This window comes from Larus michahellis, unplaced genomic scaffold, assembly GCF_964199755.1.
Source record: "Larus michahellis unplaced genomic scaffold, bLarMic1.1 SCAFFOLD_53, whole genome shotgun sequence".
Lineage (NCBI taxonomy): Eukaryota > Metazoa > Chordata > Aves > Charadriiformes > Laridae > Larus > Larus michahellis.
Window position 1 is genome coordinate 405,892 of NW_027436360.1, and position 67,178 is coordinate 473,069.

Genomic DNA, 67,178 nt, shown 5'->3' on the forward strand with positions numbered 1-67,178 from the left:
CCGCAAAGCCCGCAGCCCCACGGGCTGTGGGGCCATGCGAGTGGCTGCCAAAGAGCTTTCCAACGAGGCACGTCTTTCCCTCCTGGCTCTTCGGGCGTGGGAGCTGTGGCCAGAGCCGCGGCCCTACCGGAAAATGCTTCGCAGGCTGGATCGGCGGCGCCAGGTGGGCGCCGGTGGCACCGAGGCTGACGGCCGCCGCAAAGCCCGCAGCCCCACGGGCTGTGGGGCCACGCGAGCGGCTGCCAAAGAGCTTTCCAACGAGGCACGGCTTTCCCTCCTGGCTCTTCGGGCGTGGGAGCTGTGGTCAGAGACGCAGCCCTACCGGAAAATGCTTCGCAGGCTGGCTCGGAGGCGCCAGGTGGGCGCCGGTGGCGCCGAGGCTGACGGCCGCCGCAAAGCCCGCAGCCCCACGGGCTGTGGGGCCACGCGAGCGGCTGCCAAAGAGCTTTCCAACGAGGCACGGCTTTCCCTCCTGGCTCTTCGGGCGTGGGAGCTGTGGCCAGAGCCGCGGCCCTACCGGAAAATGCTTCGCAGGCTGGCTGTGCGGCGCCACGTGGGCGCCGGTGGCGCCGAGGCTGATGGCTGCCGCAAAGCCCGCAGCCCCACGGGCTGTGGGGCCACGCGAGCGGCTGCCAAAGAGCTTTCCAACGAGGCACGGCTTTCCCTCCTGGCTCTTCGGGCGTGGGAGCTGTGGCCAGAGCCGCGGCCCTACCGGAAAATGCTTCGCAGGCTGGCGCGGCGGCGCCAGGTGGGCGCCGGTGGCGCCGAGGCTGACGGCCGCCGCAAAGCCCGCAGCCCCACGGGCTGTGGGGCCACGCGAGCGGCTGCCAAAGAGCTTTCCAACGAGGCACGGCTTTCCCTCCTGGCTCTTCGGGCGTGGGAGCTGTGGCCAGAGCCGCGGCCCTACCGGAAAATGCTTCGCAGGCTGGCTCGGCGGCGCCAGGTGGGCGCTGGTATCACCGAGGCTGACGGCCGCCGCAAAGCCCGCAGCCCCACGGGCTGTGGGGCCACGTGAGCGGCTGCCAAAGAGCTTTCCAACGAGGCACGGCTTTCCCTCCTGGCTCTTCGGGCGTGGGAGCTGTGGCCAGAGCCGCGGCCCTACCTGAAAATGCTTCGCAGGCTGGCGCGGCGGAGCCATGTGGGCGCCGGTGGCGCCGAGGCTGACGGCCGCCGCAAAGCCCGCAGCCCCACGGGCTGTGGGGCCATGCGAGTGGCTGCCAAAGAGCTTTCCAACGAGGCACGGCTTTCCCTCCTGGCTCTTCGGGCGTGGGAGCTGTGGCCAGAGCCGCGGCCCTACCGGAAAATGCTTCGCAGGCTGGCTCGGCGGCGCCAGGTGAGTGCCGGTGGCGCCGAGGCTGACGGCCGCCGCAAAGCCCGCAGCCCCACGGGCTGTGAGGCCACGCGAGCGGCTGCCAAAGAGCTTTCCAACGAGGCACGGCTTTCCCTCCTGGCTCTTCGGGCGTGGGAGCTGTGGCCAGAGCCGCGGCCCTACCGGAAAATGCTTCGCAGGCTGGATCGGCGGCGCCAGGTGGGCGCCGGTGGCACCGAGGCTGACGGCCGCCGCAAAGCCCGCAGCCCCACGGGCTGTGGGGCCACGCGAGCGGCTGCCAAAGAGCTTTCCAACGAGGCACGGCTTTCCCTCATGGCTCTTCGGGCGTGGGAGCTGTGGTCAGAGACGCAGCCCTACCGGAAAATGCTTCGCAGGCTGGCTCGGAGGCGCCAGGTGGGCGCCGGTGGCGCCGAGGCTGACGGCCGCCGCAAAGCCCGCAGCCCCACGGGCTGTGGGGCCACGCGAGCGGCTGCCAAAGAGCTTTCCAACGAGGCACGGCTTTCCCTCCTGGCTCTTCGTGCGTGGGAGCTGTGGCCAGAGCCGCGGCCCTACCGGAAAATGCTTCGCAGGCTGGCTGGGCGGCGCCACGTGGGCGCCGGTGGCGCCGAGGCTGATGGCTGCCGCAAAGCCCGCAGCCCCACGGGCTGTGGGGCCACGCGAGCGGCTGCCAAAGAGCTTTCCAACGAGGCACGGCTTTCCCTCCTGGCTCTTCGGGCGTGGGAGCTGTGGCCAGAGCCGCGGCCCTACCGGAAAATGCTTCGCAGGCTGGCGCGGCGGCGCCAGGTGGGCGCCGGTGGCGCCGAGGCTGACGGCCGCCGCAAAGCCCGCAGCCCCACGGGCTGTGGGGCCACGCGAGCGGCTGCCAAAGAGCTTTCCAACGAGGCACGGCTTTCCCTCCTGGCTCTTCGGGCGTGGGAGCTGTGGCCAGAGCCGCGGCCCTACCGGAAAATGCTTCGCAGGCTGGCTCGGCGGCGCCAGGTGGGCGCTGGTATCACCGAGGCTGACGGCCGCCGCAAAGCCCGCAGCCCCACGGGCTGTGGGGCCACGTGAGCGGCTGCCAAAGAGCTTTCCAACGAGGCACGGCTTTCCCTCCTGGCTCTTCGGGCGTGGGAGCTGTGGCCAGAGCCGCGGCCCTACCTGAAAATGCTTCGCAGGCTGGCGCGGCGGAGCCATGTGGGCGCCGGTGGCGCCGAGGCTGACGGCCGCCGCAAAGCCCGCAGCCCCACGGGCTGTGGGGCCATGCGAGTGGCTGCCAAAGAGCTTTCCAACGAGGCACGGCTTTCCCTCCTGGCTCTTCGGGCGTGGGAGCTGTGGCCAGAGCCGCGGCCCTACCGGAAAATGCTTCGCAGGCTGGCTCGGCGGCGCCAGGTGAGTGCCGGTGGCGCCGAGGCTGACGGCCGCCGCAAAGCCCGCAGCCCCACGGGCTGTGGGGCCACGCGAGCGGCTGCCAAAGAGCTTTCCAACGAGGCACGGCTTTCCCTCCTGGCTCTTCGGGCGTGGGAGCTGTGGCCAGAGCCGCGGCCCTACCGGAAAATGCTTCGCAGGCTGGCTCGGTGGCGCTAGGTGGGCGCCGGTGGCGCCGAGGCTGACGGCCGCCGCAAAGCCCGCAGCCCCACGGGCTGTGGGGCCACGCGAGCGGCTGCCATAGAGCTTTCCAACGAGGCACGGCTTTCCCTCCTGGCTCTTCGGGCGTGGGAGCTGTGGCCAGAGCCGCGGCCCTACGGGAAAATGCTTCGCAGGATGGCTCGGCGGCGCCAGGTGGGCGCCGGTGGCACCGAGGCTGACGGCCGCCGCAAAGCCCGCAGCCCCACGGGCTGTGGGGCCACGCGAGCGGCTGCCAAAGAGCTTTCCAACGAGGCACGGCTTTCCCTCCTGGCTCTTCGGGCGTGGGAGCTGTGGCCAGAGACGCAGCCCTACCGGAAAATGCTTCGCAGGCTGGCGCGGCGGCGCCACGTGGGCGCCGGTGGCGCCGAGGCTGACGGCCGCCGCAAAGCCCGCAGCCCCACGGGCTGTGGGGCCATGCGAGCGGCTGCCAAAGAGCTTTCCAACGAGGCACGTCTTTCCCTCCTGGCTCTTCGGGCGTGGGAGCTGTGGCCAGAGCCGCGGCCCTACCGGAAAATGCTTCGCAGGCTGGCTCGGCGGCGCCAGGTGAGTGCCGGTGGCGCCGAGGCTGACGGCCGCCGCAAAGCCCGCAGCCCCACGGGCTGTGGGGCCACGCGAGCGGCTGCCAAAGAGCTTTCCAACGAGGCACGGCTTTCCCTCCTGGCTCTTCGGGCGTGGGAGCTGTGGCCAGAGCCGCGGCCCTACCGGAAAATGCTTCGCAGGCTGGCTCGGTGGCGCTAGGTGGGCGCCGGTGGCGCCGAGGCTGACGGCCGCCGCAAAGCCCGCAGCCCCACGGGCTGTGGGGCCACGCGAGCGGCTGCCATAGAGCTTTCCAACGAGGCACGGCTTTCCCTCCTGGCTCTTCGGGCGTGGGAGCTGTGGCCAGAGCCGCGGCCCTACGGGAAAATGCTTCGCAGGCTGGCTCGGCAGCGCCAGGTGGGCGCCGGTGGCACCGAGGCTGACGGCCGCCGCAAAGCCCGCAGCCCCACGGGCTGTGAGGCCACGCGAGCGGCTGCCAAAGAGCTTTCCAACGAGGCACGGCTTTCCCTCCTGGCTCTTCGGGCATGGGAGCTGTGGCCAGAGCCGCGGCCCTACCGGAAAATGCTTCGCAGGCTGGCTCGGCGGCACCACGTGGGCGCCAGTGGCGCCGAGGCTGACGGCCGCCGGAAAGCCCGCAGCCCCACGGGCTGTGGGGCCACGCAAGCGGCTGCCAAAGAGCTTTCCCACGAGGCACGGCTTTCCCTCCTGGCTCTTCGGGCGTGGGAGCTGTGGCCAGAGTCCCGGCCCTACCGGAAAATGCTTCGCAGGCTGGCTGGGCGGCGCCACGTGGGCGCCGGTGGCGCCGAGGCCGATGGCCGTCGCAAAGCCCGCAGCCCCACGGGCTGTGGGGCTACGCGAGCGGCTGCCAAAGAGCTTTCCAACGAGGCACGGCTTTCCCTCCTGGCTCTTCGGGCGTGGGAGCTGTGGCCAGAGCCGCGGCCCTACCGGAAAATGCTTCGCAGGCTGGGTCGGCGGCGCCAGGTGGGCGCCGGTGGCGCCGAGGCTGACGGCCGCCGCAAAGCCCGCAGCCCCACGGGCTGTGGGGCCATGCGAGCGGCTGCCAAAGAGCTTTCCAACGAGGCACGTCTTTCCCTCCTGGCTCTTCGGGCGTGGGAGCTGTGGCCAGAGCCGCGGCCCTACCGGAAAATGCTTCGCAGGCTGGCTCGGCGGCGCCAGGTGGGCGCCGGTGGTACCGAGGCTGACGGCCGCCGCAAAGCCCACAGCCCCACGGGCTGTGGGGCCACGCGAGCGGCTGCCAAAGAGCTTTCCAACGAGGCACGGCTTTCCCTCCTGGCTCTTCGGGCGTGGGAGCTGTGGCCAGAGCCGCGGCCCTACCGGAAAATGCTTCGCAGGCTGGCGCGGCGGCGCCAGGTGGGCGCCGGTGGCGCCGAGGCTGACGGCCGCCGCAAAGCCCGCAGCCCCACGGGCTGTGGGGCCACGCGAGCGGCTGCCAAAGAGCTTTCCAACGAGGCACGGCTTTCCCTCCTGGCTCTTCGGGCGTGGGAGCTGTGGCCAGAGCCGCGGCCCTACCGGAAAATGCTTCGCAGGCTGGCTGGGCGGCGCCAGGTGGGCGCCGGTGGCGCCGAGGCTGACGGCCGCCGCAAAGCCCGCAGTCCCACGGGCTGTGGGGCCACGCGAGCGGCTGCCAAAGAGCTTTCCAACGAGGCACGGCTTTCCCTCCTGGCTCTTCGGGCGTGGGAGCTGTGGCCAGAGCCGCGGCCCTACCGGAAAATGCTTCGCAGGCTGGCTCAGCGGCGCCAGGTGGGCGCCGGTGGCGCCGAGGCTGACGGCCGCCGCAAAGCCCGCAGCCCCACGGGCTGTGGGGCCACGCGAGCGGCTGCCAAAGAGCTTTCCAACGAGGCACGGCTTTCCCTCCTGGCTCTTCGGGCGTGGGAGCTGTGGCCAGAGCCGCGGCCCTACCGGAAAATGCTTCGCAGGCTGGCGCGGCAGCGCCACGTGGGCGGCGGTGGCTCCGAGGCTGACGGCCGCCGCAAAGCCCGCAGCCCCACGGGCTGTGGGGCCACGCGAGCGGCTGCCAAAGAGCTTTCCAACGAGGCACGGCTTTCCCTCCTGGCTCTTCGGGCGTGGGAGCTGTGGCCAGAGCCGCGGCCCTACCGGAAAATGATTCGCAGGCTGGCTCGGCGGCGCCTGGTGGGCGCCGGTGGCGCCGAGGCTGACGGCCGCCGCAAAGCCCGCAGCCCCACGGGCTGTGGGGCCACGCGAGCGGCTGCCAAAGAGCTTTCCAACGAGGCACGGCTTTCCCTCCTGGCTCTTCGGGCGTGGGAGCTGTGGCCAGAGCCGCGGCCCTACCGGAAAATGCTTCGCAGGCTGGCTCGGCGGCGCCAGGTGGGCGCTGGTATCACCGAGGCTGACGGCCGCCGCAAAGCCCGCAGCCCCACGGGCTGTGGGGCCACGTGAGCGGCTGCCAAAGAGCTTTCCAACGAGGCACGGCTTTCCCTCCTGGCTCTTCGGGCGTGGGAGCTGTTGCCAGAGCCGCGGCCCTACCTGAAAATGCTTCGCAGGCTGGCGCGGCGGAGCCATGTGGGCGCCGGTGGCGCCGAGGCTGACGGCCGCCGCAAAGCCCGCAGCCCCACGGGCTGTGGGGCCATGCGAGTGGCTGCCAAAGAGCTTTCCAACGAGGCACGGCTTTCCCTCCTGGCTCTTCGGGCGTGGGAGCTGTGGCCAGAGCCGCGGCCCTACCGGAAAATGCTTCGCAGGCTGGCTCGGCGGCGCCAGGTGGGCGCCGGTGGCGCCGAGGCTGACGGCCGCCGCAAAGCCCGCAGCCCCACGGGCTGTGGGGCCACGCGAGCGGCTGCCAAAGAGCTTTCCAACGAGGCACGGCTTTCCCTCATGGCTCTTCGGGCGTGGGAGCTGTGGTCAGAGACGCAGCCCTACCGGAAAATGCTTCGCAGGCTGGCTCGGAGGCGCCAGGTGGGCGCCGGTGGCGCCGAGGCTGACGGCCGCCGCAAAGCCCGCAGCCCCACGGGCTGTGGGGCCACGCGAGCGGCTGCCAAAGAGCTTTCCAACGAGGCACGGCTTTCCCTCCTGGCTCTTCGGGCGTGGGAGCTGTGGCCAGAGCCGCGGCCCTACCGGAAAATGCTTCGCAGGCTGGCTGGGCGGCGCCACGTGGGCGCCGGTGGCGCCGAGGCTGATGGCTGCCGCAAAGCCCGCAGCCCCACGGGCTGTGGGGCCACGCGAGCGGCTGCCAAAGAGCTTTCCAACGAGGCACGGCTTTCCCTCCTGGCTCTTCGGGCGTGGGAGCTGTGGCCAGAGCCGCGGCCCTACCGGAAAATGCTTCGCAGGCTGGCTGGGCGGCGCCAGGTGGGCGCCGGTGGCGCCGAGGCTGACGGCCGCCGCAAAGCCCGCAGCCCCACGGGCTGTGGGGCCACGCGAGCGGCTGCCAAAGAGCTTTCCAACGAGGCACGGCTTTCCCTCCTGGCTCTTCGGGCGTGGGAGCTGTGGCCAGAGCCGCGGCCCTACCGGAAAATGCTTCGCAGGCTGGCTCGGCGGCGCCAGGTGGGCGCTGGTATCACCGAGGCTGACGGCCGCCGCAAAGCCCGCAGCCCCACGGGCTGTGGGGCCACGTGAGCGGCTGCCAAAGAGCTTTCCAACGAGGCACGGCTTTCCCTCCTGGCTCTTCGGGCGTGGGAGCTGTGGCCAGAGCCGCGGCCCTACCTGAAAATGCTTCGCAGGCTGGCGCGGCGGAGCCATGTGGGCGCCGGTGGCGCCGAGGCTGACGGCCGCCGCAAAGCCCGCAGCCCCACGGGCTGTGGGGCCATGCGAGTGGCTGCCAAAGAGCTTTCCAACGAGGCACGGCTTTCCCTCCTGGCTCTTCGGGCGTGGGAGCTGTGGCCAGAGCCGCGGCCCTACCGGAAAATGCTTCGCAGGCTGGCTCGGCGGCGCCAGGTGAGTGCCGGTGGCGCCGAGGCTGACGGCCGCCGCAAAGCCCGCAGCCCCACGGGCTGTGGGGCCACGCGAGCGGCTGCCAAAGAGCTTTCCAACGAGGCACGGCTTTCCCTCCTGGCTCTTCGGGCGTGGGAGCTGTGGCCAGAGCCGCGGCCCTACCGGAAAATGCTTCGCAGGCTGGCTCGGTGGCGCTAGGTGGGCGCCGGTGGCGCCGAGGCTGACGGCCGCCGCAAAGCCCGCAGCCCCACGGGCTGTGGGGCCACGCGAGCGGCTGCCATAGAGCTTTCCAACGAGGCACGGCTTTCCCTCCTGGCTCTTCGGGCGTGGGAGCTGTGGCCAGAGCCGCGGCCCTACCGGAAAATGCTTCGCAGGCTGGCTCGGCGGCACCACGTGGGCGCCAGTGGCGCCGAGGCTGACGGCCGCCGGAAAGCCCGCAGCCCCACGGGCTGTGGGGCCACGCAAGCGGCTGCCAAAGAGCTTTCCCACGAGGCACGGCTTTCCCTCCTGGCTCTTCGGGCGTGGGAGCTGTGGCCAGAGTCCCGGCCCTACCGGAAAATGCTTCGCAGGCTGGCTGGGCGGCGCCACGTGGGCGCCGGTGGCGCCGAGGCCGATGGCCGCCGCAAAGCCCGCAGCCCCACGGGCTGTGGGGCTACGCGAGCGGCTGCCAAAGAGCTTTCCAACGAGGCACGGCTTTCCCTCCTGGCTCTTCGGGCGTGGGAGCTGTGGCCAGAGCCGCGGCCCTACCGGAAAATGCTTCGCAGGCTGGCGCGGCAGCGCCACGTGGGCGGCGGTGGCTCCGAGGCTGACGGCCGCCGCAAAGCCCGCAGCCCCACGGGCTGTGGGGCCACGCGAGCGGCTGCCAAAGAGCTTTCCAACGAGGCACGGCTTTCCCTCCTGGCTCTTCGGGCGTGGGAGCTGTGGCCAGAGCCGCGGCCCTACCGGAAAATGATTCGCAGGCTGGCTCGGCGGCGACAGGTGGGCGCCGGTGGCGCCGAGGCTGACGGCCGCCGCAAAGCCCGCAGCCCCACGGGCTGTGGGGCCACGCGAGCGGCTGCCAAAGAGCTTTCCAACGAGGCACGGCTTTCCCTCCTGGCTCTTCGGGCGTGGGAGCTGTGGCCAGAGCCGCGGCCCTACCGGAAAATGCTTCGCAGGCTGGCTCGGCGGCGCCAGGTGGGCGCTGGTATCACCGAGGCTGACGGCCGCCGCAAAGCCCGCAGCCCCACGGGCTGTGGGGCCACGTGAGCGGCTGCCAAAGAGCTTTCCAACGAGGCACGGCTTTCCCTCCTGGCTCTTCGGGCGTGGGAGCTGTGGCCAGAGCCGCGGCCCTACCTGAAAATGCTTCGCAGGCTGGCGCGGCGGAGGCATGTGGGCGCCGGTGGCGCCGAGGCTGACGGCCGCCGCAAAGCCCGCAGCCCCACGGGCTGTGGGGCCATGCGAGTGGCTGCCAAAGAGCTTTCCAACGAGGCACGGCTTTCCCTCCTGGCTCTTCGGGCGTGGGAGCTGTGGCCAGAGCCGCGGCCCTACCGGAAAATGCTTCGCAGGCTGGATCGGCGGCGCCAGGTGGGCGCCGGTGGCACCGAGGCTGACGGCCGCCGCAAAGCCCGCAGCCCCACGGGCTGTGGGGCCACGCGAGCGGCTGCCAAAGAGCTTTCCAACGAGGCACGGCTTTCCCTCCTGGCTCTTCGGGCGTGGGAGCTGTGGCCAGAGACGCAGCCCTACCGGAAAATGCTTCGCAGGCTGGCTCGGAGGCGCCAGGTGGGCGCCAGTGGCGCCGAGGCTGACGGCCGCCGCAAAGCCCGCAGCCCCACAGGCTGTGGGGCCACGCGAGCGGCTGCCAAAGAGCTTTCCAACGAGGCACGGCTTTCCCTCCTGGCTCTTCGGGCGTGGGAGCTGTGGCCAGAGACGCAGCCCTACCGGAAAATGCTTCGCAGGCTGGCTCGGAGGCGCCAGGTGGGCGCCGGTGGCGCCGAGGCTGACGGCCGCCGCAAAGCCCGCAGCCCCACGGGCTGTGGGGCCACGCGAGCGGCTGCCAAAGAGCTTTCCAACGAGGCACGGCTTTCCCTCCTGGCTCTTCGGGCGTGGGAGCTGTGGCCAGAGCCGCGGCCCTACCGGAAAATGCTTCGCAGGCTGGCTCGGCGGCGCCAGGTGGGCGCCGGTGGCGCCGAGGCTGACGGCCGCCGCAAAGCCCGCAGCCCCACGGGCTGTGGGGCTATGCGAGCGGCTGCCAAAGAGCTTTCCAACGAGGCACGTCTTTCCCTCCTGGCTCTTCGGGCGTCAGAGCTGTGGCCAGAGCCGCGGCCCTACCGGAAAATGCTTCGCAGGCTGGCTCGGCGGCGCCAGGTGGGTGCCGGTGGCGCCGAGGCTGACGGCCGCCGCAAAGCCCGCAGCCCCACGGGCTGTGGGGCCACGCGAGCGGCTGCCAAAGAGCTTTCCAACGAGGCACGGCTTTCCCTCCTGGCTCTTCGGGCGTGGGAGCTGTGGCCAGAGACGCAGCCCTACCGGAAAATGCTTCGGGGTCTGGCGCGGCGGCGCCACGTGGGCGCCGGTGGCGCCGAGGCTGACGGCCGCCGCAAAGCCCGCAGCCCCACGGGCTGTGGGGCCATGCGAGCGGCTGCCAAAGAGCTTTCCAACGAGGCACGTCTTTCCCTCCTGGCTCTTCGGGCGTCAGAGCTGTGGCCAGAGCCGCGGCCCTACTGGAAAATGCTTCGCAGGCTGGCTCGGCGGCGCCAGGTGGGTGCCGGAGGCGCCGAGGCTGACGGCCGCCGCAAAGCCCGCAGCCCCACGGGCTGTGGGGCCACGCGAGCGGCTGCCAAAGAGCTTTCCAAGGAGGCACGGCTTTCCCTCCTGGCTCTTCGGGCGTGGGAGCTGTGGCCAGAGCCGCGGCCCTACCGGAAAATGCTTCGCAGGCTGGCTTGGCGGCGCCAGGTGGGCGCCGGTGGCACCGAGGCTGATGGCCGCCGCAAAGCCCGCAGCCCCACGGGCTGTGGGGCCACGCGAGCGGCTGCCAAAGAGCTTTCCAACGAGGCACGGCTTTCCCTCCTGGCTCTTCGGGCGTGGGAGCTGTGGCCAGAGCCGCGGCCCTACCGGAAAATGCTTCGCAGGCTGGCGCGGCGGCGCCAGGTGGGCGCCGGTGGCGCCGAGGCTGACAGCCGCCGCAAAGCCCGCAGCCCCACGGGCTGTGGGGCTATGCGAGCGGCTGCCAAAGAGCTTTCCAACGAGGCACGTCTTTCCCTCCTGGCTCTTCGGGCGTGGGAGCTGTGGCCAGAGCCGCGGCCCTACCGGAAAATGCTTCGCAGGCTGGCTCGGCGGCGCCAGGTGGGTGCCGGTGTCGCCGAGGCTGACGGCCGCCGCAAAGCCCGCAGCCCCACGGGCTGTGGGGCCACGCGAGCGGCTGCCAAAGAGCTTTCCAACGAGGCACGGCTTTCCCTCCTGGCTCTTCGGGCGTGGGAGCTGTGGCCAGAGCCGCGGCCCTACCGGAAAATGCTTCGCAGGCTGGCTCGGCGGCGCCAGGTGGGCGCTGGTATCGCCGAGGCTGACGGCCGCCGCAAAGCCCGCAGCCCCACGGGCTGTGGGGCCACGCGAGCGGCTGCCAAAGAGCTTTCCAACGAGGCACGGCTTTCCCTCCTGGCTCTTCGGGCGTGGGAGCTGTCGCCAGAGCCGCGGCCCTACCGGAAAATGCTTCGCAGGCTGGCGCGGCGGCGCCACGTGGGCGCCGGTGGCGCCGAGGCTGACGGCCGCCGCAAAGCCCGCAGCCCCACGGGCTGTGGGGCCATGCGAGTGGCTGCCAAAGAGCTTTCCAACGAGGCACGGCTTTCCCTCCTGGCTCTTTGGGCGTGGGAGCTGTGGCCAGAGCCGCGGCCCTACCGGAAAATGCTTCGCAGGCTGGCTCGGCGGCGCCAGGTGGGCGCCGGTGGCGCCGAGGCTGACGGCCGCCGCAAAGCCCGCAGCCCCACGGGCTGTGGGGCCACGCGAGCGGCTGCCAAAGAGCTTTCCAACGAGGCACGGCTTTCCCTCCTGGCTCTTCGGGCATGGGAGCTGTGGCCAGAGACGCAGCCCTACCGGAAAATGCTTCGCAGGCTGGCTCGGCGGCGCCAGGTGGGCGCCGGTGGCACCGAGGCTGACGGCCGCCGGAAAGCCCGCAGCCCCACGGGCTGTGGGGCCACGCGAGCGGCTGCCAAAGAGCTTTCCAACGAGGCACGGCTTTCCCTCCTGGCTCTTCGGGCGTGGGAGCTGTGGCCAGAGCCGCGGCCCTACCGGAAAATGCTTCGCAGGCTGGCTCGGCGGCGCCAGGTGGGCGCCGGTGGCGCCGAGGCTGACGGCCGCCGCAAAGCCCGCAGCCCCACGGGCTGTGGGGCCACGCGAGCGGCTGCCAAAGAGCTTTCCAACGAGGCACGGCTTTCCCTCCTGGCTCTTCGGGCGTGGGAGCTGTGGCCAGAGCCGCGGCCCTACCGGAAAATGCTTCGCAGGCTGGCTCGGCGGCGCCAGGTGGGCGCCGGTGGCACCGAGGCTGACGGCCGCCGCAAAGCCCGCAGCCCCACGGGCTGTGGGGCCACACGAGCGGCTGCCAAAGAGCTTTCCAACGAGGCACGGCTTTCCCTCCTGGCTCTTCGGGCGTGGGAGCTGTGGCCAGAGACGCAGTCCTACCGGAAAATGCTTCGCAGGCTGGCTCGGCGGCGCCAGGTGGGCGCCGCTGCGCCGAGGCTGACGGCCGCCGCAAAGCCCGCAGCCCCACGGGCTGTGGGGCCACGCGAGCGGCTGCCAAAGAGCTTTCCAACGAGGCACGGCTTTCCCTCCTGGCTCTTCGGGCGTGGGAGCTGTGGCCAGAGCCGCGACCCTACCGGAAAATGCTTCGCAGGCTGGCTCGGCGGCGCCAGGTGGGCGCCGGTGGCACCGAGGCTGACGGCCGCCGCAAAGCCCGCAGCCCCACGGGCTGTGGGGCCACGCGAGCGGCTGCCAAAGAGCTTTCCAACGAGGCACGGCTTTCCCTCCTGGCTCTTCGGGCGTGGGAGCTGTGGCCAGAGCTGCGGCCCTACCGGAAAATGCTTTGCAGGCTGGCTCGGCGGCACCACGTGGGCGCCGCTGGCGCCGAGGCTGACGGCCGCCGCAAAGCCCGCAGCCCCACGGGCTGTGGGGCCACGCGAGCGGCTGCCAAAGAGCTTTCCAACGAGGCACGGCTTTCCCTCCTGGCTCTTCGGGCGTGGGAGCTGTGGCCAGAGCCGCGGCCCTACCGGAAAATGCTTCGCAGGCTGGCTCGGCGGCGCCAGGTGGGCGCCGGTGGCACCGAGGCTGACGGCCGCCGCAAAGCCCGCAGCCCCACGGGCTGTGGGGCCACGCGAGCGGCTGCCAAAGAGCTTTCCAACGAGGCACGGCTTTCCCTCCTGGCTCTTCGGGCGTGGGAGCTGTGGCCAGAGCCGCGGCCCTACCGGAAAATGCTTCGGGGGCTGGCTCGGCGGCACCAGGTGGGCGCCGGTGGCACCGAGGCTGACGGCCGCCGCAAAGCCCGCAGCCCCACGGGCTGTGGGGCCACGCGAGCGGCTGCCAAAGAGCTTTCCAACGAGGCACGGCTTTCCCTCCTGGCTCTTTGGGCGTGGGAGCTGTGGCCAGAGCCGCGGCCCTACCGGAAAATGCTTCGCAGGCTGACGCAGCGGCGCCACGTGGGCGCCGGTGGCGCCGAGGCTGACGGCCGCCGCAAAGCCCGCAGCCCCACGGGCTGTGGGGCCACGCGAGCGGCTGCCAAAGAGCTTTCCAACGAGGCACGGCTTTCCCTCCTGGCTCTTCGGGCGTGGGAGCTGTGGCCAGAGCCGCAGCCCTACCGGAAAATGCTTCGCAGGCTGGCTCGGAGGCGCCAGGTGGGCGCCGGTGGCGCCGAGGCTGACGGCCGCCGCAAAGCCCGCAGCCCCACGGGCTGTGGGGCCACGCGAGCGGCTGCCAAAGAGCTTTCCAACGATGCACGGCTTTCCCTCCTGGCTCTTCGGGCGTGGGAGCTGTGGCCAGAGCCGCGGCCCTACCGGAAAATGCTTCGCAGGCTGGCTCGGCGGCGCCAGGTGGGCGCTGGTATCGCCGAGGCTGATGGCCGCCGCAAAGCCCGCAGCCCCACGGGCTGTGGGGCCACGCGAGCGGCTGCCAAAGAGCTTTCCAACGAGGCACGGCTTTCCCTCCTGGCTCTTCGGGCGTGGGAGCTGTGGCCAGAGCCGCGGCCCTACCGGAAAATGCTTCGCAGGCTGGCGCGGCGGCGCCAGGTGGGCGCCGGTGGCGCCGAGGCTGACGGCCGCCGCAAAGCCCGCAGCCCCACGGGCTGTGGGGCCATGCGAGTGGCTGCCAAAGAGCTTTCCAACGAGGCACGGCTTTCCCTCCTGGCTCTTCGGGCGTGGGAGCTGTGGCCAGAGCCGCGGCCCTACCGGAAAATGCTTCGCAGGCTGGCTCGGCGGCGCCAGGTGGGCGGCGGTGGCGCCGAGGCTGACGGCCGCCGCAAAGCCCGCAGCCCCACGGGCTGTGGGGCCACGCGAGCGGCTACCAAAGAGCTTTCCAACGAGGCACGGCTTTCCCTCCTGGCTCTTCGGGCATGGGAGCTGTGGCCAGAGACGCAGCCCTACCGGAAAATGCTTCGTAGGCTGGCTCGGAGGCGCCAGGTGGGCGCCGGTGGCGCCGAGGCTGACGGCCGCCGCAAAGCCCGCAGCCCCACGGGCTGTGGGGCCACGTGAGCGGCTGCCAAAGAGCTTTCCAACGAGGCACGGCTTTCCCTCCTGGCTCTTTGGGCGTGGGAGCTGTGGCCAGAGCCGCGGCCCTACCGGAAAATGCTTCGCAGGCTGGCGCGGCGGCGCCAGGTGGGCGCCGGTGGCGCCGAGGCTGACGGCCGCCGCAAAGCCCGCAGCCCCACGGGCTGTGGGGCCACGCGAGCGGCTGCCAAAGAGCTTTCCAACGAGGCACGGCTTTCCCTCCTGGCTCTTCGGGCGTGGGAGCTGTGGCCAGAGCCGCGGCCCTACCGGAAAATGCTTCGCAGGCTGGCTCGGCGCGCCACGTTGGCGCCGGTGGCGCCGAGGCTGATGGCCGCCGCAAAGCCCGCAGCCCCACGGGCTGTGGGGCCACTCGAGCGGCTGCCAAAGAGCTTTCCAACGAGGCACGGCTTTCCCTCCTGGCTCTTCGGGCGTGGGAGCTGTGGCCAGAGCCGCGGCCCTACCGGAAAATGCTTCGCAGGCTGGCTCGGCGGCGCCAGGTGGGCGGCGGTGGCGCCGAGGCTGATGGCCGCCGCAAAGCCCGCAGCCCCACGGGCTGTGGGGCCACGCGAGCGGCTGCCAAAGAGCTTTCCAACGAGGCACGGCTTTCCCTCCTGGCTCTTCGGGCGTGGGAGCTGTGGCCAGAGCCGCGGCCCTACCGGAAAATGCTTCGCAGGCTGGCTCGGCGGCGCCAGGTGGGCGCCGGTGGCGCCGAGGCTGACGGCTGCCGCAAAGCCCGCAGCCCCACGGGCTGTGGGGCCACGCGAGCGGCTGCCAAAGAGCTTTCCAACGAGGCACGGCTTTCCCTCCTGGCTCTTCGGGCGTGGGAGCTGTGGCCAGAGCCGCGGCCCTACCGGAAAATGCTTCGCAGGCTGGCTCGGCGGCGCCAGGTGGGCGCTGGTATCACCGAGGCTGATGGCTGCCGCAAAGCCCGCAGCCCCACGGGCTGTGGGGCCACGCGAGCGGCTGCCAAAGAGGTTTCCAACGAGGCACGGCTTTCCCTCCTGGCTCTTCGGGCGTGGGAGCTGTGGCCAGAGCTGCGGCCCTACCGGAAAATGCTTTGCAGGCTGGCTCGGCGGCACCACGTGGGCGCCGGTGGCGCCGAGGCTGACGGCCGCCGCAAAGCCCGCAGCCCCACGGGCTGTGGGGCCACGCGAGCGGCTGCCAAAGAGCTTTCCAACGAGGCACGGCTTTCCCTCCTGGCTCTTCGGGCGTGGGAGCTGTGGCCAGAGCCGCGGCCCTACCGGAAAATGCTTCGCAGGCTGGCTCGGCGGCGCCAGGTGGGCGCCGGTGGCACCGAGGCTGACGGCCGCCGCAAAGCCCGCAGCCCCACGGGCTGTGGGGCCACGCGAGCGGCTGCCAAAGAGCTTTCCAACGAGGCACGGCTTTCCCTCCTGGCTCTTCGGGCGTGGGAGCTGTGGCCAGAGCCGCGGCCCTACCGGAAAATGCTTCGCAGGCTGGCGCGGCGGCGCCACGTGGGCGCCGGTGGCGCCGAGGCTGACGGCCGCCGCAAAGCCCGCAGCCCCACGGGCTGTGGGGCCACGCGAGCGGCTGCCAAAGAGCTTTCCAACGAGGCACGGCTTTCCCTCCTGGCTCTTCGGGCGTGGGAGCTGTGGCCAGAGACGCAGTCCTACCGGAAAATGCTTCGCGGGCTGGCTCGGAGGCGCCAGGTGGGCGCCGGTGGCGCCGAGGCTGACGGCCGCCGCAAAGCCTGCAGCCCCACGGGCTGTGGGGCCACGCGAGCGGCTGCCAAAGAGCTTTCCAACGAGGCACGGCTTTCCCTCCTGGCTCTTCGGGCGTGGGAGCTGTGGCCAGAGCCGCGGCCCTACCGGAAAATGCTTCGCAGGCTGGCACGGCGGCACCACGTGGGCGCCGGTGGCGCCAAGGCTGACGGCCGCCGCAAAGCCCGCAGCCCCACGGGCTGTGGGGCCACGCGAGCGGCTGCCAAAGAGCTTTCCAACGAGGCACGGCTTTCCCTCCTGGCTCTTCGGGCGTGGGAGCTGTGGCCAGAGCCACGGCCCTACCGGAAAATGCTTCGCAGGCTGGCTCGGCGGCTCCAGGTGGGTGCCGGTGGCACCGAGGCTGACGGCCGCCGCAAAGCCCGCAGCCCCACGGGCTGTGGGGCCACGCGAGCGGCTGCCAAAGAGCTTTCCAACGAGGCACGGCTTTCCCTCCTGGCTCTTCGGGCGTGGGAGCTGTGGCCAGAGCCGCGGCCCTACCGGAAAATGCTTCGCAGGCTGGCTCGGCGGCGCCAGGTGGGCGCCGGTGGCGCCGAGTCTGACGGCCGCCGCAAAGCCCGCAGCCCCACGGGCTGTGGGGCCACGCGAGCAGCTGCCAAAGAGCTTTCCAACGAGGCACGGCTTTCCCTCCTGGCTCTTCGGGAGTGGGAGCTGTGGCCAGAGCCGCGGCCCTACCGGAAAATGCTTCGCAGGCTGGCTGGGCGGCGCCACGTGGGCGCCGGTGGCGCCGAGGCTGACGGCCGCCGCAAAGCCCGCAGCCCCACGGGCTGTGGGGCCATGCGAGCTGCTGCCAAAGAGCTTTCCAACGAGGCACGGCTTTCCCTCCTGGCTCTTCGGGCGTGGGAGCTGTCGCCAGAGCCGCGGCCCTACCGGAAAATGCTTCGCAGGCTGGCACGGCGGCACCACGTGGGCGCCGGTGGCGCCAAGGCTGACGGCCGCCGCAAAGCCCGCAGCCCCACGGGCTGTGGGGCCACGCGAGCGGCTGCCAAAGAGCTTTCCAACGAGGCACGGCTTTCCCTCCTGGCTCTTCGGGCGTGGGAGCTGTGGCCAGAGCCGCGGCCCTACCGGAAAATGCTTTGCAGGCTGGCTCGGCAGCACCACGTGGGCGCCGGTGGCGCCGAGGCTGACGGCCGCCGCAAAGCCCGCAGCCCCACGGGCTGTGGGGCCACGCGAGCGGCTGCCAAAGAGCTTTCCAACGAGGCACGGCTTTCCCTCCTGGCTCTTCGGGCGTGGGAGCTGTGGCCAGAGCCGCGGCCCTACCGGAAAATGCTTCGCAGGCTGGCGCGGCGGCGCCAGGTGGGCGCCGGTGGCGCCGAGGCTGACGGCCGCCGCAAAGCCCGCAGCCCCACGGGCTGTGGGGCCACGCGAGCGGCTGCCAAAGAGCTTTCCAACGAGGCACGGCTTTCCCTCCTGGCTCTTCGGGCGTGGGAGCTGTGGCCAGAGCCGCGGCCCTACCGGAAAATGCTTCGCAGGCTGGGTCGGCGGCGCCAGGTGGGCGCCGGTGGCACCGAGGCTGACGGCCGCCGCAAAGCCCGCAGCCCCACAGGCTGTGGGGCCACGCGAGCGGCTGCCAAAGAGCTTTCCAACGAGGCACGGCTTTCCCTCCTGGCTCTTCGGGCGTGGGAGCTGTGGCCAGAGCCGCGGCCCTACCGGAAAATGCTTCGCAGGCTGGCGCGGCGGCGCCAGGTGGGCGCCGGTGGCGCCGAGGCTGACGGCCGCCGCAAAGCCCGCAGCCCCACGGGCTGTGGGGCCACGCGAGCGGCTGCCAAAGAGCTTTCCAACGAGGCACGGCTTTCCCTCCTGGCTCTTCGGGCGTGGGAGCTGTGGCCAGAGCCGCAGCCCTACCCGAAAATGCTTCGCAGGCTGGCTCGGCGGCGCCAGGTGGGCGCCGGTGGCACCGAGGCTGACGGCCGCCACAAAGCCCGCAGCCCCACGGGCTGTGGGGCCACGCGAGCGGCTGCCAAAGAGCTTTCCAACGAGGCACGGCTTTCCCTCCTGGCTCTTCGGGCGTGGGAGCTGTGGCCAGAGCCGCGGCCCTACCGGAAAATGCTTCGCAGGCTGGCGCGGCGGCGCCAGGTGGGCGCCGGTGGCGCCGAGGCTGACAGCCGCCGCAAAGCCCGCAGCCCCACGGGCTGTGGGGCCACGCGAGCGGCTGCCAAAGAGCTTTCCAACGAGGCACGGCTTTCCCTCCTGGCTCTTCGGGAGTGGGAGCTGTGGCCAGAGCCGCGGCCCTACCGGAAAATGCTTCGCAGGCTGGCTGGGCGGCGCCAGGTGGGCGCCGGTGGCGCCGAGGCTGACGGCCGCCGCAAAGCCCGCAGCCCCACGGGCTGTGGGGCCACGCGAGCGGCTGCCAAAGAGCTTTCCAACGAGGCACGGCTTTCCCTCCTGGCTCTTCGGGCGTGGGAGCTGTGGCCAGAGACGCAGCCCTACCGGAAAATGCTTCGCAGGCTGGCTCGGAGGCGCCAGGTGGGCGCCGGTGGCGCCGAGGCTGACGGCCGCCGCAAACCCCGCAGCCCCACGGGCTGTGGGGCCACGCGAGCGGCTGCCAAAGAGCTTTCCAACGAGGCACGGCTTTCCCTCCTGGCTCTTCGGGCGTGGGAGCTGTCGCCAGAGCCGCGGCCCTACCGGAAAATGCTTCGCAGGTTGGCACGGCGGCACCACGTGGGCGCCGGTGGCGCCGAGGCTGACGGCCGCCGCAAAGCCCGCAGCCCCACGGGCTGTGGGGCCACGCGAGCGGCTGCCAAAGAGCTTTCCAACGAGGCACGGCTTTCCCTCCTGGCTCTTCGGGCGTGGGAGCTGTGGCCAGAGCCGCGGCCCTACCCGAAAATGCTTCGCAGGCTGGCTCGGCGGCGCCAGGTGGGCGCCGGTGGCACCGAGGCTGACGGCCGCCACAAAGCCCGCAGCCCCACGGGCTGTGGGGCCACGCGAGCGGCTGCCAAAGAGCTTTCCAACGAGGCACGGCTTTCCCTCCTGGCTCTTCGGGCGTGGGAGCTGTGGCCAGAGCCGCGGCCCTACCGGAAAATGCTTCGCAGGCTGGCGCGGCGGCGCCAGGTGGGCGCCGGTGGCGCCGAGGCTGACAGCCGCCGCAAAGCCCGCAGCCCCACGGGCTGTGGGGCCACGCGAGCGGCTGCCAAAGAGCTTTCCAACGAGGCACGGCTTTCCCTCCTGGCTCTTCGGGAGTGGGAGCTGTGGCCAGAGCCGCGGCCCTACCGGAAAATGCTTCGCAGGCTGGCTGGGCGGCGCCAGGTGGGCGCCGGTGGCGCCGAGGCTGACGGCCGCCGCAAAGCCCGCAGCCCCACGGGCTGTGGGGCCACGCGAGCGGCTGCCAAAGAGCTTTCCAACGAGGCACGGCTTTCCCTCCTGGCTCTTCGGGTGTGGGAGCTGTGGCCAGAGACGCAGCCCTACCGGAAAATGCTTCGCAGGCTGGCTCGGAGGCGCCAGGTGGGCGCCGGTGGCGCCAAGGCTGACGGCCGCCGCAAACCCCGCAGCCCCACGGGCTGTGGGGCCACGCGAGCGGCTGCCAAAGAGCTTTCCAACGAGGCACGGCTTTCCCTCCTGGCTCTTCGGGCGTGGGAGCTGTGGCCAGAGCCGCGGCCCTACCGGAAAATGCTTCGCAGGTTGGCACGGCGGCACCACGTGGGCGCCGGTGGCGCCGAGGCTGACGGCCGCCGCAAAGCCCGCAGCCCCACGGGCTGTGGGGCCACGCGAGCGGCTGCCAAAGAGCTTTCCAACGAGGCACGGCTTTCCCTCCTGGCTCTTCGGGCGTGGGAGCTGTGGCCAGAGCCGCGGCCCTACCGGAAAATGCTTTGCAGGCTGGCTCGGCGGCACCACGTGGGCGCCGGTGGCGCCGAGGCTGACGGCCGCCGCAAAGCCCGCAGCCCCACGGGCTGTGGGGCCACGCGAGCAGCTGCCAAAGAGCTTTCCAACGAGGCACGGCTTTCCCTCCTGGCTCTTCGGGCGTGGGAGCTGTGGCCAGAGCCGCGGCCCTACCAGAAAATGCTTCGCAGGCTGGCTCGGCGGCGCCAGGTGGGCGCCGGTGGCACCGAGGCTGACGGCCGCCGCAAAGCCCGCAGCCCCACGGGCTGTGGGGCCACGCGAGCGGCTGCCAAAGAGCTTTCCAACGAGGCACGGCTTTCCCTCCTGGCTCTTCGGGCGTGGGAGCTGTGGCCAGAGCCGCGGCCCTACCGGAAAATGCTTTGCAGGCTGGCTCGGCGGCACCACGTGGGCGCCGGTGGCGCCGAGGCTGACGGCCGCCGCAAAGCCCGCAGCCCCACGGGCTGTGGGGCCACGCGAGCGGCTGCCAAAGAGCTTTCCAACGAGGCACGGCTTTCCCTCCTGGCTCTTCGGGCGTGGGAGCTGTGGCCAGAGCCGCGGCCCTACCGGAAAATGCTTCGCAGGCTGGCTCGGCGGCGCCAGGTGGGCGCCGGTGGCGCCGAGGCTGACGGCCGCCGCAAAGCCCGCAGCCCCACGGGCTGTGGGGCCACGTGAGCGGCTGCCAAAGAGCTTTCCAACGAGGCACGGCTTTCCCTCCTGGCTCTTCGGGCGTGGGAGCTGTGGCCAGAGACGCGGCCCTACCGGAAAATTCTTCGCAGGCTGGCGCAGCGGCGCCACGTGGGCGCCGGTGGCGCCGATGCTGACGGCCGCCGGAAAGCCCGCAGCCCCACGGGCTGTGGGGCCACGCGAGCGGCTGCCAAAGAGCTTTCCAACGAGGCACGGCTTTCCCTCCTGGCTCTTCGGGCGTGGGAGCTGTGGCCAGAGCCGCGGCCCTACCGGAAAATGCTTCGCAGGCTGGCTCGGCGGCGCCAGGTGGGCGCCGGTGGCACCGAGGCTGACGGCCGCCGCAAAGCCCGCAGCCCCACAGGCTGTGGGGCCACGCGAGCGGCTGCCAAAGAGCTTTCCAACGAGGCACGGCTTTCCCTCCTGGCTCTTCGGGCGTGGGAGCTGTGGCCAGAGCCGCGGCCCTACCGGAAAATGCTTCGCAGGCTGGCGCGGCGGCGCCAGGTGGGCGCCGGTGGCGCCGAGGCTGACAGCCGCCGCAAAGCCCGCAGCCCCACGGGCTGTGGGGCCACGCGAGCGGCTGCCAAAGAGCTTTCCAACGAGGCACGGCTTTCCCTCCTGGCTCTTCGGGCGTGGGAGCTGTGGCCAGAGCCGCGGCCCTACCCGAAAATGCTTCGCAGGCTGGCTCGGCGGCGCCAGGTGGGCGCCGGTGGCACCGAGGCTGACGGCCGCCACAAAGCCCGCAGCCCCACGGGCTGTGGGGCCACGCGAGCGGCTGCCAAAGAGCTTTCCAACGAGGCACGGCTTTCCCTCCTGGCTCTTCGGGCGTGGGAGCTGTGGCCAGAGCCGCGGCCCTACCGGAAAATGCTTCGCAGGCTGGCTGGGCGGCGCCAGGTGGGCGCCGGTGGCGCCGAGGCTGACGGCCGCCGCAAAGCCCGCAGCCCCACGGGCTGTGGGGCCACGCGAGCGGCTGCCAAAGAGCTTTCCAACGAGGCACGGCTTTCCCTCCTGGCTCTTCGGGCGTGGGAGCTGTGGCCAGAGACGCAGCCCTACCGGAAAATGCTTCGCAGGCTGGCTCGGAGGCGCCAGGTGGGCGCCGGTGGCGCCGAGGCTGACGGCCGCCGCAAACCCCGCAGCCCCACGGGCTGTGGGGCCACGCGAGCGGCTGCCAAAGAGCTTTCCAACGAGGCACGGCTTTCCCTCCTGGCTCTTCGGGCGTGGGAGCTGTCGCCAGAGCCGCGGCCCTACCGGAAAATGCTTCGCAGGTTGGCACGGCGGCACCACGTGGGCGCCGGTGGCGCCGAGGCTGACGGCCGCCGCAAACCCCGCAGCCCCACGGGCTGTGGGGCCACGCGAGCGGCTGCCAAAGAGCTTTCCAACGAGGCACGGCTTTCCCTCCTGGCTCTTCGGGCGTGGGAGCTGTGGCCAGAGCCGCGGCCCTACCCGAAAATGCTTCGCAGGCTGGCTCGGCGGCGCCAGGTGGGCGCCGGTGGCACCGAGGCTGACGGCCGCCACAAAGCCCGCAGCCCCACGGGCTGTGGGGCCACGCGAGCGGCTGCCAAAGAGCTTTCCAACGAGGCACGGCTTTCCCTCCTGGCTCTTCGGGCGTGGGAGCTGTGGCCAGAGCCGCGGCCCTACCGGAAAATGCTTCGCAGGCTGGCGCGGCGGCGCCAGGTGGGCGCCGGTGGCGCCGAGGCTGACAGCCGCCGCAAAGCCCGCAGCCCCACGGGCTGTGGGGCCACGCGAGCGGCTGCCAAAGAGCTTTCCAACGAGGCACGGCTTTCCCTCCTGGCTCTTCGGGAGTGGGAGCTGTGGCCAGAGCCGCGGCCCTACCGGAAAATGCTTCGCAGGCTGGCTGGGCGGCGCCAGGTGGGCGCCGGTGGCGCCGAGGCTGACGGCCGCCGCAAAGCCCGCAGCCCCACGGTCTGTGGGGCCACGCGAGCGGCTGCCAAAGAGCTTTCCAACGAGGCACGGCTTTCCCTCCTGGCTCTTCGGGTGTGGGAGCTGTGGCCAGAGACGCAGCCCTACCGGAAAATGCTTCGCAGGCTGGCTCGGAGGCGCCAGGTGGGCGCCGGTGGCGCCGAGGCTGACGGCCGCCGCAAACCCCGCAGCCCCACGGGCTGTGGGGCCACGCGAGCGGCTGCCAAAGAGCTTTCCAACGAGGCACGGCTTTCCCTCCTGGCTCTTCGGGCGTGGGAGCTGTCGCCAGAGCCGCTGCCCTACCGGAAAATGCTTCGCAGGTTGGCACGGCGGCACCACGTGGGCGCCGGTGGCGCCGAGGCTGACGGCCGCCGCAAAGCCCGCAGCCCCACGGGCTGTGGGGCCACGCGAGCGGCTGCCAAAGAGCTTTCCAACGAGGCACGGCTTTCCCTCCTGGCTCTTCGGGCGTGGGAGCTGTGGCCAGAGACGCGGCCCTACCGGAAAATGCTTCGCAGGCTGGCTCGGCGGCGCCAGGTGGGCGCCGGTGGCACCGAGGCTGACGGCCGCCGCAAAGCCCGCAGCCCCACAGGCTGTGGGGCCACGCGAGCGGCTGCCAAAGAGCTTTCCAACGAGGCACGGCTTTCCCTCCTGGCTCTTCGGGCGTGGGAGCTGTGGCCAGAGCCGCGGCCCTACCGGAAAATGCTTCGCAGGCTGGCGCGGCGGCGCCAGGTGGGCGCCGGTGGCGCCGAGGCTGACGGCCGCCGCAAAGCCCGCAGCCCCACGGGCTGTGGGGCCACGCGAGCGGCTGCCAAAGAGCTTTCCAACGAGGCACGGCTTTCCCTCCTGGCTCTTCGGGCGTGGGAGCTGTGGCCAGAGCCGCGGCCCTACCCGAAAATGCTTCGCAGGCTGGCGCGGCGGCGCCAGGTGGGCGCCGGTGGCGCCGAGGCTGACAGCCGCCGCAAAGCCCGCAGCCCCACGGGCTGTGGGGCCACGCGAGCGGCTGCCAAAGAGCTTTCCAACGAGGCACGGCTTTCCCTCCTGGCTCTTCGGGAGTGGGAGCTGTGGCCAGAGCCGCGGCCCTACCGGAAAATGCTTCGCAGGCTGGCTGGGCGGCGCCAGGTGGGCGCCGGTGGCGCCGAGGCTGACGGCCGCCGCAAAGCCCGCAGCCCCACGGGCTGTGGGGCCACGCGAGCGGCTGCCAAAGAGCTTTCCAACGAGGCACGGCTTTCCCTCCTGGCTCTTCGGGCGTGGGAGCTGTGGCCAGAGACGCAGCCCTACCGGAAAATGCTTCGCAGGCTGGCTCGGAGGCGCCAGGTGGGCGCCGGTGGCGCCGAGGCTGACGGCCGCCGCAAACCCCGCAGCCCCACGGGCTGTGGGGCCACGCGAGCGGCTGCCAAAGAGCTTTCCAACGAGGCACGGCTTTCCCTCCTGGCTCTTCGGGCGTGGGAGCTGTCGCCAGAGCCGCGGCCCTACCGGAAAATGCTTCGCAGGTTGGCACGGCGGCACCACGTGGGCGCCGGTGGCGCCGAGGCTGACGGCCGCCGCAAAGCCCGCAGCCCCACGGGCTGTGGGGCCACGCGAGCGGCTGCCAAAGAGCTTTCCAACGAGGCACGGCTTTCCCTCCTGGCTCTTCGGGCGTGGGAGCTGTGGCCAGAGCCGCGGCCCTACCGGAAAATGCTTCGCAGGCTGGCGCGGCGGCGCCAGGTGGGCGCCGGTGGCGCCGAGGCTGACAGCCGCCGCAAAGCCCGCAGCCCCACGGGCTGTGGGGCCACGCGAGCGGCTGCCAAAGAGCTTTCCAACGAGGCACGGCTTTCCCTCCTGGCTCTTCGGGAGTGGGAGCTGTGGCCAGAGCCGCGGCCCTACCGGAAAATGCTTCGCAGGCTGGCTGGGCGGCGCCAGGTGGGCGCCGGTGGCGCCGAGGCTGACGGCCGCCGCAAAGCCCGCAGCCCCACGGGCTGTGGGGCCACGCGAGCGGCTGCCAAAGAGCTTTCCAACGAGGCACGGCTTTCCCTCCTGGCTCTTCGGGTGTGGGAGCTGTGGCCAGAGACGCAGCCCTACCGGAAAATGCTTCGCAGGCTGGCTCGGAGGCGCCAGGTGGGCGCCGGTGGCGCCGAGGCTGACGGCCGCCGCAAACCCCGCAGCCCCACGGGCTGTGGGGCCACGCGAGCGGCTGCCAAAGAGCTTTCCAACGAGGCACGGCTTTCCCTCCTGGCTCTTCGGGCGTGGGAGCTGTCGCCAGAGCCGCGGCCCTACCGGAAAATGCTTCGCAGGTTGGCACGGCGGCACCACGTGGGCGCCGGTGGCGCCGAGGCTGACGGCCGCCGCAAAGCCCGCAGCCCCACGGGCTGTGGGGCCACGCGAGCGGCTGCCAAAGAGCTTTCCAACGAGGCACGGCTTTCCCTCCTGGCTCTTCGGGCGTGGGAGCTGTGGCCAGAGCCGCGGCCCTACCGGAAAATGCTTTGCAGGCTGGCTCGGCGGCACCACGTGGGCGCCGGTGGCGCCGAGGCTGACGGCCGCCGCAAAGCCCGCAGCCCCACGGGCTGTGGGGCCACGCGAGCAGCTGCCAAAGAGCTTTCCAACGAGGCACGGCTTTCCCTCCTGGCTCTTCGGGCGTGGGAGCTGTGGCCAGAGCCGCGGCCCTACCGGAAAATGCTTCGCAGGCTGGCTCGGCGGCGCCAGGTGGGCGCCGGTGGCACCGAGGCTGACGGCCGCCGCAAAGCCCGCAGCCCCACGGGCTGTGGGGCCACGCGAGCGGCTGCCAAAGAGCTTTCCAACGAGGCACGGCTTTCCCTCCTGGCTCTTCGGGCGTGGGAGCTGTGGCCAGAGCCGCGGCCCTACCGGAAAATGCTTTGCAGGCTGGCTCGGCGGCACCACGTGGGCGCCGGTGGCGCCGAGGCTGACGGCCGCCGCAAAGCCCGCAGCCCCACGGGCTGTGGGGCCACGCGAGCGGCTGCCAAAGAGCTTTCCAACGAGGCACGGCTTTCCCTCCTGGCTCTTCGGGCGTGGGAGCTGTGGCCAGAGCCGCGGCCCTACCGGAAAATGCTTCGCAGGCTGGCTCAGCGGCGCCAGGTGGGCGCCGGTGCCGCCGAGGCTGACGGCCGCCGCAAAGCCCGCAGCCCCACGGGCTGCGGGGCCACGCGAGCGGCTGCCAAAGAGCTTTCCAACGAGGCACGGCTTTCCCTCCTGGCTCTTCGGGCGTGGGAGCTGTGGCCAGAGCCGCGGCCCTACCGGAAAATGCTTTGCAGGCTGGCTCGGCGGCGCCAGGTGGGCGCCGGTGGCGCCGAGGCTGACGGCCGCCGCAAAGCCCGCAGCCCCACGGGCTGTGGGGCCACGTGAGCGGCTGCCAAAGAGCTTTCCAACGAGGCACGGCTTTCCCTCCTGGCTCTTCGGGCGTGGGAGCTGTGGCCAGAGACGCGGCCCTACCGGAAAATTCTTCGCAGGCTGGCGCAGCGGCGCCACGTGGGCGCCGGTGGCGCCGAGGCTGACGGCCGCCGGAAAGCCCGCAGCCCCACGGGCTGTGGGGCCACGCGAGCGGCTGCCAAAGAGCTTTCCAACGAGGCACGGCTTTCCCTCCTGGCTCTTCGGGCGTGGGAGCTGTGGCCAGAGCCGCGGCCCTACCGGAAAATGCTTCGCAGGCTGGCTCGGCGGCGCCAGGTGGGCGCCGGTGGCACCGAGGCTGACGGCCGCCGCAAAGCCCGCAGCCCCACAGGCTGTGGGGCCACGCGAGCGGCTGCCAAAGAGCTTTCCAACGAGGCACGGCTTTCCCTCCTGGCTCTTCGGGCGTGGGAGCTGTGGCCAGAGCCGCGGCCCTACCGGAAAATGCTTCGCAGGCTGGCGCGGCGGCGCCAGGTGGGCGCCGGTGGCGCCGAGGCTGACGGCCGCCGCAAAGCCCGCAGCCCCACGGGCTGTGGGGCCACGCGAGCGGCTGCCAAAGAGCTTTCCAACGAGGCACGGCTTTCCCTCCTGGCTCTTCGGGCGTGGGAGCTGTGGCCAGAGCCGCGGCCCTACCCGAAAATGCTTCGCAGGCTGGCTCGGCGGCGCCAGGTGGGCGCCGGTGGCACCGAGGCTGACGGCCGCCACAAAGCCCGCAGCCCCACGGGCTGTGGGGCCACGCGAGCGGCTGCCAAAGAGCTTTCCAACGAGGCACGGCTTTCCCTCCTGGCTCTTCGGGCGTGGGAGCTGTGGCCAGAGCCGCGGCCCTACCCGAAAATGCTTCGCAGGCTGGCTCGGCGGCGCCAGGTGGGCGCCGGTGGCACCGAGGCTGACGGCCGCCACAAAGCCCGCAGCCCCACGGGCTGTGGGGCCACGCGAGCGGCTGCCAAAGAGGTTTCCAACGAGGCACGGCTTTCCCTCCTGGCTCTTCGGGAGTGGGAGCTGTGGCCAGAGCCGCGGCCCTACCGGAAAATGCTTCGCAGGCTGGCTGGGCGGCGCCAGGTGGGCGCCGGTGGCGCCGAGGCTGACGGCCGCCGCAAAGCCCGCAGCCCCACGGGCTGTGGGGCCACGCGAGCGGCTGCCAAAGAGCTTTCCAACGAGGCACGGCTTTCCCTCCTGGCTCTTCGGGCGTGGGAGCTGTGGCCAGAGACGCAGCCCTACCGGAAAATGCTTCGCAGGCTGGCTCGGAGGCGCCAGGTGGGCGCCGGTGGCGCCGAGGCTGACGGCCGCCGCAAACCCCGCAGCCCCACGGGCTGTGGGGCCACGCGAGCGGCTGCCAAAGAGCTTTCCAACGAGGCACGGCTTTCCCTCCTGGCTCTTCGGGCGTGGGAGCTGTCGCCAGAGCCGCGGCCCTACCGGAAAATGCTTCGCAGGTTGGCACGGCGGCACCACGTGGGCGCCGGTGGCGCCGAGGCTGACGGCCGCCGCAAAGCCCGCAGCCCCACGGGCTGTGGGGCCACGCGAGCGGCTGCCAAAGAGCTTTCCAACGAGGCACAGCTTTCCCTCCTGGCTCTTCGGGCGTGGGAGCTGTGGCCAGAGCCGCGGCCCTACCCGAAAATGCTTCGCAGGCTGGCTCGGCGGCGCCAGGTGGGCGCCGGTGGCACCGAGGCTGACGGCCGCCACAAAGCCCGCAGCCCCACGGGCTGTGGGGCCACGCGAGCGGCTGCCAAAGAGCTTTCCAACGAGGCACGGCTTTCCCTCCTGGCTCTTCGGGCGTGGGAGCTGTGGCCAGAGCCGCGGCCCTACCGGAAAATGCTTCGCAGGCTGGCGCGGCGGCGCCAGGTGGGCGCCGGTGGCGCCGAGGCTGACAGCCGCCGCAAAGCCCGCAGCCCCACGGGCTGTGGGGCCACGCGAGCGGCTGCCAAAGAGCTTTCCAACGAGGCACGGCTTTCCCTCCTGGCTCTTCGGGAGTGGGAGCTGTGGCCAGAGCCGCGGCCCTACCGGAAAATGCTTCGCAGGCTGGCTCGGCGGCGCCAGGTGGGCGCCGGTGGCGCCGAGGCTGACGGCCGCCGCAAAGCCCGCAGCCCCACGGGCTGTGGGGCCACGCGAGCGGCTGCCAAAGAGCTTTCCAACGAGGCACGGCTTTCCCTCCTGGCTCTTCGGGAGTGGGAGCTGTGGCCAGAGCCGCGGCCCTACCGGAAAATGCTTCGCAGGCTGGCTCGGCGGCGCCAGGTGGGCGCCGGTGGCGCCGAGGCTGACGGCCGCCGCAAAGCCCGCAGCCCCACGGGCTGTGGGGCCACGCGAGCGGCTGCCAAAGAGCTTTCCAACGAGGCACGGCTTTCCCTCCTGGCTCTTCGGGCGTGGGAGCTGTCGCCAGAGCCGCGGCCCTACCGGAAAATGCTTCGCAGGTTGGCACGGCGGCACCACGTGGGCGCCGGTGGCGCCGAGGCTGACGGCCGCCGCAAACCCCGCAGCCCCACGGGCTGTGGGGCCACGCGAGCGGCTGCCAAAGAGCTTTCCAACGAGGCACGGCTTTCCCTCCTGGCTCTTCGGGCGTGGGAGCTGTGGCCAGAGCCGCGGCCCTACCCGAAAATGCTTCGCAGGCTGGCTCGGCGGCGCCAGGTGGGCGCCGGTGGCACCGAGGCTGACGGCCGCCACAAAGCCCGCAGCCCCACGGGCTGTGGGGCCACGCGAGCGGCTGCCAAAGAGCTTTCCAACGAGGCACGGCTTTCCCTCCTGGCTCTTCGGGCGTGGGAGCTGTGGCCAGAGCCGCGGCCCTACCGGAAAATGCTTCGCAGGCTGGCGCGGCGGCGCCAGGTGGGCGCCGGTGGCGCCGAGGCTGACAGCCGCCGCAAAGCCCGCAGCCCCACGGGCTGTGGGGCCACGCGAGCGGCTGCCAAAGAGCTTTCCAACGAGGCACGGCTTTCCCTCCTGGCTCTTCGGGAGTGGGAGCTGTGGCCAGAGCCGCGGCCCTACCGGAAAATGCTTCGCAGGCTGGCTGGGCGGCGCCAGGTGGGCGCCGGTGGCGCCGAGGCTGACGGCCGCCGCAAAGCCCGCAGCCCCACGGTCTGTGGGGCCACGCGAGCGGCTGCCAAAGAGCTTTCCAACGAGGCACGGCTTTCCCTCCTGGCTCTTCGGGTGTGGGAGCTGTGGCCAGAGACGCAGCCCTACCGGAAAATGCTTCGCAGGCTGGCTCGGAGGCGCCAGGTGGGCGCCGGTGGCGCCGAGGCTGACGGCCGCCGCAAACCCCGCAGCCCCACGGGCTGTGGGGCCACGCGAGCGGCTGCCAAAGAGCTTTCCAACGAGGCACGGCTTTCCCTCCTGGCTCTTCGGGCGTGGGAGCTGTCGCCAGAGCCGCTGCCCTACCGGAAAATGCTTCGCAGGTTGGCACGGCGGCACCACGTGGGCGCCGGTGGCGCCGAGGCTGACGGCCGCCGCAAAGCCCGCAGCCCCACGGGCTGTGGGGCCACGCGAGCGGCTGCCAAAGAGCTTTCCAACGAGGCACGGCTTTCCCTCCTGGCTCTTCGGGCGTGGGAGCTGTGGCCAGAGACGCGGCCCTACCGGAAAATGCTTCGCAGGCTGGCTCGGCGGCGCCAGGTGGGCGCCGGTGGCACCGAGGCTGACGGCCGCCGCAAAGCCCGCAGCCCCACAGGCTGTGGGGCCACGCGAGCGGCTGCCAAAGAGCTTTCCAACGAGGCACGGCTTTCCCTCCTGGCTCTTCGGGCGTGGGAGCTGTGGCCAGAGCCGCGGCCCTACCGGAAAATGCTTCGCAGGCTGGCGCGGCGGCGCCAGGTGGGCGCCGGTGGCGCCGAGGCTGACGGCCGCCGCAAAGCCCGCAGCCCCACGGGCTGTGGGGCCACGCGAGCGGCTGCCAAAGAGCTTTCCAACGAGGCACGGCTTTCCCTCCTGGCTCTTCGGGCGTGGGAGCTGTGGCCAGAGCCGCGGCCCTACCCGAAAATGCTTCGCAGGCTGGCGCGGCGGCGCCAGGTGGGCGCCGGTGGCGCCGAGGCTGACAGCCGCCGCAAAGCCCGCAGCCCCACGGGCTGTGGGGCCACGCGAGCGGCTGCCAAAGAGCTTTCCAACGAGGCACGGCTTTCCCTCCTGGCTCTTCGGGAGTGGGAGCTGTGGCCAGAGCCGCGGCCCTACCGGAAAATGCTTCGCAGGCTGGCTGGGCGGCGCCAGGTGGGCGCCGGTGGCGCCGAGGCTGACGGCCGCCGCAAAGCCCGCAGCCCCACGGGCTGTGGGGCCACGCGAGCGGCTGCCAAAGAGCTTTCCAACGAGGCACGGCTTTCCCTCCTGGCTCTTCGGGCGTGGGAGCTGTGGCCAGAGACGCAGCCCTACCGGAAAATGCTTCGCAGGCTGGCTCGGAGGCGCCAGGTGGGCGCCGGTGGCGCCGAGGCTGACGGCCGCCGCAAACCCCGCAGCCCCACGGGCTGTGGGGCCACGCGAGCGGCTGCCAAAGAGCTTTCCAACGAGGCACGGCTTTCCCTCCTGGCTCTTCGGGCGTGGGAGCTGTCGCCAGAGCCGCGGCCCTACCGGAAAATGCTTCGCAGGTTGGCACGGCGGCACCACGTGGGCGCCGGTGGCGCCGAGGCTGACGGCCGCCGCAAAGCCCGCAGCCCCACGGGCTGTGGGGCCACGCGAGCGGCTGCCAAAGAGCTTTCCAACGAGGCACGGCTTTCCCTCCTGGCTCTTCGGGCGTGGGAGCTGTGGCCAGAGCCGCGGCCCTACCCGAAAATGCTTCGCAGGCTGGCTCGGCGGCGCCAGGTGGGCGCCGGTGGCACCGAGGCTGACGGCCGCCACAAAGCCCGCAGCCCCACGGGCTGTGGGGCCACGCGAGCGGCTGCCAAAGAGCTTTCCAACGAGGCACGGCTTTCCCTCCTGGCTCTTCGGGCGTGGGAGCTGTGGCCAGAGCCGCGGCCCTACCGGAAAATGCTTCGCAGGCTGGCGCGGCGGCGCCAGGTGGGCGCCGGTGGCGCCGAGGCTGACAGCCGCCGCAAAGCCCGCAGCCCCACGGGCTGTGGGGCCACGCGAGCGGCTGCCAAAGAGCTTTCCAACGAGGCACGGCTTTCCCTCCTGGCTCTTCGGGAGTGGGAGCTGTGGCCAGAGCCGCGGCCCTACCGGAAAATGCTTCGCAGGCTGGCTGGGCGGCGCCAGGTGGGCGCCGGTGGCGCCGAGGCTGACGGCCGCCGCAAAGCCCGCAGCCCCACGGGCTGTGGGGCCACGCGAGCGGCTGCCAAAGAGCTTTCCAACGAGGCACGGCTTTCCCTCCTGGCTCTTCGGGTGTGGGAGCTGTGGCCAGAGACGCAGCCCTACCGGAAAATGCTTCGCAGGCTGGCTCGGAGGCGCCAGGTGGGCGCCGGTGGCGCCGAGGCTGACGGCCGCCGCAAACCCCGCAGCCCCACGGGCTGTGGGGCCACGCGAGCGGCTGCCAAAGAGCTTTCCAACGAGGCACGGCTTTCCCTCCTGGCTCTTCGGGCGTGGGAGCTGTCGCCAGAGCCGCGGCCCTACCGGAAAATGCTTCGCAGGTTGGCACGGCGGCACCACGTGGGCGCCGGTGGCGCCGAGGCTGACGGCCGCCGCAAAGCCCGCAGCCCCACGGGCTGTGGGGCCACGCGAGCGGCTGCCAAAGAGCTTTCCAACGAGGCACGGCTTTCCCTCCTGGCTCTTCGGGCGTGGGAGCTGTGGCCAGAGCCGCGGCCCTACCGGAAAATGCTTTGCAGGCTGGCTCGGCGGCACCACGTGGGCGCCGGTGGCGCCGAGGCTGACGGCCGCCGCAAAGCCCGCAGCCCCACGGGCTGTGGGGCCACGCGAGCAGCTGCCAAAGAGCTTTCCAACGAGGCACGGCTTTCCCTCCTGGCTCTTCGGGCGTGGGAGCTGTGGCCAGAGCCGCGGCCCTACCGGAAAATGCTTCGCAGGCTGGCTCGGCGGCGCCAGGTGGGCGCCGGTGGCACCGAGGCTGACGGCCGCCGCAAAGCCCGCAGCCCCACGGGCTGTGGGGCCACGCGAGCGGCTGCCAAAGAGCTTTCCAACGAGGCACGGCTTTCCCTCCTGGCTCTTCGGGCGTGGGAGCTGTGGCCAGAGCCGCGGCCCTACCGGAAAATGCTTTGCAGGCTGGCTCGGCGGCACCACGTGGGCGCCGGTGGCGCCGAGGCTGACGGCCGCCGCAAAGCCCGCAGCCCCACGGGCTGTGGGGCCACGCGAGCGGCTGCCAAAGAGCTTTCCAACGAGGCACGGCTTTCCCTCCTGGCTCTTCGGGCGTGGGAGCTGTGGCCAGAGCCGCGGCCCTACCGGAAAATGCTTCGCAGGCTGGCTCAGCGGCGCCAGGTGGGCGCCGGTGCCGCCGAGGCTGACGGCCGCCGCAAAGCCCGCAGCCCCACGGGCTGCGGGGCCACGCGAGCGGCTGCCAAAGAGCTTTCCAACGAGGCACGGCTTTCCCTCCTGGCTCTTCGGGCGTGGGAGCTGTGGCCAGAGCCGCGGCCCTACCGGAAAATGCTTTGCAGGCTGGCTCGGCGGCGCCAGGTGGGCGCCGGTGGCGCCGAGGCTGACGGCCGCCGCAAAGCCCGCAGCCCCACGGGCTGTGGGGCCACGTGAGCGGCTGCCAAAGAGCTTTCCAACGAGGCACGGCTTTCCCTCCTGGCTCTTCGGGCGTGGGAGCTGTGGCCAGAGACGCGGCCCTACCGGAAAATGCTTCGCAGGCTGGCGCAGCGGCGCCACGTGGGCGCCGGTGGCGCCGAGGCTGACGGCCGCCGGAAAGCCCGCAGCCCCACGGGCTGTGGGGCCACGCGAGCGGCTGCCAAAGAGCTTTCCAACGAGGCACGGCTTTCCCTCCTGGCTCTTCGGGCGTGGGAGCTGTGGCCAGAGCCGCGGCCCTACCGGAAAATGCTTCGCAGGCTGGCTCGGCGGCGCCAGGTGGGCGCCGGTGGCACCGAGGCTGACGGCCGCCGCAAAGCCCGCAGCCCCACAGGCTGTGGGGCCACGCGAGCGGCTGCCAAAGAGCTTTCCAACGAGGCACGGCTTTCCCTCCTGGCTCTTCGGGCGTGGGAGCTGTGGCCAGAGCCGCGGCCCTACCGGAAAATGCTTCGCAGGCTGGCGCGGCGGCGCCAGGTGGGCGCCGGTGGCGCCGAGGCTGACGGCCGCCGCAAAGCCCGCAGCCCCACGGGCTGTGGGGCCACGCGAGCGGCTGCCAAAGAGCTTTCCAACGAGGCACGGCTTTCCCTCCTGGCTCTTCGGGCGTGGGAGCTGTGGCCAGAGCCGCGGCCCTACCCGAAAATGCTTCGCAGGCTGGCTCGGCGGCGCCAGGTGGGCGCCGGTGGCACCGAGGCTGACGGCCGCCACAAAGCCCGCAGCCCCACGGGCTGTGGGGCCACGCGAGCGGCTGCCAAAGAGCTTTCCAACGAGGCACGGCTTTCCCTCCTGGCTCTTCGGGCGTGGGAGCTGTGGCCAGAGCCGCGGCCCTACCCGAAAATGCTTCGCAGGCTGGCTCGGCGGCGCCAGGTGGGCGCCGGTGGCACCGAGGCTGACGGCCGCCACAAAGCCCGCAGCCCCACGGGCTGTGGGGCCACGCGAGCGGCTGCCAAAGAGGTTTCCAACGAGGCACGGCTTTCCCTCCTGGCTCTTCGGGAGTGGGAGCTGTGGCCAGAGCCGCGGCCCTACCGGAAAATGCTTCGCAGGCTGGCTGGGCGGCGCCAGGTGGGCGCCGGTGGCGCCGAGGCTGACGGCCGCCGCAAAGCCCGCAGCCCCACGGGCTGTGGGGCCACGCGAGCGGCTGCCAAAGAGCTTTCCAACGAGGCACGGCTTTCCCTCCTGGCTCTTCGGGCGTGGGAGCTGTGGCCAGAGACGCAGCCCTACCGGAAAATGCTTCGCAGGCTGGCTCGGAGGCGCCAGGTGGGCGCCGGTGGCGCCGAGGCTGACGGCCGCCGCAAACCCCGCAGCCCCACGGGCTGTGGGGCCACGCGAGCGGCTGCCAAAGAGCTTTCCAACGAGGCACGGCTTTCCCTCCTGGCTCTTCGGGCGTGGGAGCTGTCGCCAGAGCCGCGGCCCTACCGGAAAATGCTTCGCAGGTTGGCACGGCGGCACCACGTGGGCGCCGGTGGCGCCGAGGCTGACGGCCGCCGCAAAGCCCGCAGCCCCACGGGCTGTGGGGCCACGCGAGCGGCTGCCAAAGAGCTTTCCAACGAGGCACAGCTTTCCCTCCTGGCTCTTCGGGCGTGGGAGCTGTGGCCAGAGCCGCGGCCCTACCCGAAAATGCTTCGCAGGCTGGCTCGGCGGCGCCAGGTGGGCGCCGGTGGCACCGAGGCTGACGGCCGCCACAAAGCCCGCAGCCCCACGGGCTGTGGGGCCACGCGAGCGGCTGCCAAAGAGCTTTCCAACGAGGCACGGCTTTCCCTCCTGGCTCTTCGGGCGTGGGAGCTGTGGCCAGAGCCGCGGCCCTACCGGAAAATGCTTCGCAGGCTGGCGCGGCGGCGCCAGGTGGGCGCCGGTGGCGCCGAGGCTGACAGCCGCCGCAAAGCCCGCAGCCCCACGGGCTGTGGGGCCACGCGAGCGGCTGCCAAAGAGCTTTCCAACGAGGCACGGCTTTCCCTCCTGGCTCTTCGGGAGTGGGAGCTGTGGCCAGAGCCGCGGCCCTACCGGAAAATGCTTCGCAGGCTGGCTCGGCGGCGCCAGGTGGGCGCCGGTGGCGCCGAGGCTGACGGCCGCCGCAAAGCCCGCAGCCCCACGGGCTGTGGGGCCACGCGAGCGGCTGCCAAAGAGCTTTCCAACGAGGCACGGCTTTCCCTCCTGGCTCTTCGGGTGTGGGAGCTGTGGCCAGAGACGCAGCCCTACCGGAAAATGCTTCGCAGGCTGGCTCGGAGGCGCCAGGTGGGCGCCGGTGGCGCCGAGGCTGACGGCCGCCGCAAAGCCCGCAGCCCCACGGGCTGTGGGGCCACGTGAGCGGCTGCCAAAGAGCTTTCCAACGAGGCACGGCTTTCCCTCCTGGCTCTTCGGGCGTGGGAGCTGTGGCCAGAGACGCGGCCCTACCGGAAAATTCTTCGCAGGCTGGCGCAGCGGCGCCACGTGGGCGCCGGTGGCGCCGAGGCTGACGGCCGCCGGAAAGCCCGCAGCCCCACGGGCTGTGGGGCCACGCGAGCGGCTGCCAAAGAGCTTTCCAACGAGGCACGGCTTTCCCTCCTGGCTCTTCGGGCGTGGGAGCTGTGGCCAGAGCCGCGGCCCTACCGGAAAATGCTTCGCAGGCTGGCGCGGCGGCGCCAGGTGTGCGCCGGTGGCGCCGAGGCTGACGGCCGCCGCAAAGCCCGCAGCCCCACGGGCTGTGGGGCCACGCGAGCGGCTGCCAAAGAGCTTTCCAACGAGGCACGGCTTTCCCTCCTGGCTCTTCGGGCGTGGGAGCTGTGGCCAGAGCCGCGGCCCTACCGGAAAATGCTTCGCAGGCTGGCGCGGCGGCGCCACGTGGGCGCCGGTGGCGCCGAGGCTGACGGCCGCCGCAAAGCCCGCAGCCCCACGGGCTGTGGGGCCATGCGAGCGGCTGCCAAAGAGCTTTCCAACGAGGCACGGCTTTCCCTCCTGGCTCTTCGGGCGTGGGAGCTGTGGCCAGAGCCGCGGCCCTACCGGAAAATGCTTCGCAGGCTGGCTCGGCGGCGCCACGTGGGCGCCGGTGGCGCCGAGGCTGACGGCCGCCGCAAAGCCCGCAGCCCCACGGGCTGTGGGGCCACGCGAGCGGCTGCCAAAGAGCTTTCCAACGAGGCACGGCTTTCCCTCCTGGCTCTTCGGGCGTGGGAGCTGTGGCCAGAGCCGCGGCCCTACCGGAAAATGCTTTCCAGGCTGGCTCGGCGGCACCACGTGGGCGCCGGTGGCGCCGAGGCTGACGGCCGCCGCAAAGCCCGCAGCCCCACGGGCTGTGGGGCCACGCGAGCGGCTGCCAAAGAGCTTTCCAACGAGGCACGGCTTTCCCTCCTGGCTCTTCGGGCGTGGGAGCTGTGGCCAGAGTCGCGGCCCTACCGGAAAATGCTTCGCAGGCTGGCGCGGCGGCACCACGTGGGCGCCAGTGGTGCCGAGGCTGACGGCCGCCGCAAAGCCCGCAGCCCCACGGGCTGTGGGGCCACGCGAGTGGCTGCCAAAGAGCTTTCCAACGAGGCACGGCTTTCCCTCCTGGCTCTTCGGGCGTGGGAGCTGTGGCCAGAGCCGCGGCCCTACCGGAAAATGCTTCGCAGGCTGGCGCGGCGGCACCACGTGGGCGGCGGTGGCACCGAGGCTGACGGCCGCCGCAAAGCCCGCAGCCCCACGGGCTGTGGGGCCACGCGAGCGGCTGCCAAAGGGCTTTCCAACGAGGCACGGCTTTCTCTCCTGGCTCTTCGGGCGTGGGAGCTGTCGCCAGAGCCGCGGCCCTACCGGAAAATGCTTCGCAGGCTGGCACGGCGGCACCACGTGGGCGCCGGTGGCGCCGAGGCTGACGGCCGCCGCAAAGCCCGCAGCCCCACGGGCTGTGGGGCCACGCGAGCGGCTGCCAAAGAGCTTTCCAACGAGGCACGGCTTTCCCTCCTGGCTCTTCGGGCGTGGGAGCTGTGGCCAGAGCCGCGGCCCTACCGGAAAATGCTTCGCAGGCTGGCTCGGCGGCGCCAGGTGGGCGCCGGTGGCACCGAGGCTGACGGCCGCCGCAAAGCCCGCAGCCCCACGGGCTGTGGGGCCACGCGAGCGGCTGCCAAAGAGCTTTCCAACGAGGCACGGCTTTCCCTCCTGGCTCTTCGGGCGTGGGAGCTGTGGCCAGAGCCGCGGACCTACCGGAAAATGCTTCGCAGGCTGGCTCGGCGGCGCCAGGTGGGCGCCGGTGGCACCGAGGCTGACGGCCGCCGGAAAGCCCGCAGCCCCACGGGCTGTGAGGCCACGCGAGCGGCTGCCAAAGAGCTTTCCAACGAGGCACGGCTTTCCCTCCTGGCTCTTTGGGCGTGGGAGCTGTCGCCAGAGCCGCGGCCCTACCGGAAAATGCTTCGCAGGCTGGCTCGGAGGCTCCAGGTGGGCGCCGGTGGCGCCGAGGCTGACGGCCGCCGCAAAGCCCGCAGCCCCACGGGCTGTGAGGCCACGCGAGCGGCTGCCAAAGAGCTTTCCAACGAGGCACGGCTTTCCCTCCTGGCTCTTCGGGCGTGGGAGCTGTCGCCAGAGCCGCGGCCCTACCGGAAAATGCTTCGCAGGCTGGCACGGCGGCACCACCTGGGCGCCGGTGGCGCCGAGGCTGACGGCCGCCGCAAAGCCCGCAGCCCCACGGGCTGTGGGGCCACGCGAGCGGCTGCCAAAGAGCTTTCCAACGAGGCACGGCTTTCCCTCCTGGCTCTTCGGGCGTGGGAGCTGTGGCCAGAGCCGCGGCCCTACCGGAAAATGCTTCGCAGGCTGGCTCGGCGTCGCCAGGTGGGCGCCGGTGGCACCGAGGCTGACGGCCGCCGCAAAGCCCGCAGCCCCACGGGCTGTGGGGCCACGCGAGCGGCTGCCAAAGAGCTTTCCAACGAGGCACAGCTTTCCCTCCTGGCTCTTCGGGCGTGGGAGCTGTGGCCAGAGCCGCGGCCCTACCGGAAAATGCTTCGCAGGCTGGCTCGGCGGCGCCAGGTGGGCGGCGGTGGCACCGAGGCTGACGGCCGCCGCAAAGCCCGCAGCCCCATGGGCTGTGGGGCCACGCGAGCGGCTGCCAAAGAGCTTTCCAACGAGGCACGGCTTTCCCTCCTGGCTCTTCGGGCTTGGGAGCTGTGGCCAGAGCCGCGGCCCTACCGGAAAATGCTTTGCAGGCTGGCTCGGCGGCACCACGTGGGCGCCGGTGGCGCCAAGGCTGACGGCCGCCGCAAAGCCCGCAGCCCCACGGTGTGTGGGGCCACGCGAGCGGCTGCCAAAGAGCTTTCCAACGAGGCACGGCTTTCCCTCCTGGCACTTCGGGCGTGGGAGCTGTGGCCAGAGACGCAGCCCTACCGGAAAATGCTTCGCAGGCTGGCTCGGTGACGCCAGGTGGGCGCCGGTGGCGCCGAGGCTGACGGCCGCCGCAAAGCCCGCAGCCCCACGGGCTGTGGGGCCACGCGAGCGGCTGCCAAAGAGCTTTCCAACGAGGCACGGCTTTCCCTCCTGGCTCTTCGGGCGTGGGAGCTGTGGCCAGAGCCGCGGCCCTACCGGAAAATGCTTTGCAGGCTGGCTCGGCGGCACCACGTGGGCGCCGGTGGCGCCGAGGCTGACGGCCGCCGCAAAGCCCGCAGCCCCACGGGCTGTGGGGCCACGCGAGCGGCTGCCAAAGAGCTTTCCAACGAGGCACGGCTTTCCCTCCTGGCTCTTCGGGCGTGGGAGCTGTGGCCAGAGCCGCGGCCCTACCGGAAAATGCTTCGCAGGCTGGCTCGGCGGCGCCAGGTGGGCGCCGGTGGCACCGAGGCTGACGGCCGCCGCAAAGCCGGCAGCCCCACGGGCTGTGGGGCCACGCGAGCGGCTGCCAAAGAGCTTTCCAACGAGGCACGTCTTTCCCTCCTGGCTCTTCGGGCGTGGGAGCTGTGGCCAGAGACGCGGCCCTACCGGAAAATGCTTCGCAGGCTGGCTCGGCGGCGCCAGGTGGGCGTCGGTGGCACCGAGGCTGACAGCCGCCGCAAAGCCCGCAGCCCCACGGGCTGTGGGGCCACGCGAGCGGCTGCCAAAGAGCTTTCCAACGAGGCACGGCTTTCCCTCCTGGCTCTTCGGGCGTGGGAGCTGTGGCCAGAGACGCAGCCCTACCGGAAAATGCTTCGCAGGCTGGCTCGGAGGCGCCAGGTGGGCGCCGGTGGCGCCGAGGCTGACGGCCGCCGCAAAGCCCGCAGCCCCACGGGCTGTGGGGCCACGCGAGCGGCTGCCAAAGAGCTTTCCAACGAGGCACGGCTTTCCCTCCTGGCTCTTCGGGCGTGGGAGCTGTGGCCAGAGCCGCGGCCCTACCGGAAAATGCTTCGCAGGCTGGCTCGGAGGCGCCAGGTGGGCGCCGGTGGCGCCGAGGCTGACGGCCGCCGCAAAGCCCGCAGCCCCACGGGCTGTGGGGCCACGCGAGCGGCTGCCAAAGAGCTTTCCAACGAGGCACGGCTTTCCCTCCTGGCTCTTCGGGCGTGGGAGCTGTGGCCAGAGCCGCGGCCCTACCGGAAAATGCTTCGCAGGCTGGCTCGGCGGCGCCAGGTGGGCGCCGGTGGCGCCGAGGCTGACGGCCGCCGCAAAGCCCGCAGCCCCACGGGCTGTGGGGCCACGCGAGCGGCTGCCAAAGAGCTTTCCAACGAGGCACGGCTTTCCCTCCTGGCTCTTCGGGCGTGGGAGCTGTGGCCAGAGCCGCGGCCCTACCGGAAAATGCTTCGCAGGCTGGCGCGGCGGCGCCACGTGGGCGCCGGTGGCGCCGAGGCTGACGGCCGCCGCAAAGCCCGCAGCCCCACGGGCTGTGGGGCCACGCGAGCGGCTGCCAAAGAGCTTTCCAACGAGGCACGGCTTTCCCTCCTGGCTCTTCGGGCGTGGGAGGTGTCGCCAGAGCCGCGGCCCTACTTGAAAATGCTTCGCAGGCTGGCACGGCGGCACCACGTGGGCGCCGGTGGCGCCGAGGCTGACGGCCGCCGCAAAGCCCGCAGCCCCACGGGCTGTGGGGCCACGCGAGCGGCTGCCAAAGAGCTTTCCAACGAGGCACGGCTTTCCCTCCTGGCTCTTCGGGCGTGGGAGCTGTGGCCAGAGCCGCGGCCCTACCGGAAAATGCTTTGCAGGCTGGCTCGGCGGCACCACGTGGGCGCCGGTGGCGCCGAGGCTGACGGCCGCCGCAAAGCCCGCAGCCCCACGGGCTGTGGGGCCACGCGAGCGGCTGCCAAAGAGCTTTCCAACGAGGCACGGCTTTCCCTCCTGGCTCTTCGGGCGTGGGAGCTGTGGCCAGAGCCGCGGCCCTACCGGAAAATGCTTCGCAGGCTGGCTCGGCGGCGCCAGGTGGGCGCCGGTGGCACCGAGGCTGACGGCCGCCGCAAAGCCCGCAGCCCCACGGGCTGTGGGGCCACGCGAGCGGCTGCCATAGAGCTTTCCAACGAGGCACGTCTTTCCCTCCTGGCTCTTCGGGCGTGGGAGCTGTGGCCAGAGCCGCGGCCCTACCGGAAAATGCTTCGCAGGCTGGCTCGGCGGCGCCAGGTGGGCGCCGGTGGCGCAGAGGCTGACGGCCGCCGCAAAGCCTGCAGCCCCACGGGCTGTGGGGCCACGCGAGCGGCTGCCAAAGAGCTTTCCAACGAGGCACGGCTTTCCCTCCTGGCTCTTCGGGCGTGGGAGCTGTGGCCAGAGATGCGGCCCTACCGGAAAATGCTTCGCAGGCTGGCTCGGCGGTGCCAGGTGGGAGGCGGTGGCGCCGAGGCTGACGGCCGCCGCAAAGCCCGCAGCCCGACGGGCTGTGGGGCCACGCGAGCGGCTGCCAAAGAGCTTTCCAACGAGGCACGGCTTTCCCTCCTGGCTCTTCGGGCGTGGGAGCTGTGGCCAGAGCCGCGGCCCTACCGGAAAATGCTTCGCAGGCTGGCTCGGAGGCGCCAGGTGGGCGCCGGTGGCGCCGAGGCTGACGGCCGCCGCAAAGCCCGCAGCCCCACGGGCTGTGGGGCCACGCGAGCGGCTGCCAAAGAGCTTTCCAACGAGGCACGGCTTTCCCTCCTGGCTCTTCGGGCGTGGGAGCTGTGGCCAGAGCCGCGGCCCTACCGGAAAATGCTTCGCAGGCTGGCTCGGCGGCGCCAGGTGGGCGCCGGTGGCACCGAGGCTGACGGCCGCCGCAAAGCCCGCAGCCCCACGGGCTGTGGGGCCACGCGAGCGGCTGCCAAAGAGCTTTCCAACGAGGCACGGCTTTCCCTCCTGGCTCTTCGGGCGTGGGAGCTGTGGCCAGAGCCGCGGCCCTACCGGAAAATGCTTCGCAGGCTGGCTCGGCGGCGCCAGGTGGGCGGCGGTGGCACCGAGGCTGACGGCCGCCGCAAAGCCCGCAGCCCCACGGGCTGTGGGGCCACGCGAGCGGCTGCCAAAGAGCTTTCCAACGAGGCACGGCTTTCCCTCCTGGCTCTTCGGGCGTGGGAGCTGTGGCCAGAGCCGCGGCCCTACCGGAAAATGCTTCGCAGGCTGGCGCGGCGGCACCACGTGGGCGCCGGTGGCGCAGAGGCTGACGGCCGCCGCAAAGCCCGCAGCCCCACGGGCTGTGGGGCCACGCGAGCGGCTGCCAAAGAGCTTTCCAACGAGGCACGGCTTTCCCTCCTGGCTCTTCGGGCGTGGGAGCTGTCGCCAGAGCCGCGGCCCTACCGGAAAATGCTTCGCAGGCTGGCGCGGCGGCACCACGTGGGCACCGGTGGCGCCGAGGCTGACGGCCGCCGCAAAGCCCGCAGCCCCACGGGCTGTGGGGCCACGCGAGCGGCTGCCAAAGAGCTTTCCAACGAGGCACGGCTTTCCCTCCTGGCTCTTCGGGCGTGGGAGCTGTGGCCAGAGCCGCGGCCCTACCGGAAAATGCTTCGCAGGCTGGCTCGGCGGCGCCAGGTGGGCGGCGGTGGCACTGAGGCTGACGGCCGCCGCAAAGCCCGCAGCCCCACGGGCTGTGGGGCCACGCGAGCGGCTGCCAAAGAGCTTTCCAACGAGGCACGGCTTTCCCTCCTGGCTCTTCGGGCGTGGGAGCTGTGGCCAGAGCCGCGGCCCTACCGGAAAATGCTTTGCAGGCTGGCTCGGCGGCACCACGTGGGCGCCGGTGGCGCCGAGGCTGACGGCCGCCGCAAAGCCCGCAGCCCCACGGGCTGTGGGGCCACGCGAGCGGCTGCCAAAGAGCTTTCCAACGAGGCACGGCTTTCCCTCCTGGCTCTTCGGGCGTGGGAGCTGTGGCCAGAGCCGCGGCCCTACCGGAAAATGCTTCGCAGGCTGGCTCGGCGGCGCCATGTGGGCGCCGGTGGCGCCGAGGCTGACAGCCGCCGCAAAGCCCGCAGCCCCACGGGCTGTGGGGCCACGCGAGCGGCTGCCAAAGAGCTTTCCAACGAGGCACGGCTTTCCCTCCTGGCTCTTCGGGCGTGGGAGCTGTGGCCAGAGCCGCGGCCCTACCGGAAAATGCTTCGCAGGCTGGCGCAGCGGCGCCACGTGGGCGCCGGTGGCGCCGAGGCTGACGGCCGCCGCAAAGCCCGCAGCCCCACGGGCTGTGGGGCCACGCGAGCGGCTGCCAAAGAGATTTCCAACGAGGCACGGCTTTCCCTCCTGGCTCTTCGGGCGTGGGAGCTGTCGCCAGAGCCGCGGCCCTACCGGAAAATGCTTCGCAGGCTGGCTCGGCGGCACCACGTGGGCGCCGGTGGCGCCGAGGCTGACGGCCGCCGCAAAGCCCGCAGCCCCACGGGCTGTGGGGCCACGCGAGCGGCTGCCAAAGAGCTTTCCAACGAGGCACGGCTTTCCCTCCTGGCTCTTCGGGCGTGGGAGCTGTGGCCAGAGCCGCGGCCCTACCGGAAAATGCTTCGCAGGCTGGCTCGGCGGCGCCAGGTGGGCGGAGGTGGCACCGAGGCTGACGGCCGCCGCAAAGCCCGCATCCCCACGGGCTGTGGGGCCACGCGAGCGGCTGCCAAAGAGCTTTCCAACGAGGCACGGCTTTCCCTCCTGGCTCTTCGGGCGTGGGAGCTGTGGCCAGAGCCGCGGCCCTACCGGAAAATGCTTCGCAGGCTGGCTCGGCGTCGCCAGGTGGGCGCCGGTGGCACCGAGGCTGATGGCCGCCGCAAAGCCCGCAGCCCCACGGGCTGTGGGGCCACGCGAGCGGCTGCCAAAGAGCTTTCCAACGAGGCACGGCTTTCCCTCCTGGCTCTTCGGGCGTGGGAGCTGTCGCCAGAGCCGCGGCCCTACTGGAAAATGCTTCACAGGCTGGCACGGCGGCACCACGTGGGCGCCGGTGGCGCCGAGGCTGACGGCCGCCGCAAAGCCCGCAGCCCCACGGGCTGTGGGGCCACGCGAGCGGCTGCCAAAGAGCTTTCCAACGAGGCACGGCTTTCCCTCCTGGCTCTTCGGGCGTGGGAGCTGTGGCCAGAGCCGCGGCCCTACCGGAAAATGCTTTGCAGGCTGGCTCGGCGGCACCACGTGGGCGCCGGTGACGCCGAGGCTGACGGCCGCCGCAAAGCCCGCAGCCCCACGGGCTGTGGGGCCACGCGAGCGGCTGCCAAAGAGCTTTCCAACGAGGCACGGCTTTCCCTCCTGGCTCTTCGGGCGTGGGAGCTGTGGCCAGAGCCGCGGCCCTACCGGAAAATGCTTAGCAGGCTGGCTCGGCGTCGCCAGGTGGGCGCCGGTGGCACCGAGGCTGACGGCCGCCGCAAAGCCCGCAGCCCCACGGGCTGTGGGGCCACGCGAGCGGCTGCCATAGAGCTTTCCAACGAGGCACGGCTTTCCCTCCTGGCTCTTCGGGCGTGGGAGCTGTGGCCAGAGCCGCGGCCCTACCGGAAAATGCTTCGCAGGCTGGCTCGGCGGCGCCAGGTGGGCGCCGGTTGCGCCGAGGCTGACGGCCGCCGCAAAGCCCGCAGCCCCACGGGCTGTGGGGCCACGCGAGCGGCTGCCAAAGAGCTTTCCAACGAGGCACGGCTTTCCCTCCTGGCTCTTCGGGCGTGGGAGCTGTGGCCAGAGTCGCGGCCCTACCGGAAAATGCTTCGCAGGCTGGCGCGGCGGCACCACGTGGGCGGCGGTGGCGCCGAGGCTGACGGCCGCCGCAAAGCCCGCAGCCCCACGGGCTGTGGGGCCACGCGAGCGGCTGCCAAAGGGCTTTCCAACGAGGCACGGCTTTCTCTCCTGGCTCTTCGGGCGTGGGAGCTGTCGCCAGAGCCGCGGCCCTACCGGAAAATGCTTCGCAGGCTGGCACGGCGGCGCCACGTGGGCGCCGGTGGCGCCGAGGCTGACGGCCGCCGCAAAGCCCGCAGCCCCACGGGCTGTGGGGCCACGCGAGCGGCTGCCAAAGAGCTTTCCAACGAGGCACGGCTTTCCCTCCTGGCTCTTCGGGCGTGGGAGCTGTCGCCAGAGCCGCGGCCCTACCGGAAAATGCTTTGCAGGCTGGCTCGGCGGCACCACGTGGGCGCCGGTGGCGCCGAGGCTGACGGCCGCCGCAAAGCCCGCAGCCCCACGGGCTGTGGGGCCACGCGAGCGGCTGCCAAAGAGCTTTCCAACGAGGCACGTCTTTCCCTCCTGGCTCTTCGGGCGTGGGAGCTGTGGCCAGAGACGCGGCCCTACCGGAAAATGCTTCGCAGGCTGGCTCGGCGGCGCCAGGTGGGCGGAGGTGGCACCGAGGCTGACGGCCGCCGCAAAGCCCGCATCCCCACGGGCTGTGGGGCCACGCGAGCGGCTGCCAAAGAGCTTTCCAACGAGGCACGGCTTTCCCTCCTGGCTCTTCGGGCGTGGGAGCTGTGGCCAGAGCCGCGGCCCTACCGGAAAATGCTTCGCAGGCTGGCTCGGCGTCGCCAGGTGGGCGCCGGTGGCGCCGAGGCTGACGGCCGCCGCAAAGCCCGCAGCCCCACGGGCTGTGGGGCCACGCGAGCGGCTGCCAAAGAGCTTTCCAACGAGGCACGGCTTTCCCTCCTGGCTCTTCGGGCGTGGGAGCTGTGGCCAGAGCCGCGGCCCTACCGGAAAATGCTTCGCAGGCTGGCTCGGCGGCGCCAGGTGGGCGGAGGTGGCACCGAGGCTGACGGCCGCCGCAAAGCCCGCATCCCCACGGGCTGTGGGGCCACGCGAGCGGCTGCCAAAGAGCTTTCCAACGAGGCACGGCTTTCCCTCCTGGCTCTTCGGGCGTGGGAGCTGTGGCCAGAGCCGCGGCCCTACCGGAAAATGCTTCGCAGGCTGGCTCGGCGTCGCCAGGTGGGCGCCGGTGGCACCGAGGCTGATGGCCGCCGCAAAGCCCGCAGCCCCACGGGCTGTGGGGCCACGCGAGCGGCTGCCAAAGAGCTTTCCAACGAGGCACGGCTTTCCCTCCTGGCTCTTCGGGCGTGGGAGCTGTCGCCAGAGCCGCGGCCCTACTGGAAAATGCTTCACAGGCTGGCACGGCGGCACCACGTGGGCGCCGGTGGCGCCGAGGCTGACGGCCGCCGCAAAGCCCGCAGCCCCACGGGCTGTGGGGCCACGCGAGCGGCTGCCAAAGAGCTTTCCAACGAGGCACGGCTTTCCCTCCTGGCTCTTCGGGCGTGGGAGCTGTGGCCAGAGCCGCGGCCCTACCGGAAAATGCTTTGCAGGCTGGCTCGGCGGCACCACGTGGGCGCCGGTGACGCCGAGGCTGACGGCCGCCGCAAAGCCCGCAGCCCCACGGGCTGTGGGGCCACGCGAGCGGCTGCCAAAGAGCTTTCCAACGAGGCACGGCTTTCCCTCCTGGCTCTTCGGGCGTGGGAGCTGTGGCCAGAGCCGCGGCCCTACCGGAAAATGCTTAGCAGGCTGGCTCGGCGGCGCCAGGTGGGCGCCGGTGGCACCGAGGCTGACGGCCGCCGCAAAGCCCGCAGCCCCACGGGCTGTGGGGCCACGCGAGCGGCTGCCATAGAGCTTTCTAACGAGGCACGGCTTTCCCTCCTGGCTCTTCGGGCGTGGGAGCTGTGGCCAGAGCCGCGGCCCTACCGGAAAATGCTTCGCAGGCTGGCTCGGCGGCGCCAGGTGGGCGCCGGTTGCGCCGAGGCTGACGGCCGCCGCAAAGCCCGCAGCCCCACGGGCTGTGGGGCCACGCGAGCGGCTGCCAAAGAGCTTTCCAACGAGGCACGGCTTTCCCTCCTGGCTCTTCGGGCGTGGGAGCTGTGGCCAGAGTCGCGGCCCTACCGGAAAATGCTTCGCAGGCTGGCGCGGCGGCACCACGTGGGCGGCGGTGGCGCCGAGGCTGACGGCCGCCGCAAAGCCCGCAGCCCCACGGGCTGTGGGGCCACGCGAGCGGCTGCCAAAGGGCTTTCCAACGAGGCACGGCTTTCTCTCCTGGCTCTTCGGGCGTGGGAGCTGTCGCCAGAGCCGCGGCCCTACCGGAAAATGCTTCGCAGGCTGGCACGGCGGCGCCACGTGGGCGCCGGTGGCGCCGAGGCTGACGGCCGCCGCAAAGCCCGCAGCCCCACGGGCTGTGGGGCCACGCGAGCGGCTGCCAAAGAGATTTCCAACGAGGCACGGCTTTCCCTCCTGGCTCTTCGGGCGTGGGAGCTGTCGCCAGAGCCGCGGCCCTACGGGAAAATGCTTTGCAGGCTGGCTCGGCGGCACCACGTGGGCGCCGGTGGCGCCGAGGCTGACGGCCGCCGCAAAGCCCGCAGCCCCACGGGCTGTGGGGCCACGCGAGCGGCTGCCAAAGAGCTTTCCAACGAGGCACGGCTTTCCCTCCTGGCTCTTCGGGCGTGGGAGCTGTGGCCAGAGCCGCGGCCCTACCGGAAAATGCTTCGCAGGCTGGCTCGGCGGCGCCAGGTGGGCGGAGGTGGCACCGAGGCTGACGGCCGCCGCAAAGCCCGCATCCCCACGGGCTGTGGGGCCACGCGAGCGGCTGCCAAAGAGCTTTCCAACGAGGCACGGCTTTCCCTCCTGGCTCTTCGGGCGTGGGAGCTGTGGCCAGAGCCGCGGCCCTACCGGAAAATGCTTCGCAGGCTGGCTCGGCGTCGCCAGGTGGGCGCCGGTGGCACCGAGGCTGATGGCCGCCGCAAAGCCCGCAGCCCCACGGGCTGTGGGGCCACGCGAGCGGCTGCCAAAGAGCTTTCCAACGAGGCACGGCTTTCCCTCCTGGCTCTTCGGGCGTGGGAGCTGTCGCCAGAGCCGCGGCCCTACTGGAAAATGCTTCACAGGCTGGCACGGCGGCACCACGTGGGCGCCGGTGGCGCCGAGGCTGACGGCCGCCGCAAAGCCCGCAGCCCCACGGGCTGTGGGGCCACGCGAGCGGCTGCCAAAGAGCTTTCCAACGAGGCAAGGCTTTCCCTCCTGGCTCTTCGGGCGTGGGAGCTGTGGCCAGAGCCGCGGCCCTACCGGAAAATGCTTCGCAGGCTGGCTCTGCGGCACCACGTGGGCGCCGGTGACGCCGAGGCTGACGGCCGCCGCAAAGCCCGCAGCCCCACGGGCTGTGGGGCCACGCGAGCGGCTGCCAAAGAGCTTTCCAACGAGGCACGGCTTTCCCTCCTGGCTCTTCGGGCGTGGGAGCTGTGGCCAGAGCCGCGGCCCTACCGGAAAATGCTTCGCAGGCTGGCACGGCGGCACCAGTTGGGCGCCGGTGGCGCCGAGGCTGACGGCCGCCGCAAAGCCCGCAGCCCCACGGGCTGTGGGGCCACGCGAGCGGCTGCCAAAGAGCTTTCCAACGAGGCACGGCTTTCCCTCCTGGCTCTTCGGGCGTGGGAGCTGTGGCCAGAGCCGCGGCCCTACCGGAAAAAGCTTTGCAGGCTGGCTCGGCGGCACCACGTGGGCGCCGGTGGCGCCGAGGCTGACGGCCGCCGCAAAGCCCGCAGCCCCACGGGCTGTGGGGCCACGCGAGCGGCTGCCAAAGAGCTTTCCAACGAGGCACGTCTTTCCCTCCTGGCTCTTCGGGCGTGGGAGCTGTGGCCAGAGCCGCGGCCCTACCGGAAAATGCTTCGCAGGCTGGCGCGGCGGCGCCAGGTGGGCGCCGGTGGCGCCGAGGCTGACAGCCGCCGCAAAGCCCGCAGCCCCACGGGCTGTGGGGCCACGCGAGCGGCTGCCAAAGAGCTTTCCAACGAGGCACGGCTTTCCCTCCTGGCTCTTCGGGCGTGGGAGCTGTGGCCAGAGCCGCGGCCCTACCGGAAAATGCTTCGCAGGCTGGCTCGGCGGCGCCATGTGGGCGCCGGTGGCGCCGAGGCTGACAGCCGCCGCAAAGCCCGCAGCCCCACGGGCTGTGGGGCCACGCGAGCGGCTGCCAAAGAGCTTTCCAACGAGGCACGGCTTTCCCTCCTGGCTCTTCGGGCGTGGGAGCTGTGGCCAGAGCCGCGGCCCTACCGGAAAATGCTTCGCAGGCTGGCGCAGCGGCGCCACGTGGGCGCCGGTGGCGCCGAGGCTGACGGCCGCCGCAAAGCCCGCAGCCCCACGGGCTGTGGGGCCACGCGAGCGGCTGCCAAAGAGATTTCCAACGAGGCACGGCTTTCCCTCCTGGCTCTTCGGGCGTGGGAGCTGTCGCCAGAGCCGCGGCCCTACCGGAAAATGCTTTGCAGGCTGGCTCGGCGGCACCACGTGGGCGCCGGTGGCGCCGAGGCTGACGGCCGCCGCAAAGCCCGCAGCCCCACGGGCTGTGGGGCCACGCGAGCGGCTGCCAAAGAGCTTTCCAACGAGGCACGGCTTTCCCTCCTGGCTCTTCGGGCGTGGGAGCTGTGGCCAGAGCCGCGGCCCTACCGGAAAATGCTTCGCAGGCTGGCTCGGCGGCGCCAGGTGGGCGGAGGTGGCACCGAGGCTGACGGCCGCCGCAAAGCCCGCATCCCCACGGGCTGTGGGGCCACGCGAGCGGCTGCCAAAGAGCTTTCCAACGAGGCACGGCTTTCCCTCCTGGCTCTTCGGGCGTGGGAGCTGTGGCCAGAGCCGCGGCCCTACCGGAAAATGCTTCGCAGGCTGGCTCGGCGTCGCCAGGTGGGCGCCGGTGGCACCGAGGCTGATGGCCGCCGCAAAGCCCGCAGCCCCACGGGCTGTGGGGCCACGCGAGCGGCTGCCAAAGAGCTTTCCAACGAGGCACGGCTTTCCCTCCTGGCTCTTCGGGCGTGGGAGCTGTCGCCAGAGCCGCGGCCCTACTGGAAAATGCTTCACAGGCTGGCACGGCGGCACCACGTGGGCGCCGGTGGCGCCGAGGCTGACGGCCGCCGCAAAGCCCGCAGCCCCACGGGCTGTGGGGCCACGCGAGCGGCTGCCAAAGAGCTTTCCAACGAGGCACGGCTTTCCCTCCTGGCTCTTCGGGCGTGGGAGCTGTGGCCAGAGCCGCGGCCCTACCGGAAAATGCTTTGCAGGCTGGCTCGGCGGCACCACGTGGGCGCCGGTGACGCCGAGGCTGACGGCCGCCGCAAAGCCCGCAGCCCCACGGGCTGTGGGGCCACGCGAGCGGCTGCCAAAGAGCTTTCCAACGAGGCACGGCTTTCCCTCCTGGCTCTTCGGGCGTGGGAGCTGTGGCCAGAGCCGCGGCCCTACCGGAAAATGCTTAGCAGGCTGGCTCGGCGGCGCCAGGTGGGCGCCGGTGGCACCGAGGCTGACGGCCGCCGCAAAGCCCGCAGCCCCACGGGCTGTGGGGCCACGCGAGCGGCTGCCATAGAGCTTTCCAACGAGGCACGGCTTTCCCTCCTGGCTCTTCGGGCGTGGGAGCTGTGGCCAGAGCCGCGGCCCTACCGGAAAATGCTTCGCAGGCTGGCTCGGCGGCGCCAGGTGGGCGCCGGTTGCGCCGAGGCTGACGGCCGCCGCAAAGCCCGCAGCCCCACGGGCTGTGGGGCCACGCGAGCGGCTGCCAAAGAGCTTTCCAACGAGGCACGGCTTTCCCTCCTGGCTCTTCGGGCGTGGGAGCTGTGGCCAGAGTCGCGGCCCTACCGGAAAATGCTTCGCAGGCTGGCGCGGCGGCACCACGTGGGCGGCGGTGGCGCCGAGGCTGACGGCCGCCGCAAAGCCCGCAGCCCCACGGGCTGTGGGGCCACGCGAGCGGCTGCCAAAGGGCTTTCCAACGAGGCACGGCTTTCTCTCCTGGCTCTTCGGGCGTGGGAGCTGTCGCCAGAGCCGCGGCCCTACCGGAAAATGCTTCGCAGGCTGGCACGGCGGCGCCACGTGGGCGCCGGTGGCGCCGAGGCTGACGGCCGCCGCAAAGCCCGCAGCCCCACGGGCTGTGGGGCCACGCGAGCGGCTGCCAAAGAGATTTCCAACGAGGCACGGCTTTCCCTCCTGGCTCTTCGGGCGTGGGAGCTGTCGCCAGAGCCGCGGCCCTACCGGAAAATGCTTTGCAGGCTGGCTCGGCGGCACCACGTGGGCGCCGGTGGCGCCGAGGCTGACGGCCGCCGCAAAGCCCGCAGCCCCACGGGCTGTGGGGCCACGCGAGCGGCTGCCAAAGAGCTTTCCAACGAGGCACGGCTTTCCCTCCTGGCTCTTCGGGCGTGGGAGCTGTGGCCAGAGCCGCGGCCCTACCGGAAAATGCTTCGCAGGCTGGCTCGGCGGCGCCAGGTGGGCGGAGGTGGCACCGAGGCTGACGGCCGCCGCAAAGCCCGCATCCCCACGGGCTGTGGGGCCACGCGAGCGGCTGCCAAAGAGCTTTCCAACGAGGCACGGCTTTCCCTCCTGGCTCTTCGGGCGTGGGAGCTGTGGCCAGAGCCGCGGCCCTACCGGAAAATGCTTCGCAGGCTGGCTCGGCGTCGCCAGGTGGGCGCCGGTGGCACCGAGGCTGATGGCCGCCGCAAAGCCCGCAGCCCCACGGGCTGTGGGGCCACGCGAGCGGCTGCCAAAGAGCTTTCCAACGAGGCACGGCTTTCCCTCCTGGCTCTTCGGGCGTGGGAGCTGTCGCCAGAGCCGCGGCCCTACTGGAAAATGCTTCACAGGCTGGCACGGCGGCACCACGTGGGCGCCGGTGGCGCCGAGGCTGACGGCCGCCGCAAAGCCCGCAGCCCCACGGGCTGTGGGGCCACGCGAGCGGCTGCCAAAGAGCTTTCCAACGAGGCACGGCTTTCCCTCCTGGCTCTTCGGGCGTGGGAGCTGTGGCCAGAGCCGCGGCCCTACCGGAAAATGCTTTGCAGGCTGGCTCGGCGGCACCACGTGGGCGCCGGTGACGCCGAGGCTGACGGCCGCCGCAAAGCCCGCAGCCCCACGGGCTGTGGGGCCATGCGAGCGGCTGCCAAAGAGCTTTCCAACGAGGCACGGCTTTCCCTCCTGGCTCTTCGGGCGTGGGAGCTGTGGCCAGAGCCGCGGCCCTACCGGAAAATGCTTAGCAGGCTGGCTCGGCGGCGCCAGGTGGGCGCCGGTGGCACCGAGGCTGACGGCCGCCGCAAAGCCCGCAGCCCCACGGGCTGTGGGGCCACGCGAGCGGCTGCCATAGAGCTTTCCAACGAGGCACGGCTTTCCCTCCTGGCTCTTCGGGCGTGGGAGCTGTGGCCAGAGCCGCGGCCCTACCGGAAAATGCTTCGCAGGCTGGCTCGGCGGCGCCAGGTGGGCGCCGGTTGCGCCGAGGCTGACGGCCGCCGCAAAGCCCGCAGCCCCACGGGCTGTGGGGCCACGCGAGCGGCTGCCAAAGAGCTTTCCAACGAGGCACGGCTTTCCCTCCTGGCTCTTCGGGCGTGGGAGCTGTGGCCAGAGTCGCGGCCCTACCGGAAAATGCTTCGCAGGCTGGCGCGGCGGCACCACGTGGGCGGCGGTGGCGCCGAGGCTGACGGCCGCCGCAAAGCCCGCAGCCCCACGGGCTGTGGGGCCACGCGAGCGGCTGCCAAAGGGCTTTCCAACGAGGCACGGCTTTCTCTCCTGGCTCTTCGGGCGTGGGAGCTGTCGCCAGAGCCGCGGCCCTACCGGAAAATGCTTCGCAGGCTGGCACGGCGGCACCACGTGGGCGCCGGTGGCGCCGAGGCTGACGGCCGCCGCAAAGCCCGCAGCCCCACGGGCTGTGGGGCCACGCGAGCGGCTGCCAAAGAGCTTTCCAACGAGGCACGGCTTTCCCTCCTGGCTCTTCGGGCGTGGGAGCTGTGGCCAGAGCCGCGGCCCTACCGGAAAATGCTTCGCAGGCTGGCTCGGCGGCGCCAGGTGGGCGCCAGTGGCGCCGAGGCTGACGGCCGCCGCAAAGCCCGCAGCCCCACGGGCTGTGGGGCCACGCGAGCGGCTGCCAAAGAGCTTTCCAACGAGGCACGGCTTTCCCTCCTGGCTCTTCGGGCGTGGGAGCTGTGGCCAGAGCCGCGGCCCTACCGGAAAATGCTTCGCAGGCTGGCTCGGCGGCGCCAGGTGGGCGCCGGTGGCACCGAGGCTGACGGCCGCCGCAAAGCCCGCAGCCCCACGGGCTGTGGGGCCACGTGAGCGGCTGCCAAAGAGCTTTCCAACGAGGCACGGCTTTCCCTCCTGGCTCTTCGGGCGTGGGAGCTGTGGCCAGAGCCGCGGCCCTACCGGAAAATGCTTCGCAGGCTGGCTCGGCGGCGCCAGGTGGGCACCGGTGGCGCCGAGGCTGACGGCCGCCGCAAAGCCCGCAGCCCCACGGGCTGTGGGGCCACGCGAGCGGCTGCCAAAGAGCTTTGCAACGAGGCACGGCTTTCCCTCCTGGCTCTTCGGGCGTGGGAGCTGTGGCCAGAGCCGCGGCCCTACCGGAAAATGCTTCGCAGGCTGGCTCGGCGGAGCCAGGTGGGCGGCGGTGGCGCCGAGGCTGACGGCCGCCGCAAAGCCCGCAGCCCCACGGGCTGTGGGGCCACGCGAGCGGCTGCCAAAGAGCTTTCCAACGAGGCACGGCTTTCCCTCCTGGCTCTTCGGGCGTGGGAGCTGTGGACAGAGACGCGGCCCTACCGGAAAATGCTTCGCAGGCTGGCGCGGCGGCACCACGTGGGCAGCGGTGGTGCCGAGGCTGACGGCCGCCGCAAAGCCCGCAGCCCCACGGGCTGTGGGGCCACGCGAGCGGCTGCCAAAGAGCTTTCCAACGAGGCACGGCTTTCCCTCCTGGCTCTTCGGGCGTGGGAGCTGTGGCCAGAGCCGCGGCCCTACCGGAAAATGCTTCGCAGGCTGGCTCGGCGGCGCCAGGTGGGCGCCGGTTGCGCCGAGGCTGACGGCCGCCGCAAAGCCCGCAGCCCCACGGGCTGTGGGGCCACGCGAGCGGCTGCCAAAGAGCTTTCCAACGAGGCACGGCTTTCCCTCCTGGCTCTTCGGGCGTGGGAGCTGTGGCCAGAGCCGCGGCCCTACCGGAAAATGCTTCGCAGGCTGGCGCGGCGGCACCACGTGTGCGGCGGTGGCGCCGAGGCTTACGGCCGCCACAAAGCCCGCAGCCCCACGGGCTGCGGGGCCACGCGAGCGGCTGCCAAAGGGCTTTCCAACGAGGCACGGCTTTCCCTCCTGGCTCTTCGGGCGTGGGAGCTGTGGCCAGAGCCGCGGCCCTACCGGAAAATGCTTCGCAGGCTGGCGCGGCGGCGCAAGCTGGGCGCCGGTGGCGCCGAGGCTAACGGCCGCCGCAAAGCCCGCAGCCCCACGGGCTGTGGGGCCACGCGAGCGGCTGCCAAAGGGCTTTCCAACGAGGCACGGCTTTCCCTCCTGGCTCTTCGGGCGTGGGAGCTGTGGCCAGAGCCGCGGCCCTACCGGAAAATGCTTCGCAGGCTGGCTCGGCGGCGCCAGGTGGGCGGCGGTGGCGCCGAGGCTGACGGCCGCCGCAAAGCCCGCAGCCCCACGGGCTGTGGGGCCACGCGAGCGGCTGCCAAAGAGCTTTCCAACGAGGCACGGCTTTCCCTCCTGGCTCTTCGGGCGTGGGAGCTGTGGCCAGAGCCGCGGCCCTACCGGAAAATGCTTCGCAGGCTGGCTCGGCGGCGCCAGGTGGGCGCCGGTGGCGCCGAGGCTGACGGCCGCCGCAAAGCCCGCAGCCCCACGGGCTGTGGGGCCACGCGAGCGGCTGCCAAAGAGCTTTCCAACGAGGCACGGCTTTCCCTCCTGGCTCTTCGGGCGTGGGAGCTGTGGCCAGAGACGCGGCCCTACCGGAAAATGCTTCGCAGGCTGGCGCGGCGGTGCAAGGTGGGCGCCGGTGGCGCCGAGGCTGACGGCCGCCGCAAAGCCCGCAGCCCCACGGGCTGTGGGGCCACGCGAGCGGCTGCCAAAGAGCTTTCCAACGAGGCACGGCTTTCCCTCCTGGCTCTTCGGGCGTGGGAGCTGTGGCCAGAGCCGCGGCCCTACCGGAAAATGCTTAGCAGGCTGGCTCGGCGGCGCCAGGTGGGCGCCGGTGGCACCGAGGCTGACGGCCGCCGCAAAGCCCGCAGCCCCACGGGCTGTGGGGCCACGCGAGCGGCTGCCAAAGAGCTTTCCAACGAGGCACGGCTTTCCCTCCTGGCTCTTCGGGCGTGGGAGCTGTGGCCAGAGCCGCGGCCCTACCGGAAAATGCTTCGCAGGCTGGCTGAGCGGCGCCAGGTGGGAGCCGGTGGCGCCGAGGCTGACGGCCGCCGCAAAGCCCGCAGCCCCACGGGCTGTGGGGCCACGCGAGCGGCTGCCAAAGAGCTTTCCAACGAGGCACGGCTTTCCCTCCTGGCTCTTCGGGCGTGGGAGCTGTGGCCAGAGCCGCGGCCCTACCGGAAAATGCTTCGCAGGCTGGCTCGGCGGCGCCAGGTGGGCGCCGGTGGCACCGAGGCTGACAGCCGGCGCAAAGCCCGCAGCCCCACGGGCTGTGGGGCCACGCGAGCGGCTGCCAAAGAGCTTTCCAACGAGGCACGGCTTTCCCTCCTGGCTCTTCGGGCGTGGGAGCTGTGGCCAGAGCCGCGGCCCTACCGGAAAATGCTTCGCAGGCTGGCTCGGCGGCGCCAGGTGGGCACCGGTGGCGCCGAGGCTGACGGCCGCCGCAAAGCCCGCAGCCCCACGGGCTGTGGGGCCACGCGAGTGGCTGCCAAAGAGCTTTCCAACGAGGCACGGCTTTCCCTCCTGGCTCTTCGGGCGTGGGAGCTGTGGCCAGAGCCGCGGCCCTACCGGAAAATGCTTCGCAGGCTGGCTCGGCGGCGCCAGGTGGGCGGCGGTGGCGCCGAGGCTGACGGCCGCCGCAAAGCCCGCAGCCCCACGGGCTGTGGGGCCACGCGAGCGGCTGCCAAAGAGCTTTCCAACGAGGCACGGCTTTCCCTCCTGGCTCTTCGGGCGTGGGAGCTGTGGCCAGAGACGCGGCCCTACCGGAAAATGCTTCGCAGGCTGGCTCGGCGGTGCAAGGTGGGCGCCGGTGGCGCCGAGGCTGACGGCCGCCGCAAAGCCCGCAGCCCCACGGGCTGTGGGGCCACGCGAGCGGCTGCCAAAGAGCTTTCCAACGAGGCACGGCTTTCCCTCCTGGCTCTTCGGGCGTGGGAGCTGTGGCCAGAGCCGCGGCCCTACCGGAAAATGCTTCGCAGGCTGGCTCGGCGGCGCCAGGTGGGCGCCGGTGGCACCGAGGCTGACGGCCGCCGCAAAGCCCGCAGCCCCACGGGCTGTGGGGCCACGCGAGCGGCTGCCAAAGAGCTTTCCAACGAGGCACGGCTTTCCCTCCTGGCTCTTCGGGCGTGGGAGCTGTGGCCAGAGCCGCGGCCCTACCGGAAAATGCTTCGCAGGCTGGCTGAGCGGCGCCAGGTGGGAGCCGGTGGCGCCGAGGCTGACGGCCGCCGCAAAGCCCGCAGCCCCACGGGCTGTGGGGCCACGCGAGCGGCTGCCAAAGAGCTTTCCAACGAGGCATGGCTTTCCCTCCTGGCTCTTCAGGCGTGGGAGCTGTGGCCAGAGCCGCGGCCCTACCGGAAAATGCTTCGCAGGCTGGCGCGACGGCACCACGTGGGCGCCGGTGGCGCCGAGGCTGACGGCCGCCGCAAAGCCCGCAGCCCCACGGGCTGTGGGGCCACGCGAGCGGCTGCCAAAGAGCTTTCCAACGAGGCACGGCTTTCCCTCCTGGCTCTTCGGGCGTGGGAGCTGTGGCCAGAGCCGCGGCCCTACCGGAAAATGCTTCGCAGGCTGGCTCGGCGGCGCCAGGTGGGCGCCGGTGGCACCGAGGCTGACAGCCGGCGCAAAGCCCGCAGCCCCACGGGCTGTGGGGCCACGCGAGCGGCTGCCAAAGAGCTTTCCAACGAGGCACGGCTTTCCCTCCTGGCTCTTCGGGCGTGGGAGCTGTGGCCAGAGCCGCGGCCCTACCGGAAAATGCTTCGCAGGCTGGCTCGGCGTCGCCAGGTGGGCGCCGGTGGCACCGAGGCTGACGGCCGCCGCAAAGCCCGCAGCCCCACGGGCTGTGGGGCCACGCGAGCGGCTGCCAAAGAGCTTTCCAACGAGGCACGGCTTTCCCTCCTGGCTCTTCGGGCGTGGGAGCTGTGGCCAGAGCCGCGGCCCTACCGGAAAATGCTTCGCCGACTGGCTGAGCGGCGCCAGGTGGGAGCCGGTCGCGCCGAGGCTGACGGCCGCCGCAAAGCCCGCAGCCCCACGGGCTATGGGGCCACGCGAGCGGCTGCCAAAGAGCTTTCCAACGAGGCACGGCTTTCCCTCCTGGCTCTTCGGGCGTGGGAGCTGTGGCCAGAGCCGCGGCCCTACCGGAAAATGCTTCGCAGGCTGGCGCGACGGCACCACGTGGGCGCCGGTGGCGCCGAGGCTGACGGCCGCCGCAAAGCCCGCAGCCCCACGGGCTGTGGGGCCACGCGAGCGGCTGCCAAAGAGCTTTGCAACGAGGCACGGCTTTCCCTCCTGGCTCTTCGGGCGTGGGAGCTGTGGCCAGAGCCGCGGCCCTACTGGAAAATGCTTCGCAGGCTGGCTCGGCGGCACCAGGTGGGCGCCGGTGGCACCGAGGCTGACAGCCGCCGCAAAGCCCGCAGCCCCACGGGCTGTGGGGCCACGCGAGCGGCTGCCAAAGAGCTTTCCAACGAGGCACGGCTTTCCCTCCTGGCTCTTCGGGCGTGGGAGCTGTGGCCAGAGCCGCGGCCCTACCGGAAAATGCTTCGCAGGCTGGCTCGGCGGCGCCAGGTGGGCGCCGGTGGCACCGAGGCTGACGGCCGCCGCAAAGCCCGCAGCCCCACGGGCTGTGGGGCCACGCGAGCGGCTGCCAAAGAGCTTTCCAACGAGGCACGGCTTTCCCTCCTGGCTCTTCGGGCGTGGGAGCTGTGGCCAGAGCCGCGGCCCTACCGGAAAATGCTTCGCAGGCTGGCTGAGCGGCACCAGGTGGGAGCCGGTGGCGCCGAGGCTGACGGCCGCCGCAAAGCCCGCAGCCCCACGGGCTGTGGGGCCACGCGAGCGGCTGCCAAAGAGCTTTCCAACGAGGCACGGCTTTCCCTCCTGGCTCTTCGGGCGTGGGAGCTGTGGCCAGAGCCGCGGCCCTACCGGAAAATGCTTCGCAGGCTGGCGCGGCGGCGCCAGGTGGGCGCCGGTGGCGCCGATGCTGATGGCCACCGCAAAGCCCGCAGCCCCACGGGCTGTGAGGCCACGCGAGCGGCTGCCAAAGAGCTTTCCAACGAGGCACGGCTTTCCCTCCTGGCTCTTCGGGCGTGGGAGCTGTGGCCAGAGCCGCGGCCCTACCGGAAAATGCTTCGCAGGCTGGCTCGGCGACGCCAGGTGGGCGCCGGTGGCGCCGAGGCTGACGGCCGCCGCAAAGCCCGCAGCCCCACGGGCTGTGGGGCCACGCGAGCGGCTGCCAAAGAGCTTTCCAACGAGGCACGGCTTTCCCTCCTGGCTCTTCGGGCGTGGGAGCTGTGGCCAGAGCCGCGGCCCTACCGGAAAATGCTTCGCAGGCTGGCGCGACGGCACCACGTGGGCGCCGGTGGCGCCGAGGCTGACGGCCGCCGCAAAGCCCGCAGCCCCACGGGCTGTGGGGCCACGCGAGCGGCTGCCAAAGAGCTTTCCAACGAGGCACGGCTTTCCCTCCTGGCTCTTCGGGCGTGGGAGCTGTGGCCAGAGCCGCGGCCCTACCGGAAAATGCTTCGCAGGCTGGCTCGGCGGCGCCAGGTGGGCGCCGGTGGCACCGAGGCTGACAGCCGGCGCAAAGCCCGCAGCCCCACGGGCTGTGGGGCCACGCGAGCGGCTGCCAAAGAGCTTTCCAACGAGGCACGGCTTTCCCTCCTGGCTCTTCGGGCGTGGGAGCTGTGGCCAGAGCCGCGGCCCTACCGGAAAATGCTTCGCAGGCTGGCTCGGCGTCGCCAGGTGGGCGCCGGTGGCACCGAGGCTGACGGCCGCCGCAAAGCCCGCAGCCCCACGGGCTGTGGGGCCACGCGAGCGGCTGCCAAAGAGCTTTCCAACGAGGCACGGCTTTCCCTCCTGGCTCTTCGGGCGTGGGAGCTGTGGCCAGAGCCGCGGCCCTACCGGAAAATGCTTCGCCGACTGGCTGAGCGGCGCCAGGTGGGAGCCGGTCGCGCCGAGGCTGACGGCCGCCGCAAAGCCCGCAGCCCCACGGGCTATGGGGCCACGCGAGCGGCTGCCAAAGAGCTTTCCAACGAGGCACGGCTTTCCCTCCTGGCTCTTCGGGCGTGGGAGCTGTGGCCAGAGCCGCGGCCCTACCGGAAAATGCTTCGCAGGCTGGCGCGACGGCACCACGTGGGCGCCGGTGGCGCCGAGGCTGACGGCCGCCGCAAAGCCCGCAGCCCCACGGGCTGTGGGGCCACGCGAGCGGCTGCCAAAGAGCTTTCCAACGAGGCACGGCTTTCCCTCCTGGCTCTTCGGGCGTGGGAGCTGTGGCCAGAGCCGCGGCCCTACCGGAAAATGCTTCGCAGGCTGGCTCGGCGGCACCAGGTGGGCGCCGGTGGCACCGAGGCTGACGGCCGCCGCAAAGCCCGCAGCCCCACGGGCTGTGGGGCCACGCGAGCGGCTGCCAAAGAGCTTTCCAACGAGGCACGGCTTTCCCTCCTGGCTCTTCGGGCGTGGGAGCTGTGGCCAGAGCCGCGGCCCTACCGGAAAATGCTTAGCAGGCTGGCTCGGCGGCGCCAGGTGGGCGCCGGTGGCACCGAGGCTGACGGCCGCCGCAAAGCCCGCAGCCCCACGGGCTGTGGGGCCACGCGAGCGGCTGCCAAAGAGCTTTCCAACGAGGCACGGCTTTCCCTCCTGGCTCTTCGGGCGTGGGAGCTGTGGCCAGAGCCGCGGCCCTACCGGAAAATGCTTCGCAGGCTGGCTGAGCGGCGCCAGGTGGGAGCCGGTGGCGCCGAGGCTGACGGCCGCCGCAAAGCCCGCAGCCCCACGGGCTGTGGGGCCACGCGAGCGGCTGCCAAAGAGCTTTCCAACGAGGCACGGCTTTCCCTCCTGGCTCTTCGGGCGTGGGAGCTGTGGCCAGAGCCGCGGCCCTACCGGAAAATGCTTCGCAGGCTGGCGCGGCAGCGCCAGGTGGGCGCCGGTGGCGCCGATGCTGATGGCCACCGCAAAGCCCGCAGCCCCACGGGCTGTGAGGCCACGCGAGCGGCTGCCAAAGAGCTTTCCAACGAGGCACGGCTTTCCCTCCTGGCTCTTCGGGCGTGGGAGCTGTGGCCAGAGCCGCGGCCCTACCGGAAAATGCTTCGCAGGCTGGCTCGGCGACGCCAGGTGGGCGCCGGTGGCGCCGAGGCTGACGGCCGCCGCAAAGCCCGCAGCCCCACGGGCTGTGGGGCCACGCGAGCGGCTGCCAAAGAGCTTTCCAACGAGGCACGGCTTTCCCTCCTGGCTCTTCGGGCGTGGGAGCTGTGGCCAGAGCCGCGGCCCTACCGGAAAATGCTTCGCAGGCTGGCGCGACGGCACCACGTGGGCGCCGGTGGCGCCGAGGCTGACGGCCGCCGCAAAGCCCGCAGCCCCACGGGCTGTGGGGCCACGCGAGCGGCTGCCAAAGAGCTTTCCAACGAGGCACGGCTTTCCCTCCTGGCTCTTCGGGCGTGGGAGCTGTGGCCAGAGCCGCGGCCCTACCGGAAAATGCTTCGCAGGCTGGCGCGACGGCACCACGTGGGCGCCGGTGGCGCCGAGGCTGATGGCCACCGCAAAGCCCGCAGCCCCACGGGCTGTGAGGCCACGCGAGCGGCTGCCAAAGAGCTTTCCAACGAGGCACGGCTTTCCCTCCTGGCTCTTCGGGCGTGGGAGCTGTGGCCAGAGCCGCGGCCCTACCGGAAAATGCTTCGCAGGCTGGCGCGACGGCACCACGTGGGCGCCGGTGGCGCCGATGCTGATGGCCACCGCAAAGCCCGCAGCCCCACGGGCTGTGGGGCCACGCGAGCGGCTGCCAAAGAGCTTTGCAACGAGGCACGGCTTTCCCTCCTGGCTCTTCGGGCGTGGGAGCTGTGGCCAGAGCCGCGGCCCTACCGGAAAATGCTTCGCAGGCTGGCTCGGCGACGCCAGGTGGGCGCCGGTGGCACCGAGGCTGACGGCCGCCGCAAAGCCCGCAGCCCCACGGGCTGTGGGGCCACGCGAGCGGCTGCCAAAGAGCTTTCCAACGAGGCACGGCTTTCCCTCCTGGCTCTTCGGGCGTGGGAGCTGTGGCCAGAGCCGCGGCCCTACCGGAAAATGCTTCGCAGGCTGGCTGAGCGGCGCCAGGTGGGAGCCGGTGGCGCCGAGGCTGACGGCCGCCGCAAAGCCCGCAGCCCCACGGGCTGTGGGGCCACGCGAGCGGCTGCCAAAGAGCTTTCCAACGAGGCATGGCTTTCCCTCCTGGCTCTTCAGGCGTGGGAGCTGTGGCCAGAGCCGCGGCCCTACCGGAAAATGCTTCGCAGGCTGGCGCGACGGCACCACGTGGGCGCCGGTGGCGCCGAGGCTGACGGCCGCCGCAAAGCCCGCAGCCCCACGGGCTGTGGGGCCACGCGAGCGGCTGCCAAAGAGCTTTCCAACGAGGCACGGCTTTCCCTCCTGGCTCTTCGGGCGTGGGAGCTGTGGCCAGAGCCGCGGCCCTACCGGAAAATGCTTCGCAGGCTGGCTCGGCGGCGCCAGGTGGGCGCCGGTGGCACCGAGGCTGACAGCCGCCGCAAAGCCCGCAGCCCCACGGGCTGTGGGGCCACGCGAGCGGCTGCCAAAGAGCTTTCCAACGAGGCACGGCTTTCCCTCCTGGCTCTTCGGGCGTGGGAGCTGTGGCCAGAGCCGCGGCCCTACCGGAAAATGCTTCGCAGGCTGGCTCGGCGTCGCCAGGTGGGCGCCGGTGGCACCGAGGCTGACGGCCGCCGCAAAGCCCGCAGCCCCACGGGCTGTGGGGCCACGCGAGCGGCTGCCAAAGAGCTTTCCAACGAGGCACGGCTTTCCCTCCTGGCTCTTCGGGCGTGGGAGCTGTGGCCAGAGCCGCGGCCCTACCGGAAAATGCTTCGCCGACTGGCTGAGCGGCGCCAGGTGGGAGCCGGTGGCGCCGAGGCTGACGGCCGCCGCAAAGCCCGCAGCCCCACGGGCTATGGGGCCACGCGAGCGGCTGCCAAAGAGCTTTCCAACGAGGCACGGCTTTCCCTCCTGGCTCTTCGGGCGTGGGAGCTGTGGCCAGAGCCGCGGCCCTACCGGAAAATGCTTCGCAGGCTGGCGCGACGGCACCACGTGGGCGCCGGTGGCGCCGAGGCTGACGGCCGCCGCAAAGCCCGCAGCCCCACGGGCTGTGGGGCCACGCGAGCGGCTGCCAAAGAGCTTTCCAACGAGGCACGGCTTTCCCTCCTGGCTCTTCGGGCGTGGGAGCTGTGGCCAGAGCCGCGGCCCTACCGGAAAATGCTTAGCAGGCTGGCTCGGCGGCGCCAGGTGGGCGCCGGTGGCACCGAGGCTGACGGCCGCCGCAAAGCCCGCAGCCCCACGGGCTGTGGGGCCACGCGAGCGGCTGCCAAAGAGCTTTCCAACGAGGCACGGCTTTCCCTCCTGGCTCTTCGGGCGTGGGAGCTGTGGCCAGAGCCGCGGCCCTACCGGAAAATGCTTCGCAGGCTGGCTGAGCGGCGCCAGGTGGGAGCCGGTGGCGCCGAGGCTGACGGCCGCCGCAAAGCCCGCAGCCCCACGGGCTGTGGGGCCACGCGAGCGGCTGCCAAAGAGCTTTCCAACGAGGCACGGCTTTCCCTCCTGGCTCTTCGGGCGTGGGAGCTGTGGCCAGAGCCGCGGCCCTACCGGAAAATGCTTCGCAGGCTGGCGCGGCGGCGCCAGGTGGGCGCCGGTGGCGCCGATGCTGATGGCCACCGCAAAGCCCGCAGCCCCACGGGCTGTGAGGCCACGCGAGCGGCTGCCAAAGAGCTTTCCAACGAGGCACGGCTTTCCCTCCTGGCTCTTCGGGCGTGGGAGCTGTGGCCAGAGCCGCGGCCCTACCGGAAAATGCTTCGCAGGCTGGCTCGGCGACGCCAGGTGGGCGCCGGTGGCGCCGAGGCTGACGGCCGCCGCAAAGCCCGCAGCCCCACGGGCTGTGGGGCCACGCGAGCGGCTGCCAAAGAGCTTTCCAACGAGGCACGGCTTTCCCTCCTGGCTCTTCGGGCGTGGGAGCTGTGGCCAGAGCCGCGGCCCTACCGGAAAATGCTTCGCAGGCTGGCGCGACGGCACCACGTGGGCGCCGGTGGCGCCGAGGCTGACGGCCGCCGCAAAGCCCGCAGCCCCACGGGCTGTGGGGCCACGCGAGCGGCTGCCAAAGAGCTTTCCAACGAGGCACGGCTTTCCCTCCTGGCTCTTCGGGCGTGGGAGCTGTGGCCAGAGCCGCGGCCCTACCGGAAAATGCTTCGCAGGCTGGCGCGACGGCAGCACGTGGGCGCCGATGGCGCCGAGGCTGACGGCCGCCGCAAAGCCCGCAGCCCCACGGGCTGTGGGGCCACGCGAGCGGCTGCCAAAGAGCTTTCCAACGAGGCACGGCTTTCCCTCCTGGCTCTTCGGGCGTGGGAGCTGTGGCCAGAGACGCGGCCCTACCGGAAAATGCTTCGCAGGCTGGCTCGGCGGCGCCAGGTGGGCGCCGGTGGCGCCGAGGCTGACGGCCACCGCAAAGCCCGCAGCCCCACGGGCTGTGGGGCCACGCGAGCGGCTGCCAAAGAGCTTTCCAACGAGGCACGGCTTTCCCTCCTGGCTCTTCGGGCGTGGGAGCTGTGGCCAGAGACGCGGCCCTACCGGAAAATGCTTCGCAGGCTGGCTCGGCGGCGCCAGGTGGGCGCCGGTGGCACCGAGGCTGACGGCCGCCGCAAAGCCCGCAGCCCCACGGGCTGTGGGGCCACGCGAGCGGCTGCCAAAGAGCTTTCCAACGAGGCACGGCTTTCCCTCCTGGCTCTTCGGGCGTGGGAGCTGTGGCCAGAGCCGCGGCCCTACCGGAAAATGCTTCGCAGGCTGGCTCGGCGGCGCCAGGTGGGCGCCGGTAGCGCCGAGGCTGACGGCCGCCGCAAAGCCCGCAGCCCCACGGGCTGTGGGGCCACGCGAGCGGCTGCCAAAGAGCTTTCCAACGAGGCACGGCTTTCCCTCCTGGCTCTTCGGGCGTGGGAGCTGTGGCCAGAGCCGCGGCCCTACCGGAAAATGCTTCGCAGGCTGGCGCGACGGCAGCACGTGGGCGCCGGTGGCGCCGAGGCTGACGGCCGCCGCAAAGCCCGCAGCCCCACGGGCTGTGGGGCCACGCGAGCGGCTGCCAAAGAGCTTTCCAACGAGGCACGGCTTTCCCTCCTGGCTCTTCGGGCGTGGGAGCTGTGGCCAGAGACGCAGCCCTACCGGAAAATGCTTCGCAGGCTTGCTCGGAGGCGCCAGGTGGGCGCCGTTGGCGCCGAGGCTGACGGCCGCCGGAAAGCCCGCAGCCCCACGGGCTGTGGGGCCACGCGAGCGGCTGCCAAAGAGCTTTCCAACGAGGCACGGCTTTCCCTCCTGGCTCTTCGGGCGTGGGAGCTGTGGCCAGAGACGCGGCCCTACCGGAAAATGCTTCGCAGGCTGGCTCGGCGGCGCCAGGTGGGCGCCGGTGGCGCCGAGGCTGACGGCCGCCGCAAAGCCCGCAGCCCCACGGGCTGTGGGGCCACGCGAGCGGCTGCCAAAGAGCTTTCCAACGAGGCACGGCTTTCCCTCCTGGCTCTTCGGGCGTGGGAGCTGTGGCCAGAGCCGCGGCCCTACCGGAAAATGCTTCGCAGGCTGGCTCGTCGGCGCCAGGTGGGCGCCGGTGGCGCCGAGGCTGACGGCCGCCGGAAAGCCCGCAGCCCCACGGGCTGTGGGGCCACGCGAGCGGCTGCCAAAGAGCTTTCCAAGGAGGCACGGCTTTCCCTCCTGGCTCTTCGGGCGTGGGAGCTGTGGCCAGAGCCGCGGCCCTACCGGAAAATGCTTCGCAGGCTGGCTCGGCGGCGCCAGGTGGGCGCTGGTGGCGCCGAGGCTGACGGCCGCCGCAAAGCCCGCAGCCCCACGGGCTGTGGGGCCACGCCAGCGGCTGCCAAAGAGCTTTCCAACGAGGCACGGCTTTCCCTCCTGGCTCTTCGGGCGTGGGAGCTGTGGCCAGAGACGCGGCCCTACCGGAAAATGCTTCGCAGGCTGGCGCGGCGGTGCAAGGTGGGCGCCGGTGGCGCCGAGGCTTACGGCCGCCACAAAGCCCGCAGCCCCACGGGCTGTGGGGCCACGCGAGCGGCTGCCAAAGAGCTTTCCAACGAGGCACGGCTTTCCCTCCTGGCTCTTCGGGCGTGGGAGCTGTGGCCAGAGCCGCGGCCCTACCGGAAAATGCTTCGGGGGCTGGCTCGGCGGCGCCAGGTGGGCGCCGGTGGCACCGAGGCTGACGGCCGCCGCAAAGCCCGCAGCCCCACGGGCTGTGGGGCCACGCGAGCGGCTGCCAAAGAGCTTTCCAACGAGGCACGGCTTTCCCTCCTGGCTCTTCGGGCGTGGGAGCTGTGGCCAGAGCCGCGGCCCTACCGGAAAATGCTTCGCAGGCTGGCTGAGCGGCGCCAGGTGGGAGCCGGTGGCGCCGAGGCTGACGGCCGCCGCAAAGCCCGCAGCCCCACGGGCTGTGGGGCCACGCGAGCGGCTGCCAAAGAGCTTTCCAACGAGGCACGGCTTTCCCTCCTGGCTCTTCGGGCGTGGGAGCTGTGGCCAGAGCCGCGGCCCTACCGGAAAATGCTTCGCAGGCTGGCGCGACGGCACCACGTGGGCGCCGGTGGCGCCGAGGCTGACGGCCGCCGCAAAGCCCGCAGCCCCACGGGCTGTGGGGCCACGCGAGCGGCTGCCAAAGAGCTTTCCAACGAGGCACGGCTTTCCCTCCTGGCTCTTCGGGCGTGGGAGCTGTGGCCAGAGCCGCGGCCCTACCGGAAAATGCTTCGCAGGCTGGCGCGACGGCACCACGTGGGCGCCGGTGGCGCCGAGGCTGATGGCCACCGCAAAGCCCGCAGCCCCACGGGCTGTGAGGCCACGCGAGCGGCTGCCAAAGAGCTTTCCAACGAGGCACGGCTTTCCCTCCTGGCTCTTCGGGCGTGGGAGCTGTGGCCAGAGCCGCGGCCCTACCGGAAAATGCTTCGCAGGCTGGCGCGACGGCACCACGTGGGCGCCGGTGGCGCCGATGCTGATGGCCACCGCAAAGCCCGCAGCCCCACGGGCTGTGGGGCCACGCGAGCGGCTGCCAAAGAGCTTTGCAACGAGGCACGGCTTTCCCTCCTGGCTCTTCGGGCGTGGGAGCTGTGGCCAGAGCCGCGGCCCTACCGGAAAATGCTTCGCAGGCTGGCTCGGCGACGCCAGGTGGGCGCCGGTGGCACCGAGGCTGACGGCCGCCGCAAAGCCCGCAGCCCCACGGGCTGTGGGGCCACGCGAGCGGCTGCCAAAGAGCTTTCCAACGAGGCACGGCTTTCCCTCCTGGCTCTTCGGGCGTGGGAGCTGTGGCCAGAGCCGCGGCCCTACCGGAAAATGCTTCGCAGGCTGGCTGAGCGGCGCCAGGTGGGAGCCGGTGGCGCCGAGGCTGACGGCCGCCGCAAAGCCCGCAGCCCCACGGGCTGTGGGGCCACGCGAGCGGCTGCCAAAGAGCTTTCCAACGAGGCATGGCTTTCCCTCCTGGCTCTTCAGGCGTGGGAGCTGTGGCCAGAGCCGCGGCCCTACCGGAAAATGCTTCGCAGGCTGGCGCGACGGCACCACGTGGGCGCCGGTGGCGCCGAGGCTGACGGCCGCCGCAAAGCCCGCAGCCCCACGGGCTGTGGGGCCACGCGAGCGGCTGCCAAAGAGCTTTCCAACGAGGCACGGCTTTCCCTCCTGGCTCTTCGGGCGTGGGAGCTGTGGCCAGAGCCGCGGCCCTACCGGAAAATGCTTCGCAGGCTGGCTCGGCGGCGCCAGGTGGGCGCCGGTGGCACCGAGGCTGACAGCCGCCGCAAAGCCCGCAGCCCCACGGGCTGTGGGGCCACGCGAGCGGCTGCCAAAGAGCTTTCCAACGAGGCACGGCTTTCCCTCCTGGCTCTTCGGGCGTGGGAGCTGTGGCCAGAGCCGCGGCCCTACCGGAAAATGCTTCGCAGGCTGGCTCGGCGTCGCCAGGTGGGCGCCGGTGGCACCGAGGCTGACGGCCGCCGCAAAGCCCGCAGCCCCACGGGCTGTGGGGCCACGCGAGCGGCTGCCAAAGAGCTTTCCAACGAGGCACGGCTTTCCCTCCTGGCTCTTCGGGCGTGGGAGCTGTGGCCAGAGCCGCGGCCCTACCGGAAAATGCTTCGCCGACTGGCTGAGCGGCGCCAGGTGGGAGCCGGTGGCGCCGAGGCTGACGGCCGCCGCAAAGCCCGCAGCCCCACGGGCTATGGGGCCACGCGAGCGGCTGCCAAAGAGCTTTCCAACGAGGCACGGCTTTCCCTCCTGGCTCTTCGGGCGTGGGAGCTGTGGCCAGAGCCGCGGCCCTACCGGAAAATGCTTCGCAGGCTGGCGCGACGGCACCACGTGGGCGCCGGTGGCGCCGAGGCTGACGGCCGCCGCAAAGCCCGCAGCCCCACGGGCTGTGGGGCCACGCGAGCGGCTGCCAAAGAGCTTTCCAACGAGGCACGGCTTTCCCTCCTGGCTCTTCGGGCGTGGGAGCTGTGGCCAGAGCCGCGGCCCTACCGGAAAATGCTTAGCAGGCTGGCTCGGCGGCGCCAGGTGGGCGCCGGTGGCACCGAGGCTGACGGCCGCCGCAAAGCCCGCAGCCCCACGGGCTGTGGGGCCACGCGAGCGGCTGCCAAAGAGCTTTCCAACGAGGCACGGCTTTCCCTCCTGGCTCTTCGGGCGTGGGAGCTGTGGCCAGAGCCGCGGCCCTACCGGAAAATGCTTCGCAGGCTGGCTGAGCGGCGCCAGGTGGGAGCCGGTGGCGCCGAGGCTGACGGCCGCCGCAAAGCCCGCAGCCCCACGGGCTGTGGGGCCACGCGAGCGGCTGCCAAAGAGCTTTCCAACGAGGCACGGCTTTCCCTCCTGGCTCTTCGGGCGTGGGAGCTGTGGCCAGAGCCGCGGCCCTACCGGAAAATGCTTCGCAGGCTGGCGCGGCGGCGCCAGGTGGGCGCCGGTGGCGCCGATGCTGATGGCCACCGCAAAGCCCGCAGCCCCACGGGCTGTGAGGCCACGCGAGCGGCTGCCAAAGAGCTTTCCAACGAGGCACGGCTTTCCCTCCTGGCTCTTCGGGCGTGGGAGCTGTGGCCAGAGCCGCGGCCCTACCGGAAAATGCTTCGCAGGCTGGCTCGGCGACGCCAGGTGGGCGCCGGTGGCGCCGAGGCTGACGGCCGCCGCAAAGCCCGCAGCCCCACGGGCTGTGGGGCCACGCGAGCGGCTGCCAAAGAGCTTTCCAACGAGGCACGGCTTTCCCTCCTGGCTCTTCGGGCGTGGGAGCTGTGGCCAGAGCCGCGGCCCTACCGGAAAATGCTTCGCAGGCTGGCGCGACGGCACCACGTGGGCGCCGGTGGCGCCGAGGCTGACGGCCGCCGCAACGCCCGCAGCCCCACGGGCTGTGGGGCCACGCGAGCGGCTGCCAAAGAGCTTTCCAACGAGGCACGGCTTTCCCTCCTGGCTCTTCGGGCGTGGGAGCTGTGGCCAGAGCCGCGGCCCTACCGGAAAATGCTTCGCAGGCTGGCGCGACGGCAGCACGTGGGCGCCGATGGCGCCGAGGCTGACGGCCGCCGCAAAGCCCGCAGCCCCACGGGCTGTGGGGCCACGCGAGCGGCTGCCAAAGAGCTTTCCAACGAGGCACGGCTTTCCCTCCTGGCTCTTCGGGCGTGG